General features: G+C 43.5%; 2 protein-coding genes across 3 annotated transcripts; one reads left to right on the plus strand and one right to left on the minus strand.

The window, feature by feature from the left end:
* Positions 1–42,807: 42,807 nt before the first annotated feature.
* LOC120019102 (40S ribosomal protein S29-like) lies at positions 42,808–43,853 on the minus strand. The gene is made up of 3 exons (XM_038962358.1): positions 43,739–43,853; positions 43,143–43,242; positions 42,808–42,899 (listed from the first exon to the last, which is right to left on the minus strand). The coding sequence occupies exons 1-3, from the start codon at positions 43,798–43,800 to the stop codon at positions 42,891–42,893; spliced, it is 171 nt and encodes a 56-aa protein (XP_038818286.1). The 5' UTR covers positions 43,801–43,853; the 3' UTR covers positions 42,808–42,890.
* Positions 43,854–48,442: 4,589 nt separating this feature from the next.
* LOC120019103 (alpha-1,6-mannosyl-glycoprotein 2-beta-N-acetylglucosaminyltransferase-like) lies at positions 48,443–53,651 on the plus strand. Of its 2 annotated transcripts, none has more exons than XM_038962360.1 (3): positions 48,443–48,637; positions 51,443–51,801; positions 52,122–53,651. In XM_038962360.1, the coding sequence occupies exons 2-3, from the start codon at positions 51,745–51,747 to the stop codon at positions 53,490–53,492; spliced, it is 1,428 nt and encodes a 475-aa protein (XP_038818288.1). In that variant the 5' UTR covers positions 48,443–48,637; positions 51,443–51,744; the 3' UTR covers positions 53,493–53,651. The 2 variants fall into 2 exon arrangements, with proteins under 2 accessions (XP_038818288.1, XP_038818289.1); XM_038962361.1 differs by having other exon boundaries at positions 48,444–48,637; positions 51,443–51,771.
* Positions 53,652–72,089: the final 18,438 nt, after the last annotated feature.

The following is a 72,089-nucleotide window of genomic DNA, read 5'->3' on the forward strand; positions in this document are numbered from 1 at the left end:
TTCTTGTGCGCTCTTGCTGTGCGTTTTGAGGCTTTACACACTTTCTGTAAATGTCCAACCTTTCCACAATTGTGGCACTTTACATTTTGGAATCGACATTCACTGTGCTGATGATTATCTCCCCCACATCTGTAGCAACTTGGCTTAGACCTTTGAGGTGTGGGCTGCTTTGTTCTTGTGTAATCTTAAGGACGGACTGAGAAAAGTGTAATTTTGTGAGCCTTTTTCACGACGTGCATCACTAACCTTGTGAACACCTTTCTGACGTTCTGCATATCCCGATAGCTCAATAGTATCCCTGTGGGCAAGCTCGAGTCCAAGTGCGATATCACAGGCTTTCTGAAAGGTCAGGTCCTTCTCTGACAGAAGCCTTCTGTGATATGCTTCACCTGTGAGACCACATACAAACTTGTCTTGAAGAGCATCATCAAGAAATTGTGCAAACTCACATGTACTTGCCAGCCTTTTCAAAGCAAGGATTTAGTCAGCCACGGTTTCCCCTTGACTCTGGTGACGTTGGTAAAATCTGAAACATTCTGCAATGAGAATTGGCTTAGGCTTGAAATGCCTTGAAAGAGTTTCAGTCAGTTCTGCATAGTTCAACTCCACTGCTTTTATTGGTTCAATGAGACCTTTCAGCAATCCATACTCAGTTGGACCCAAAACACTGAGAAATACATCTGCTTTCTTTTCATCTTTGATTTCATTTGCAGCCAGCCAACGCTCAAAACGCTCCAAGTAGGAATCAAAATCATCTTTTGTAGCCTCAAACTCTGGTACTCGACCAATGGTTGCCATTTTCACAGTTAATTGTTCAGTTTCCTTATCCCTTGTATTCCTTAATTTTCATCTAATTCTTCACTTCAGAAGTTTCTGCAATTACTTCATTCACTGCACTCATTTGTAATAATGTACACACCGTGTTACGTTCCTTCTTCCTTTTTTTTCTTTTCTTCTTGACAATATTTCTCCACTGAGATCGCCTAATTTCAATGGGTTCAATGACAGTTTCTTTTTTTTTTTTACCAACAGAGGGCAGTGTCGCTATTCTGGACTCCAATAGTCTTGCTACTTGGCAGCTCATGAACACTGTACCTGCTAGCAGTGCTTAGCCTTTTTTTACTGGCGAAAGAGAAAATAAAAAATAACTGACGAATTACATAATTACTCACGCAACATTCTTCCCTATAAAGCAATGTCCGTTAAAGAAGTTTAATCACCTCGTCGCCACTGTAATATTTGTGTTGTGGAGAAATGACCAGGCAGGAGACGGGAGTACAGTTAGTTTTCGTTTAGTCAAAACCTCTCGTGCTCTACAGTTCCCGGGCACACTAGTGCGCATGTGCATTTCCTATTACGTGTAGTAACGTAACACTGTCGTAATACATCACCGCTTAGTAACAGCATAGTAACTAATATAAACAGATGTAGATCCCAGATACTACACTACACTTCCACTTTTGTTTCAGTAAAAGCATATTAAGCCTAGTGGTATGGGCTGTGGATACCTAGTGGTATGGGCTGTGGTACCTAGTGGTATTATGGGCTGTGGATACCTAGTGGTATGGGCTGTGGTACCTAGTAGTATGGGCTGTGGATACCTAGTGGTATGGGCTGTGGTACCTAGTGGTATTATGGGCTGTGGTACCTAGTGGTATTATGGGCTGTGGTACCTAGTGGTATTATGGGCTGTGGTACCTAGTGGTATTATGGGCTGTGGATACCTAGTGGTATGGGCTGTGGATACCTAGTGGTATGGGCTGTGGTACCTAGTGGTATGGGCTGTGGATACCTAGTGGTATGGGCTGTGGTACCTAGTGGTATGGGCTGTGGTACCTAGTGGTATTATGGGCTGTGGTACCTAGTGGTATGGGCTGTGGATACCTAGTGGTATGGGCTGTGGTACCTAGTGGTATGGGCTGTGGATACCTAGTGGTATGGGCTGTGGTACCTAGTGGTATGGGCTGTGGATACCTAGTGGTATGGGCTGTGGTACCTAGTGGTATGGGCTGTGGATACCTAGTGGTATGGGCTGTGGATACCTAGTGGTATGGGCTGTGGATACCTAGTGGTATGGGCTGTGGTACCTAGTGGTATGGGCTGTGGATACCTAGTGGTATGGGCTGTGGATACCTAGTGGTATGGGCTGTGGATACCTAGTGGTATTATGGGCTGTGGTACCTAGTGGTATTATGGGCTGTGGATACCTAGTGGTATGGGCTGTGGTACCTAGTGGTATGGGCTGTGGATACCTAGTGGTATGGGCTGTGGTACCTAGTGGTATGGGCTGTGGATACCTAGTGGTATGGGCTGTGGATACCTAGTGGTATGGGCTGTGGATACCTAGTGGTATGGGCTGTGGATACCTAATGGTATGGGCTGTGGTACCTAGTGGTATGGGCTGTGGTACCTAGTGGTATGGGCTGTGGTACCTAGTGGTATGGGCTGTGGTACCTAGTGGTATGGGCTGTGGATACCTAGTGGTATGGGCTGTGGTACCTAGTGGTATGGGCTGTGGTACCTAGTGGTATGGGCTGTGGATACCTAGTGGTATGGGCTGTGGTACCTAGTGGTATGGGCTGTGGATACCTAGTGGTATGGGCTGTGGATACCTAGTGGTATGGGCTGTGGATACCTAGTGGTATGGGCTGTGGTACCTAGTGGTATGGGCTGTGGTACCTAGTGGTATGGGCTGTGGTATGGACTGTGGATACCTAGTGGTATGGACCATTCAGCACAATCATAACAAAATGTCATACAGTGGGGCAAAAAAGTATTTAGTCAGCCACCAATTGTGCAAGTTCTCCCACTTAAAAAGACGAGAGAGGCCTGTAATTTTCATCATAGGTACACTTCAACTATGACAGACAAAATGAGAAAAAAAATCCAGAAAATCACATTGTAGGATTTTTTATGAATTTATTTGCAAATTATGGTGGAAAATAAGTATTTGGTCAATAACAAAAGTTTATCTCAATACTTTGTTATATACCCTTTGTTGGCAATGACAGAGGTCAAACGTTTTCTGTAAGTCTTCACAAGGCTTTCACACACTGTTGCTGGTATTTTGGCCCATTCCTCCATGCAGATCTCCTCTAGAGCAGTGATGTTTTGGGGCTGTTGCTGGGCAACACGGACTTTCAACTCCCTCCAAAGATTTTCTATGGGGTTGAGATCTGGAGACTGGCTAGGCCACTCCAGGACATTGAAATGCTTCTTACGAAGCCACTCCTTCGTTGCCCGGGCGGTGTGTTTGGGATCATTGTCATGCTGAAAGACCCAGCCACGTTTCATCTTCAATGTCCTTGCTGATGGAAGGAGGTTTTCACTCCTTCCCTTCCAAAATCTCACGATACATGGCCCCATTCATTCTTTCCTTTACACGGATCAGTCGTCCTGGTCCCTTTGCAGAAAAACAGCCCCAAAGCATGATGTTTCCACCCCCATGCTTTACAGTAGGTATGGTGTTCTTTGGATGCAACTCAGCAATCTTTGTCCTCCAAACACGACGAGTTGAGTTTTTACCAAAAAGTTATATTTTGGTTTCATCTGACCATATGACATTCTCCCAATCTTCTTCTGGATCATCCAAATGCTCTCTAGCAAACTTCAGACGGGACTGGACATGTACTGGCTTAAGCAGGGGGACACGTCTTGCACTGCAGGATTTGAGTACCTGGCGGCGTAGTGTGTTACTGATGGTAGGATTTGTTACTTTGGTCCCAGCTCTCTGCAGGTCATTCACTAGGTCCCCCCGTGTGGTTCTGGGATTTTTGCTCACCGTTCTTGTGATCATTTTGACCCCGCAGGGTGAGATCTTGCGTGGAGCCCCAGGTCGAGGGAGATTATCAGTGGTCTTCTATGTCTTCCATTTCCTAATAATTGCTCCCACAGTTGATTTCTTCAAACCAAGCTGCTTACCTATTGCAGATTCAGTCTTCCCAGCCTGGTGCAGGTCTACAATTTTGTTTCTGGTGTCCTTTGACAGCTCTTTGGTCTTGGCCATAGTGGAGTTTGGAGTGTGACTGTTTGAGGTTGTGGACAGGTGTCTTTTATACTGATAACAAGTTCAAACAGGTGCCATTAATACAGGTAACGAGTGGAGGACAGAGGAGCCTCTTAAAGAAGAAGTTACAGGTCTGTGAGAGCCAGAAATCTTGCTTGTTTGTAGGTGACCAAATACTTATTTTCCACCATAATTTGCAAATAAATTCATTAAAAATCCTACAATGTGATTTTCTGGATTTTTTTTCTTCATTTTGTCTGTCATAGTTGAAGTGTACCTATGATGAAAATTACAGGCCTCTCTCATCTTTTTAAGTGGGAGAACTTGCACAATTGGTGGCTGACTAAATACTTTTTTGCCCCACTGTAAGTAGCCTAATTCAGTGGTGTTTTTGGTCTAACAGTAGAACCTAACGTTTCACTATGCTATTATATTCGGTGTGTTATGTAGAATACTAATGAATCATTAAGAGATCTTATGAGACATTAATTCAACTGTAATCTAAACTTTATTGAACAAGCACCATTCTGAGGCTGCGCTGCAACCCTGATAACAATGCACATAAAGGAATGCAGCATCTTCCTCGGTTGCCATGATGAATTCCTTACTACACATGTGCAAACCGGCCCAGCAAAAATATATAGCCCGATTCTGTCCCGATTGTCCAATCCTACTGACTAGAGCCTGTAGACCCAGAAGAAATCATGTTGTGTATTTCAGCCCTAAGCAGCAGAATCACATTAGTGTCATTATGAGAGATGGAAGGGAAGGATCTGATTGTGAAAGATTGACTGAACATCATTTCCCATAAGTCCCAAGAGTAGGTGGACAGAATTAATTCTTTATAAACTAATCAGAATCCTTAGAATGAGAAACCAACCAACCGAAGCGTTATCCAATCATCCTCTTCTCTGCGAACCCGACCAACCATATCCTTCTCAATAAGGACTCAGCCTATCCAGTAACTCGACTACAACCACCCCTGACCTTGAATTGACTGCTCATGACCAGACGTCAAAAGTAAGGAAATAAAAAGAAATCTCCAATTTTTTGCACCTGGATAATGTGGCGTTTCTCTCTCTCTCTCTCTCTCTCTCTCTCTCTCTCTCTCTCTCTCTCTCTCTCTCTCTCTCTCTCTCTCTCTCTCTCTCTCTCTCTCTCTCGTCGGAGTGCATGCTGGGAGTGAGTCGTTAAGCAGGAGTGATTGTGAGAGCGACTGGATTTCTTTTCAATCTATTGGGTTTTGGTATGTAAATATATATATATTGATTAGTTTAGTTGGTTTAAGGGTATCTTTTCTAACTATTACTAAGCAAGTATAGGGGTGGTGGGATCGTTTGAGGTAGGTTTTTTTTCGCGAGGGCACAACCAGCGGGTGGGGCTGGTTGAAATGGCCACTCGTGGAAGTTTGGAGTATGAAAAACTTAGTTGGCGCAATGGAATAAAAATTCCGGCAGCGGCTGGATGTTCAGTGGAAGAATGTAGTTTGGCGGTGGGAACTATTATTGGGTATGATAGCATCAAATCAGCCTCAAGGATGAATAGCGCAGTAGTGATATTCTTAGATTCCATTGAAAAGGTGAATATAATGGTGGAGAGAGGTGTTGTGTTGCGGGAGACACAGACGCAGGTATTTCCGCTTATGAATCCGGCTAAGAAGGTTATATTGTCTAACGTACCACCATTTGTTAGAGATGAAGTGTTGGAGCGAGAATTATCTCGTCATGGTCAAATTGTATCCACAATAAAGAAGGTTCTTTTTGGATGCAAATCTCCGTTGCTGAAACATGTCGTGTCTCATAGGAGGCAAGTGCATATGATCTTAAAAAAGGACGTTGATGAACTGAATTTAGCGTTCAGTTTTAAGATTGATGGATTTGATTATGTTTTTTACGCTTCTACTGAATCAATGAAATGTTTTGGTTGTGGAAGAGGGGCATTTGGTGCGTAGTTGTCCTGAGAAGGAGCGCGCAGAGCCCGGTAGTAGCTATAGTGATGGTACAACTAACGCATCAACGCGAAGGGATGAACCTGCTAAAAGTGCAGGGGACGGAAGAAGGTGGGCAGATGTGGTTAGAAAAGTAGGAGAGGAAGGCAGTGTAGATACGGGGGCAATTGTGGTAGATCAGAACAAAGAGGGAGGGGAAAAAGTCGGTGAGATTGCGACTGCCGTCGCTGAGGTGGTGCTGGAAAATGAAATCGGAGATAAAGAGGAAATTGAAATAACAGAAAAGGAAGAAGCTGTTTTCAAAGTACCGAGGAGTAAGAGAAAGAATGTAGGGGGTGGTGAAGGGTCTAATTCTAAGAGGAAGGTAGAGATTGATAAATTAGTTGAAGATGAAAAGGTTGAAGAGATGGTGGAGTTTTCCTCTGGGGAAGATAGTGAGAGTGAGTCATCTGACGCGTCACAACAAAATAGCGAGATAATTGGGGAGGAAGGGAGATATGGAATTAAGAAGGTACGTCAATTTCTGAAGTTGACAAAAGGGAAGAAATATATGCAGGATTACAATATAACTGATTTTTTTCCTGAAAGTGAATTGTTTATAGAATCAGCAAAGTTTCTGATGTCAAAAATAACAGGGGGAGATTTGACAAGCCCTGAAATTGCTAGACTCAAGAAAGTGGTCACGAGAGTGATAAGTGATGTAAATTCTAAAGAAAATGAAAGAGTTCAGTTGCAGATTTAACTCTGTAAAGAGATGGGGTGTCTGTATCTTCCTCTGTATATTTTTTTCATTCATGAGCAGTTTTAAGATTTCTTCTTTAAACGTAAATGGGGCAAGAGATGGTAAAAAAAGAGCCATAGTGTATGAGTTAATTAGGGGAAAGGGAAGTGACATAAATTTTCTACAAGAAACGCATAGTAATTTGGAAAATGAAGTTATGTGGAAACAGGAGTGGGGGGGGACAGTGGTGTGTAGTCATAAAAACTCAAAAAGTGGGGGTGTGGCTATATTGTTCTCAAGAGGGTTTTTGCCTTTGTCTTATGAGGTTGAAGAGGTAGTTGAGGGGAGGTTATTAAAAGTTAGAGCAAGGTATGAAAACATCACTATGTGTCTGATAAATGTATATGCCCCAGTGGTGGCAGTTGAGAGGGTATGTTTTTTAGAGACATTATCAAATACCATTGAGAAATGTAACAATGAAGATTATTTATTTATTGCTGGGGATTTTAACTGCACAGTCAGTGATTTAGATAGAAATCACCAAGAACCTCATATAGCCTCAAGGACTTTTTTAAAACGCCTCATTGTAACACATGAATTGTGTGATATTTGGCGGAGTCAAAATGGAGGCACAAGGCAGTACACATGGGCGCATGTGAGAGAGAACACCATCTCTATGGCCAGGTTAGATAGGTTTTATTGTTTTGAGCATCAATCTCAGGTCTGTAAATCAAGTGTGATAACCCCAGTGGGATTTTCTGATCATTGTTTAATAACAGAGGTGGTGTTCATTAACGATGTAAAACCCAAAAGCGCATACTGGCATTTTAATATAACTTTATTGAGTGATGCTCACTTCAGGAAATGTTTTTGTTTTTTCTGGGAGAGGTGGAGGTCTCAAAAGGCCAGTTTTGTATCCCTTCAACAGTGGTGGGATATAGGGAAAATCCAGATTCAACAATTTTGTAATCAATACACGAGGAATGTCACCAAGGATATCACCAGATCAATGAAAGCCCTAGAGTTTGAAATAGTGGAACTCATGACGTTGGTTGAGACCACAGGAGATCGAGGCCATACGCAGGCACTCAAGAGGAAAAAAGTTGCATTGGCAGACCTGCTGGGTATCAGAGCACAGGGGGCATTGGTGAGAAGTAAGTTTCAGGGAATCTCTGAAATGGATGCCTCATCCAAATTTTTCTTTGGTTTAGAGAAAAAGAATGGACAAAGAAAAATTATTCATTGTCTCAAATCAGCTGTTGGACAAGAGCTCACTAGCCCTAGTGAAATTAGAAAGAGGGCAGTAGAGTTCTATGCTGAGCTCTACAAGTGTGAGTACAAAGAGGATAAAACAGTGACACAGCAGTTCCTTGATGGGCTCCCAAAGGTGGCTGCAGAAGCTCAGGTTGAGCTTGAGCAACCATTGTCTTTGCAGGAGTTATACACTGCATTAAAAGGCATGGAAAATGGAAGGGCACCAGGCATTGATGGGCTTCCCGTTGACTTTTTTAAGTCTTTTTGGACTATGTTGGGAGAGGATTGGCTAGCAGTAGTTAATGATAGTTTAACCGGAGGGTTACTACCAATAAGCTGCAGAAGGGCTGTCCTCACCCTACTGCCCAAAAAGGGTGACCCTAGGGAGGTGAAAAACTGGAGTCCGGTGGCTTTACTGTGCACTGATTATAAGATCCTGTCCAAGGCTTTGTCCAACAGGCTGAGGGAGGTGATGGGGTAAATCATACACATGGACCCGTCCTACTGTGTTCCTGGCAGGCAGATAGGGATAACATTTCTCTGATTCGTGATTTTTTGGACGTCTCTAGGGCTATTGGGTTGGATGCTGGTCTAATTTCAATTGATCAGGAAAAGGCATTTGACCGAGTTGAACATCAATATTTATGGCACACGTTTGAGGCGTTTGGGTTCAGCTCTGGTTTTATAGCCATGATAAAGGTGATATATGGTGACATTGAAAGTGTATTGAAAGTTAACGGTGGTTTGAGTGCTCCTTTTAAAGTGTGTAGAGGTATTAGGCAGGGATGTTCTTTATCAGGGATGTTATATGCCATTGCTATAGAGCCACTACTAAATAGCATTAGAAGTCGGATTGAAGGGGTGTACCTTTCAGAGGATATTCCTCCTATTCGTCTCTCAGCCTATGCTGATGATGTAGTTGTTTTAGTGAAAAATCAAGCGGAGGTGGATAGTTTGAGTCTAATGGTTGATCGTTTTAGGGGAATATCCTCTGCAAAAGTAAATTGGGAAAAGAGTTGTGCTTTACAGATTGGAGAATGGTCTGGAGGGATTATGGCTTTGCCAGGGGGGCTGGAATGGTGTAAGGGAGGGTTTAAGTATCTTGGAGTGTACCTAGGAGATGAGGGGACTATGGAAAAAAATTGGATTGGGGTGGTTGAAATGGTGGAAGGGAGGATGAAGAGATGGCGTTGGTTGTTATCTCGAATGTCATATAGGGGGCGAACTATTATAGTTAACAATGTGATTGCCTCTGCACTATGGCATCGGTTGTCAGTTTTAGAACCACCATCTGGCCTTCTAGCTAAGATACAGGTAATTATTGTGGATTTCTTTTGGGATAAATATCACTGGGTTCCACAAAGTGTTTTGTATTTGTCAAAAGAGGAGGGGGGACAAGGTCTTGTACATCTTGCTAGTAGGGCTGCTGCTTTCCGGTTTCAGTTTATTCAAAGGTTGCTTTATGGACAGGAAAATGTGGTGTGGAGAGGGGTAGCAGGCCTTGTATTACAGAGGGTTGGAGGATTAGGTTTAAAGAAGGCTTTATTTCTGGTTGATAGTAGCCAGATTTCTAGGGAGGGAGTACCTCCGTTTTACAGAGGTCTTCTCAGAGTGTGGAGCATAATGAAGGTGTCCAGACGAACTTCAGCGGAGTCAGTGCACTGGTTGTTGGAGGAACCTCTGGTGTATGGGGCAAGACTGGATTGTACAACTGCAGCTGTTCCACATTTCTCCAAGATTTTGGTGAAGGGCAAAATCATCACCTTAAAACAGTTAATGGCCATGGCCGGGCCCGCCTTAATGGATGGAAGACGGGTGGCTGAACATTTGGGGGTGAGGTCGGAAAGGATTGTCGGACAAATGCTGGGAAGCTGCAGGAAGGCTCTGTCAGAGGAAGAGTGGGGAATGCTTAATAGCCACAAGAAGAAGGTACAAGATGAAGACGTCTCATTTCCAAGACTAGGGATTACACCAAATATCCCAGAGTCAGAGAGAAAGGGTTTATTGTTGGATTTGAGAGGGTTGGAGGAGGTGGGTTTGGATGAGGTGAATGGGAAGGACTTGTATAGGGGGTGTGTCAAGGTGTTAAATAAAGATAAATTGAAAAATAGAAAAGACACTCCATGGAGGGTAAAATTGGGAATTGATGACAAGGTAAAGCCAGCATGGAGAGCACTGTACAAACCACCGTTACAAAAGGGTACTGGTGATATGCAATGGAGGGTTTTACATGGCATTATTGCAGTTAATGCTTTTGTATCTGTCATTAACTCAGATGTTAGAGATGGATGTCCTTTTTGTAATATAAGAGAAACCATTTTTCACTGTTTTATGGAGTGTGAGAGGATAAAACCTCTATTGGAAATACTGGAATCTTTGTTTAGAGCTGTAGGTGAGATTTTCAATAACAATGTTTTTATTTTGGGGTTTCAATATAGTAAGCAACAGAAAAGAAAATGTCAACTGTTAAATTTTATTTTGGGACAAGCTAAGATGTCAATTTTTTTGAGTAGGAAACATAAGATAGACACGGGATATGGGAAGGATATAAGATGTGTTTTTAAAGGATTAGTGAAAGCAAGAATAAAAGTGGATTTTGAGTTCTTCTCAGCTGTAAAAGATCTCCCATTGTTTGAGGAGAAGTGGGCATACGAAGGAGCGCTTTGTTTTGTAGAGGAGGGGAAATTATTTTTTGTTGATGAAATAAGTTGAATGTATATGTTCTTTTGTATTTTTATTTTATTTATTTTGTGTAGGAATTACATTTATTGTTTCATTTCTGAAAAGGCAGTGTGTCATTATTTATGTTAATAATTGAGTAGAAAATAAAGGTTTTATAAAAACTCAACTCAACTCTCTCTCTCTCTCTCTCTCTCTCTCTCTCTCTCTCTCTCTCTCTCTCTCTCTCTCTCTCTCTCTCTCTCTCTTCCCCCTGGAACTGGTAATGTTTTTACTCTCTCCACCCCCTTCTCACCATCATCCTCTCTCACTACCTCTCAGGGAATGGTTTTACATGCTTCATTATTCAGTGGGTTCCCATTTAATTATATTACTTTACAAAGCTCAACGATACACAGTGGTGATGATGTTCTCAAAACCCCATTTAACATTTCATTGTGGTTAAAATGAGATCTCGCCATCAGGTCATTATGACGTGTGGCCTACTGTAGCACGCTGTGGGCCCTCTGATTTAATTTCACTGGGCAAAGAGCGGGACACGTTATAGAAATATATTTTTAAAAGGTCAGTGTTTACTGTCCCAAACTGATTCATAGGAGCACTAAGGACCACCATATGTCCATTGAGTAACACACAGACAGTGTTCACAGACAGTGTTCACAGACAGTGTTATAACAACAAATAACAAAGACTGTAATTGAGTTATTAAACAGTGTTGATGGACATAGATGAACCGCGGTAGCCTTTCTTCCATTGGTTAGACGGTCATGATGCCTATTAGACCTGTGGGGTTGATTCACACATACGGATTATGGGAGAAAGAGTCTGCTGCCAAAATAAATACAAATATTATTACAACGTAACAGGCCCTCTAAGTTTCCAATCTGAGAAGACTAAGAGGTAATGACTTTATTACAGTCTGATAAACCTTTCACGCCTACATCCTCCTGTCCCACTCACACACACACGTAAACGCGCTCACACACACACACACACAGCCCATCTAAATCCCATTCGGTCATAATAAGCTTTCTCCTCCATATTATCTCCCTGTAAATTATGCCCAATACATGATCATCAACATGACTCCAACCAGATGCTCTGCTTCCTTACAATGAGGTTGGGAAGGAAGGGTGCATCAAATTAATCTCAATAATTACGTCTTAGCTTGTACAAGGATGTTGTCTCTCTCCTGGATGCAGTTGGGTTTAGATAATGAAGTTCTGACCTCTCTGAAGATGAGGTTGACGGGTCCACTCCAACACACAAACACATCCTTACACACACCCATTTACACACAATTCCGTACACACACACACACACTTTACATATCCAACCATAACCAGACTGAGGACAGTCAGTGCACTACAACATAAAGCTCATAAATCATAAAAGCATGTTGTCTCCGTGGTGATACTGATTATTAATAGCGCCTTTGGGTCCAGCAGCATTCCATTATTCATGTTCTAATGGAGGTATAAATGAAATCCTGTTTCCATACATGTATAATGTAGAATAATTACCCTCAAGAAATCATGCACACGGGGCTCATGGGTAATGTATGGGTGACATCTAGGCGTCAAGATGCCACTGAGATGATGTTGTTTTTCTTTATTATATTTGTATTATTAGGGAAAAGACTGCACTTCCAGTGTATATATTGACATAGACATGAAGGTGTGGTGGTTAGCGGCAAATGTGACTTAAGAACACCTGCACTTTCCATGACAGACTGACCAGGTGAATCCAGGTAAAAGCTATGATCCCTTATTGATGTCACTTGTTAAATCCACTTTAATCAGCGTAGATGAAGGGGAGGAGACAGGTTAAAGAAGGATTTTCAAGCCTTGAGACAATTAAGACATGGATTGTGTTTGTGTGCCATTCAGAGGGTGAATGGGCAAGACAAAAGATTTAAGTGACTTTGAACGGGGTTCTAAGGTGCACCGGTTTGTGTCAAGAAATGCAACCCTGTTTAGTTTCCTGTGTGTATCAAGAATGGTCCACCACACCCAAAGGACATCCAGCCAGCTTGAAACAACTGTGGGAATCATTGGAGTCAGCATCCCTGTGGAACGCTTTCGACACCTTGTAGAGTCCCTGCCCCGACGAATTGAGGCTGTTCTGACGGAAAAGGGGTTCAACTCAATACTAGGAAGGTGTTCTTAATGTTTTCTACACTCAGTTTATGTTGATAGATTAATTGAAGCAAGTAGAGGAGACCTGGGACAAGGTAAAGGACAAAACCTAAATTGTAGTGATAGTAAACATAATATTTGATATTTGGGGGTAAGAGTTGGACAAGCTGCTGTTGTTTCTGTCCACGACCTCTCCATCCATTCATGACAGAGTGAACAGACCTAGGGCGTGACTCAATCCATACGCGAATGTATCGCGGATCCGTGTTAAAATGTAAAGGTAATTTCCGACACCGTGAATGCAGTCTCCACGAACGTGGGAATATTGCCTTAATTTGAGCTATATTGCGTATCTTCAGCGGTACTTCTGCAATATGGATTGAATCCTGCCCTTAGTTGTCATAGGCAACACTCAGAGCTGGTTAAGTATTCAATTTCAAACAACATTATTTTCCCCCTCAGGGGTAATTAAGAAAGGCTTTGGCAGGCAGGTCACAAATAATAACATCCTCCACATATAATGCAAAAACAACAACAAGTACAAAAACAGTATGAAAATGTATGCACTCATTACTGTAAGTCGCTCTGGATAAGAGCGTCTGCTAAATGACTCAAATGTAAATGTAATAGAAGGTCAGAGAATTTGCAGTGTGGTGCCAGGACAACAACCTCTCCCTCAATGTGAGCAAGACGAAGGAGCTGATTGTAGACTACAGGAAAAAGTGGGCCGAACAGGCCCCCATTAACATCGACAGGGCTGTTGTGAGGCGGGTCGAGAGTTTCAAGTTCCTTGGTGTCCACATCACCTACAAACTATCATGGTCCAAACACACCAAGACAGTCATGAAGAGGCCATGACCAAATATTTTACCCCTCAAGAGACTGAAAAGATTTGGCATGGGTCCCCAGATCCTCAAAAAGTTCTACAGCTGCACCATCGAGAGCATCCTGACCGGTTGCATCACCATCTGGTATGGCAACTGCTTGGCATCTGAACGTAAGGCGCTACAGAGGGTAGTGCGTATGTCCCAGTACATCACTGGGGCCGAGCTTCCTGCCATCCAGGACCTATATACCAGGCGGTGTTAGAGGAAAGCCCATAAAATTGCCAGAGATACCAGTCACCCAAGTCATAGACTGTTTTCTCTGCTACCGCATAGCAAGCGGTACCGGAGCGCCAAATCTAGGACCAAAAGGCTCCTTAACAGCTTCTACCCCCAAGCCATAAGACTGCTGAACAATTAATCAAATGGCCACCGGACTACTTACATTGACCCCCACCCCCCCCCCTCCATTTGTTTTGTGCACTGCTGCTACTCGCTGTTTATTATCTATGTATAGTCACTTCACCCCTACCTACAGTTGAAGTCGGAAGTTAACATACACTTAGGTTGGAGTCATTAAAACTCATTTTTAAACCACTCCACAAATTTCTTGTTAACCTTTCAGTGCTACCCATCCCGGATCCGGGAGCATCCTCATCAAAAAAGCTGACTAGCATAGCCTAGTCTAATGGGACAGGGATATCATATAATACAATTTCATGAAATCACAAGTCCAATACAGCAAATGAAAGATAAACATCTTGTGAATCCAGCCATCATTTCCGATTTTTAAAATGTTTTACAGCGAAAACACAATATGTATTTATATTAGCTCACCACAATAGCCAAACACACAACGCCATGTTTTCACCATGTTTCCACCGCATAGGTAGATTTCACAAAACCCAGAAATAGAGATAAAATTAATCACTAACCTTGAACAACTTCATCAGATGACAGTCTTATAACATCATGTTATACAATACATTTATGTTTTGTTCGAAAATGTGCATATTTGAGGTATAAATCGTAGTTTTACATTGCAGCCACCATCACAAATAGCACCAAAACAGCCAGAATAATTACAGAGAGCAACGTGAAATACATAAATACTCATCATAAAACATTTATGAAAAATACATGGTGTACAGCAAATGAAAGATAAACATCTTGTGAATCCAGCCAATATTTCCGATTTCTTAAGTGTTTTACAGCGAAAACACAATATATATTTCTATTAGCTCACCACAATAGCCAAACACAAAACGCCATTTATTCACCGTAAAGATAGCTTTCACAAAACCCAGAAATAGAGATAAAATGAATCACTAACCTTTGGACAACTTCATCAGATGACAGTCTTATAACATCATGTTATACAATACATTTATGTTTTGTTCGAAAATGTGCATATTTAGAGCTGCAAATCGTGGTTATACATTGTGAATACGTAGCAACAATTCACCAAAATGTCCGGAGATATTTTGGACAGTCACCTAATCTAACCAAAGAACTCATCATAAACTTTACTAAAAAATACATGTTGTACAGCAAATGAAAGATACACTGGTTCTTAATGCAACCGCTGTGTTAGATTTTTAAAAATAACTTTACTACAACATACAGCATGCATTATTGTGAGACAGCGCTCACCTATTCTCCGCCGTGTTGGAGCCAACATATTACACAAAAATACGAAATAACATCATAAATATTCTCTTACTTTTGTTGATCTTCCATCAGAATGTTGTGCAAGGAGTCCTAGGTCCAGAATAAATCGTTGTTTGGTTTTAGAATGTTCATTTCTTCGAATTAGCAACTTTGGCTAGCCATGCGGAGCTCACGTGTCCAAGAAATGTTTGCACATGGAACGAAAAATTCCAAAATTCCCAATAAACGTTGAATAAACTGGTCAAACTCGGTTGAAAAATCCTATTTTATGATGTTTTTCTCATATGTATCAAATAAAATCAGAGCCGGAGCAATTCGTCGTGTATACCGAACGCTTTTCAGAAGACAATGTGAGGATCCCCGGCGCGCAAATGAAAACTGACAAAAGAGCAGACCTGTCACTTCAAAAGCTCTTATTCGGCCTCACATCAAGCTAGACACCCCATTCAACCTTCTACTGCCTGTTGACGTCTAGTGGAAGGCGTATGAAGTGCATACAGATCCATAAATAAAAGCCAGTTGAATAGGCAGGCCCTGACACAGATCCTCATTTTCAGAATTTTCACTTCCTGTATGGAAGTTTGCTGCCAAATTAGTTCTGTTTTACTCACAGATATAATTCAAACAGTTTTAGAAACTTCACAGTGTTTTCTATCCAATAGTAATAATATGCATATTGTATGATCTAGAACAGAGTACAAGGCCGTTTAATTTAAAGACCATGGGATCACGCAGCCGCCATACCATTCAGGAAGGAGACGTGTTCTGTCTCCTAGAGATGAAAGTACTTTTGTGCGAAAAGTGCCAATCAATCCCAGAACAACAGCAAAGGACCTTGTGAAGATGCTGGAGGAAACAGGTACAAAAGTATCTATATCCACAGTAAATCGAGTCCTATATCGACATAACCTGAAAAGCTGCTCAGCAAGGAAGAAGCCACTGCTCCAAAACCGCCATAAAAAAAGCCAGACTACGGTTTGCAACTGCACATGGGGACAAAGATCATACTTTTTGGAGAAATGTCCTCTGGTCTGATGAAACAAAAATATAACTGTTTGGACATAATAACCATCGTTATGTTTGGAGGAAAAAGGGGGAAGCTTGCAATCCAAAGAACACCATCCCAACCGTGAAGCACGGGTGTGGCAGCATCATGTTGTGGGGGTGCTTTGCTGCTGGAGGGACTGGTGCACTTCACAAAAAAGATGGCATCATAAGGAAGCTAAATTATGTGGATATATTGATGCAACATCTCAAGACATCAGTCAGGAAGTTAGAACATGGTCGCAAATGGGTCTTACAAATGGACAATGACCCCAAGCAACAAAGTCAAGGTATTGGAGTGGCCATCACAAATCCCTTAGCTCAATCCTATAGAAAATTTGTTGGCAGAACTGAAAAAGCGTGTGTGAGCAAGGAGGCCTACAAACCTGACTCCTTTACACCAGCTCTGTCAGGAGGAATGGGCCAAAATTCACCCAACTTATTGTGGGAAGCTTGTGGAAGGCTACCCAAAATGTTTGACCCAAGTTAAACAATTTAAAGGCAATGCTACCAAATACTAATTGAGTGTATGTAAACCTGACCCACTGGGAATGTGATGAAAGAAATAAAAGCTCTTATTATAATAACTCTTATTGTCTAACTCTTAAATAACTCTTATTGAACTGCGCTGTTGGTTAAGGTCTTGTAAGTAAGCATTTCATGGTAAGGTCTACACTTGTTGTATTCGGCGCATGTGACAAATACATTTAGATTTTTGATTTGATTTTGAATACAATAGAATATGTTATTGTCAATATTTCAACATAAGGGTATCCTTTAGCTGCCACAATTCATAAATGCCCACACACACTACTAATGCCCACACACACACACACACACACTACTTTGCCTTTACATGTACAGCCTGTACATGAACACCCTGGTCATTGTCAAGCGTGATGATAAGTTAAACGTCTCGCAGGGCAATGCCCCCAGCCAATATCCTGATTGGAAGATCTGTATCTCAGAGTATCCATAGACTATAGCCTCACAGATAAACCACAGCAGTTATCCCATCATCCTACAGCATGATCTTTTACAGTCTGGAGAGAAATGGTTCTGAGCAGCAGCACTCACCTCATCCAGATCTCTTAATGTGGGCAGATAGAGAGGAGATGAATAGATGTGAATAGAAACTTGAGAGAAGAGAGCATGACCCAACCCCAATGACAGAGGAGAGGAGGATGAGAGATGAGAGCATGAACCAACCCCGATGACGGAGGAGAGGAGGATGAGAGATGAGAGGATGAACCAACCCCAATGACAGAGGAGAGGAGGATGAGAGATGAGAGCATGAACCAACCCCGATGACGGAGGAGAGGAGGATGAGAGATGAGAGGATGAACCAACCCCAATGACAGAGGAGAGGAGGATGAGAGATGAGAGCATGAACCAACCCCGATGACGGAGGAGAGGAGGATGAGAGAAGAGAGGATGAACCAACCCCAATGACAGAGGAGAGGAGGATGAGAGAAGAGAGGATGAACCAACCCCGATGACGGAGGAGAGGAGGATGAGAGATGAGAGCATGAACCAACCCCGATGGCGGAGGAGAGGAGGATGAGAGATGAGAGCATGAACCAACCCCAATGACAGAGGAGAGGAGGATGAGAGAAGAGAGGATGAACCAACCCCGATGACGGAGGAGAGGAGGATGAGAGAAGAGAGGATGAACCAACCCCGATGACGGAGGAGAGGAGGATGAGAGAAGAGAGGATGAACCAACCCCGATGACGGAGGAGAGGAGGATGAGAGAAGAGAGGATGAACCAACTCCGATGACGAAGGAGAGGAGGATGAGAGAAGAGAGGATGAACCAAGCCCGATGACGGAGGAGAGGAGGATGAGAGAAGAGAGGATGAACCAACCCCGATGACAGAGGAGAGGAGGATGAGAGAAGAGAGGATGAACCAACCCCGATGACGGAGGAGAGGAGGATGAGAGAAGAGAGGATGAACCAACCCCGATGACGGAGGAGAGGAGGATGAGAGAAGAGAGCATGAACCAACCCCGATGACGGAGGAGAGGAGGATGAGAGAAGAGAGCATGAACCAACCCCGATGACGGAGGAGAGGAGGATGAGAGAAGAGAGGATGAACCAACCCCGAAGACGGAGGAGAGGAGGATGAGAGAAGAGAGGATGAACCAACCCCGATGACGGAGGAGAGGAGGATGAGAGAAGAGAGGATGAACCAACCCCGATGACGGAGGAGAGGAGGATGAGAGAAGAGAGGATGAACCAACGCCGATGACAGAGGAGAGGAGGATGAGAGAAGAGAGGATGAACCAACCCCGATGACGGAGGAGAGGAGGATGAGAGAAGAGAGGATGAACCAACCCCGATGACGGAGGAGAGGAGGATGAGAGAAGAGAGGATGAACCAACCCCGATGACGGAGGAGAGGAGGATGAGAGAAGAGAGGATGAACCAACCCCGATGACGGAGGAGAGGAGGATGAGAGAAGAGAGGATGAACCAACCCCGATGACGGAGGAGAGGAGGATGAGAGAAGAGAGGATGAACCAACCCCGATGACGGAGGAGAGGAGGATGAGAGAAGAGAGGATGAACCAACCCCGATGACGGAGGAGAGGAGGATGAGAGAAGGAAAAGAGGAGAGGAGGATGAAGAGCAGCACAGCGGTTGGTGACTTTTAAATTGCTCCTGTGACCATAACTTTTACATTTCCCAAACCAGTCGTCATTATACACCACGGTGATCCTCTCTGACATTTCTGAATGAATAAAATTTAGCAGAATGTCAGCGAATCTATTTGTAGGTTTGCCCTGAGAGCAAACACATATGCATACGTGAACGTGTGCTTTCCTCCTCTCTCATCCTCCCTCCCTTTATCTCTCTCAAACACATATATCAACCAATGCATGCACAAACAAAGACATGTATGTACCACACACACACACACACACACACACACACACACACACACACACACACACACACACACACACACACACACACACACACACACACACGTTAAAAGACAAATAACCCTGAATAAATTCATTTTCAGCCTGTTGTATTTGACAAGCACCACCTTTATTATGTTACGTCTGTTTTTGGCTAATCTTCAGCAAGGATATATTTTTCATATTGCTCCCTTTTCTGTGAAAACCAGTGCTTTGTGCAGAGCGATAAAATGACTCTAGCAGCACACGAGTTTGGGCTTTATATTTCATGAGAGCAGAATAAGTGAGAGCAGATCGACACGATGTTGGTAATATTCTTTAGCTCCGGCTCTCTGACAGGTTGGATTCACCTCGTCTAAAGAAACAGGAGGTTGGCTCTGACAGAGAGTGGCGCCTTCCATTTTGTTTCCTCGATGTGGCCCGACATGTTTCTGGAATACTGTACCACTATTCCTGCACTCAGAGACTCTCAGGGCCGCTTGCCCAGACCCAGATTAAGCCGATTCCTGGATTAAAAATGATTCTCAACTGAGAATTTGCATTGAATTCCAATGCATTTAAATCCAGGACTAGGTTCATCTGTGTCCGGTAAACTAGTCTTCAGAGTTCAGAATAATATCCGTCATGAGACAATACGATTCACAATATCATTCTAATTCATACTAAAAATAATTCTCAATGGAGAATTTCCATTGAAGTGCATTTAAATCCAGGACTAGGCTAAATCTGTGTCTAAAACCACACCTCAGAGATCACCATGATGGTACCAGACAAGATGATCTACAATATCACAATATTCTAATTCACACTCCATCAATTCTAGAAAATAACTGACTTGGAACGTTTGGTCCGAACACAGCATCGATTTAAATTCTAAATCTCAAACCACATTTAAATCTCAAACCACATAACATTAAACTCATGAGCAGAGTGACTGTAGATGTCAGCGTTGAGATGTGAGACATCTGACTTGCTCTCGTTTCTATTTCATAGCAGGTTAATGGGATCAAATGGGGGTTCTGGATTCCCAGGCACACCCTTGCTCCGGCTGCCTCTTTCCATGCAACTCTGGCATTAGGAGGGTTGTGGGTGACTCTATTGCTATACTGTCTGCACTCTGTACACAAACACATACAGTACATACAAACACACCCTGCCACCATCCCTCTACCAGTAGCCTTGCTGTCACAACAGACATGTCTGTCCCCACCAACAATGATCAGATCATTCTAACAGACAGTCAGAGTGGTTGCCTGGAGACCAGCGGCAGTACAACGGTAAAGAGCACAGCATGCTCCTGAGAAAGGTCAGGGGTTGTGTAGGTGCTAGTGACCTCACTTGTCCTCTCCAGTGGAAATGGAAGGAGCTGAATGTGTGTGACATGGCAGGGCCAGTTGGAGTGACTCTTCCAGACTCAGAGATAGACATTGTGGTATAAGCATGTTCAGCTGGATTTGAGTACCTACTCCTCACATCTCCTGACATTTCCACCTGCGACATTTTGAGATTTCTCTCTCCGATTCCTGGACCACCTCATCTCTCTGTATCTCTCTCTAAAAAATACTCTGGGGTGATTTGAACTGCCCTCTCTCCCGGGTCTGTTCTTAGAATCAAACCCTATTCCTGTTTTTATCATATATACTTTGTCAAGTGAAACAGAGAAGTGGAGTGATTCCTGTTTGTTGTAGCGACACACACTGGTCCACAGAGCTAACCCCAGATGTTCTTGCTACTGATGAAGACCTGATGCACCCCACCTCTCATCTAACCCGGGTGGAAAACGACACAGAGAAGAGGAAGCTTTGCAGACAGACAGACAGACAGACAGACAGACAGACAGACAGACAGACAGACAGACAGACAGACAGACAGGCAGGCAGGCAGGCAGGCAGGCAGGCAGGCAGGCAGGCAGGCAGACAGACAGACAGACAGACAGACAGACAGACAGACAGACAGACAGACAGACAGACAGACAGACAGACAGACCTGAGGAGTCAACATGACAGAGGCTGATAGACCCTGACAGAGATAGATAAGCAGTCTCCTGGAGTATCGCACATGCTAGCTAGTTCACTGTCCAGTCCTCTGTGATGCGTTATCGCTCTGTTCCCTACAGTGTCCACCCCATCCTGTCTACCCACCCAGGCTACTTCCTGCCAATCTCTTGTCCCACCATTCCACACTTTAAGGCTGGCTTGGTGCAATAGGTGAACTGGTGAGACGGAAAGAGGTGATAGAGAGATGACAGTCATTGGGCTCAAACTTGACTATTTTTTATCGCTGGTTTGACCATGTCCTGGTTTTTAATGCACGATTACAGATCTGGTCTAACGCATGAGTATCGCTCGAATGCATTAATATGCATCAAAAAGAAAGGAGGACCAAGGCACTATTCAGATCATTAATTCAAATGCCTTTATTTGTATGGCATGTTCAATGGAAACAAAGTATATAAACTACAATAATATGCATGTCTTACATGTCTCACAAGTCCCTACTTTATGCATTCAATTCCCCAAGGATCTTTGACCAGACACCTACTTACCGTGATACAGCGCTGCCATGTCTCCCATTCACTATGACCAAAACGGATGTCTTTATTCAAATCTATAACAGCTCTTAACTCGCCCGGTGCGGTGCTCATCCCATCAGCGATCACTCTTCTCTTTAAAATGGTTATAATTTCCATTGACCTCTATTGATCTGTCTATCTGTTTGTACATTGCACTAATCAATGGGAACCTGCCTCTTATCTGATCTCTATCTATTACTCCCATCACCACCCCCTCCTCACACACACACACTTCAGTCCTCCACTCCTTTAAAGGGATACTTCGAGATTTTGGCAATGAGGCCCTTTATCTACTTCCCCAAGAGTCAGATGAACATGTGGATACCATTTTATGTCTCTGTGCCCATTATGAAGGAAGTTAGATGTAGTTTTGCGAGCCAATGCTAACTAGCGTTAGCGCAATGACTGGGGAAGTACTGTAAATAAAGGTCCTTATTGACAAATCCCAAGGTATTCCTTTAAATATGTGGACGCTGCATCATGGCGCCGTACCCTGATGGTGCCGGAGGGTAGGGCTGCCGTCTTATCGGCTCTTATCCAACCATGCTATTTTGTAAATAATGTTGCTGCTACCGTCTCTTATGACCGAAAAGAGCTTCAGGACATCAGAACTGGGATTAGTCACCTCAAATTGGACGAGGAGTTCTACTTCAATGACTCGGACGTGAGGATATACTACGGACACCTGACCAGGCCCAGAACCCTGTGATTCGCTGGAAAAGGAAACGTATGTTTCACGGAAAGAGATCAGGATGCCTTGAAAGGATCAGGCAACGATTGGCTAATCTGCCCTTGCCTTCCGTTCTGCTAGCTAACGTTCAATCGCTGGAAAATAAATTGTACGAACTGAAAGCACGTATATCCTACCAACGGGACATTAAATCTGTAATATCTTATGTTTCACCGAGTCGTGGATGAACGATGACATTAAGAACATACAGCTGGCGGGTTATACACTTTATCGGCAAGATAGAACAGCAGCGGGGCGGTAAGACACGGGGCGGGGGCCTATGCATATTTGTAAACAATAGCCGGAGCACAATATCTAAGGAAGTTTCAGGGTTTTGCTCGCCTGAGGTAGAGTCTCTCATGATATGCTGTAGACCACACTATCTACCTAGAGAGTTTTCATCTGTATTTTTCGTAGCTGCCTACATACCACCACAGACCAAGGCTGGCACTAAAACTGCACTCAATGAGCTGTATACCGCCATAAGCAAACAGGAACACGCTCATCCAAAGGTGGCGCTCCTAGTGGCCGGGGAATTTAATGCAGGGAAACTTAAATAAGTTTGACCTAATTTCTATCAGCATGTTAAATCTTCAACCAGAGGGAAAACATTCTAGACAATCTTTACTCCACACACAGACACGTACAAAGCTCTATCTCTTCCTCCATTTGGCAAATCTGACCATAACTCTGTCCTCCTGATTCCTGCTTTCAAGCAAAAATAAAAGCAGGAAGCACCAGTGACTCGGTCTATAAAAAAGTGTTCAGATGAAGCAGATGCTAAGCTACAGGACTGTTTTTCTAGCACAGATAAGAATATGCTCATGTTCTTCGATGGCATTTAGGAGCACACCACATCAGTCACTGGCTTTAACAATAAGTGCATCGATGACGTCGTCCCCACAGTGACTGTACGTACAGTACATACCCCAACCAGAAACCATGGATTACAGGCAACATTCGTACTGAGCTAAAGGGTAGAGCTGCCGCTTTCAAGGAACGGGACTCTAACCTGGACGCTTATAAGAAATCCTGCTATGCCCTCCGACGAACCATCAAACAGGCAAAGCGTCAATACAGGACTAAGATTGAATCGTACCTCACCGGCTCCGACACTCGCCGGATGTGGCAGGGCTTGCAAACTATTACAGACTACAAAGGGAAGCACAGCTAAAAGCTGCCCAGTGACATGAGCCTACCAGACAAGCTAAATAACTTATATGCTCGCATCGAGGCAAGTAACACTGAAACATCCATGAGAGCATCAGATGTTCCAGACGACTGTGTGATCACGCTCTCCGCAGCCAATGTGATTAAGACCTTTAAACAGGTCAACATTCACAAGGCCGCAGGGCCAGACGGATTACCAGGATGTGTACTCCGAGCATTCGCTGACCAACTGGCAAGTGTCTTTACTGACATTTTCAACCTCTCCCTGTCTGAGTCTGTAATACCAACATGTTTGAAGCAGACCACCATAGTCCCTGTGCCCAAGAACACTAAGGTAATCTGCCTGAATGACTACCAACCCGTAGCACTTATGTCTGTAGCCATGAAATGCTTGAAAGGTTGGTCATGGCTCACATCAACACCATTATCCCAGAAACCCTAGACCCAAACCAATTTGCATACGGCACCAACAGATACACAGATGATGTAATCTCTATTGCACTCCACATTGCCCTTTCCCACCTGGACAAAAGAAAACAACTATGTGAGAATGCTATTCATAGACAACAACTCAGCGTTCATCACCATAGTGCCCTCAAAGCTCATCAATAAGCTAAGGACCCTGGGACTAAACACCTCCCTCTGCAACTGGATCTTGGACTTCCTGATGGGGCGCCCCCAGGTGGTAAGGATAGGTAACAACACATCTGCCACGCTGATCCTCAAAACGGGGGCCACTCCTGTACTCCATGTTCACTTATGACTGCACGGCCAGGCATGACTCCAACACCATTATTAAGTTTGCTGATGACACAACAGTGGTAGACCTGATCACCGACAATGACGAGACAGCCTATAGGGAGGAGGTCAGACACCTGACCGTGTAGTGCAAGGACAGCAACCTCTCCCTCAACGTGATCAAGACAAGGGACATGATTGTGGACTACAGGAAAAAGAGGACCGAGGACGCCCCCATTCTCATTGACGGGGCTGTAGTGGAGAAGGTTGAGAGTTTCAAGTTCCTTGGCGTCCACATCACCAACAAACTAACATGGTCCAAGCACACCAAGACAGTCGTGAAGAGGGCACGACAAAACCTATTCCCCCTCAGGAGACTGAAAAGACTTGGCATGGGTCCTCAGATCCTCAAAAGGTTTTACAGCTGCACCATCGAGAGCATCCTGACTGGTTGCATCACTGCTTGGCCTGCGACCGCAAGGCACTACAGAGGGTAGTGCGTATGGCCCAGTACATCACTGGGGCCAAGCTTCCTGCCATCCAGGACCTCTATACCAGGCGGTCATAGACTGGTCATACTAGTCATAGACTGTTCTCTCTGCTACCGCATAGCAAGCGGTTCTGGAGCGCAAAGTCTAGGTCCAAGAGGCTTCTAAACAGCTTTTACCCCCAAGCCATAAGACTCCTGAACAGCTAATCAAATGGCTACCCAGACTATTTGCATTGCCCCCCCGCCCTCTTTTACGCTGCTGCTACTCTCTGTTATTATCTATGCATAGTCACTTTAATTTCTCTACCTACGTGTACATAATTACCTCGAAACCGGTGCCACCCCCCACACATTGACTCTGGACCAGTACTCCCTGTATATAGCCCCGCTATTGTTATTTACTGCTGCTCTTTAATTATTTGTTATTCTTATTCTTACTTTTTTAAGGATTTTCTTAAAACCGCATTGTTGGTTAAGGGCTTGTAAGTAAGCATTTCACTGTAAGGTTGTTTTCGACGCATGTGACAAATACAATTTGATTTGATAACTGGTATGATAACTGATAACTGGTTAACTGGTATTGGATCCTCCAGCAGGTCAACACACTGAAATCAATAATCACAGAGAGAGGAGAGGAGAGAGGGTCTTTCTCTCTCTGTACCAGGGAGAGATGCAAAGATCTGATAGGCAGAGGTGGAGGTGGGTGGATGCCAGAGGCACAGCAAATCTACTGGGAGCCTCACATATCACAACACCACCACAAGAACAACTACCTAGCCAGGGTCTCTCTGACTGCTCTGCTGCAATGTGTCTTAATCTCACACCTGTCTGTCGACGCTGCAGGCATGAATCTCTTTGCTTACCCACAGGGGCGGGGGGCGACTAGCTATGCAAGAGAGCTTCAAATGATTCCTCATAGGTATCAAAATGCATAGGCTATCTAGCTATGGCAAGACATGAAAAAACACATGAAGAAAATGAACAACTTACATAACCGTAGTAATTCAATGGCTGTCATTTTTACAAGAGGCTCGTATCAGTCCCCTTTGAAATAACAACTCTGGAAGGGAATAGATCTCTTCAGTGACGCAAAGCTATTTCTGAAATGCAGCTTAAGAAGCCCTTGATCCAGGCGTCCTTGAGTTTGGTCTCCTGCTTCATAAAACATCATCCACCAACAAGCAGAGACAGGTCGCCATGGTGGGGCATCGTGAGTGTGTGCAAGAGGGAAGGCATTTCCATGGCGATCGGCGGCTGGCTGACCTGCCTTTCAAATACAAACGGTGAGTGGTGGTGAGTAACCACGCAAGTCACCAAATTATTCAGCCATGGGTCAAGGGTAAAGTGAGTGACTCATAAACTATTAATCTTTAAATCTGGTCTCTGGACTCTAGACAGGCGTTCAGATGTGATATTCACAGTTCTGACCGGGAGAAACAGGAAGGAGAACGCTTCTGAAAGTGACATGTTTTCAAAGTGTAGTCCCACTGTTTTTCAGCATGCGTCTATTCTGATATAACCTACATTTCCTGGGAAAGGATCCTGGCCTCTTCTTTCCTGGAATCACGAAGCTGTCACTGCAGTCTTCCATGTGAGTCTTCTAAAAAGGGAAGAATCTGAATCCTTTGCAGTTATAGTGGCAGTGGTAGTCGTAATAGTTGTGGATACATTAGTGGTAGTAGAAGTAATAGTGGTGGCAGTAGTAGGAGTAATTGTCACTGAGGTCACTAGATGAAGCACCACTCTGATTGTAGAGAGAAAGTACTGCTCGTGTCCCTTATGTTTGAATATCCCTCTATTCTCCATACAGCATCTAGGAGTCAGCCCTAAACTCATTTCCCCCTATTCAAAATTGAAGGTTGAACTTTAGACAAGAGAACAACGCCTCCTTATGCCTTTCCCTCAGCAACAATCTCCGGACTCTCAATGGCAGAGATGTTGTCACGGAAACCAGTCCGGCAGCCACTTTAGAACCGTCAACATGCATGACTGCAAATTTTCTACCCTGAATTTTGGGACTTTTAAATTAATTAAATAGCCATTGATTCTCAAAGAATATGACATAAGAACCCCAACTATATGCTTGCTTTAGCCAATTGTTTGTAAACCCAAAAAATGTAAACAGTGTATAGCTTCAAAACGTGATTAAAACTCTCATTTTGATCTCATGTATAGTCATTCCTTGCATCCATAGCGCCATCTATGAATTTGAGAGTTGTTACATTTCTCCAGACCTATCACTCAGCTCTTTAGCAAAAAAAATGTTGGGGCGGCCGTTTTGTTGTTGTTTAAATCCCAGAATGCCCCTTTAATAGAACTGCTAGCATTGACATGTGAATGGAGAAAATGAAGGCCATAACTGGCCGCTGACAAAGCACTGGGACAGTCACAGACATATCACTATATACCGCAGACAGAGGGAAATATTCAACACTATAAATGTGTGGGTGGCAGAAACCTTGAATGTCCATCATGTCTAACGCGATGGACATGTTCCCAGTAATTCAGCCATAGCAATTATCATGTGAATCAAAGCCAGTACAGTCCACAGGTATGTATTGTTTTAATGTAAAAACGTACATGTTAACCATGTTCAATCTTTAATGTCACAGAGGTTCAAAAGGTTAAGATCAAAAACAACGTCAGGAGGATTTCACAAGAGGAAAATCTAATTCCCACTATATGGTTATTGGCGGGTATAGTCCTCTATTATGTAAGACAGCTCTGGTAGTAGGCCTAACGATAGGTAATAGTCAGGTTACAATGCATATATTCAAGAGGGATTGACTGACATGGAGGTATATATGTGGTTATAGGTTAGTCTCATGTGGAACGTGACGTGTAGCTGAACACGTAGCACATGGACATGCTTCACACACATCATCTGGCCAGAAGCAGAAACAGCTCTAGCTGGATGACGGCTGTGGCCGATCCATTTAGGTTTATGGTATGATTATCCATCCATGGCCAGTAACACAGAAATAAATGAGAGAGAGCTGGCAGAGTACCACATGCTCCCAGGCAGCCCAGGGACAATGATCAGACTGAGAGGGGACATGTGCTGTGACACCATTCCTGTGCATATTGTTAAATGTCACTTCTTGATCTATTCCATTTACGAGTTGCCTAGTAGCGTTGGGACAGTAACAGAAAGGTCGCCGGTTTGAATCCCAGAGCCGTCTAGGTGAAAAAGCTATCAATGTGCCCTTGAGCAAAGCACTTAACCCTAATTGATCTTGTAAGTCGCTCTGGATAAGACGTTTACGAAAATGTAATTTTACTGGGTGTGAGGGTTTAAGAGTGAGGTTATGTAGCACATTCAGAGAACAAGCCTCTCTCCCTTTTCATCTAACCAGCGAACTCCTGTAGAGAAATTCTCAATAGCAAATATCTCTCCCCTGACCCCTTTCTACATCAAACTGAAGAATGTATGACCAGGCTGATAAACTCAGCAAAAAAAGAAACGTCCTCTCACTGTCAACTGCATTTATTTTCAGCAAACTTAACACGTGTAAATATTTGTATGAACATAACAAGATTCAACAACTGAGACATAAACTGAACAAGCTCCACAGACATGTGACTAACATACATGGAATAATGTGTCCCTGAACAAAGGGGGGGTCAAAATCAAAAGTAACAGTCAGTATCTGGTGTGGCCACCAGCTGCATTAAGTACTCCAGTGCAGCTCCTACTCATGGACTGCACCAGATGTGCCAGTTCTTGTTGTGAGATGTTACCCCACTCTTCCACCAAGGCACCTGCAAGTTCCTGGACATTTCTGGGGTGAATGGCCCTAGCCCTCACCCTCCGATCCAACAGGTGCCAGACGTGCTCAATGGGATTGAGATCCGGGCTCTTTGCTGGCCATGGCAGAACACCAACATTCCTGTCTTGCAGGAAATCACTCACAGAACGAGCAGTAAGGCTGGTGGCATTATCATGCTGGAGGGTCATGTTGGGATGAGCCTGCAGGAAGATACCACATGAGGGAGGAGGATGTCTTCCCTGTAACGCACAGCGTTGAGATTGCTTGCAATTACAACAAGCTCAGTCCGATAATGCTGTGACACACCGCCCCAGACCATGACGGACCCTCCACCTCCAAATCAATCCTGCTCGGTGTAACGCTCCTTCCTTCGACAATAAACGCAAATCCGACCATCACCCATGGCGAGACAAAACCGCGACTCATCAGTGAAGAGCATTTTTTGCCAGTCCTGTCTGGTCCAGCAACGGTGGGCGGTGATGTCTGGTGAGGACCAGCCTTACAACAGGCCTACAAGCCCTCAGTCCAGCCTCTCTCAGCCTGAGCACTGATGGAGAGATTGTGCGTTCCTGGTGTAACTCGGGCAGTTGTTGTTGCCATCTTGTACCTGTCCAGCAGGTGTGATGTTCGGATGTACTGATCCTGTGCAGGTGTTGTTACACGTGGTCTGCCACTGCGAGGATGATCAGTTGTCCGTCCTGTCACCCTGTAGTGCTGTCTTAGGCGACTCATAGTACGGACATTGCATTTTATTGCCCTGGCCACATCTGCAGTCCTCATGCCTCCTTGCAGCATGCCTAAGGCACATTCACGCAGATGAGCAGGGACCCTGGGCATCTTTCTTTTGGTGTTTTTCAGAGTCAGTAGAAAGGCCTCTTTAGTGTCCTAAGTTTTCATAACTGTGACCTTAATTGCCTACCGTCTGTAAGCTGTTAGTGTCTTAACGACCATTCCACAGGTGCTTGTTCATTAATTGTTTAGGGTTCATTGAACAAGCATGGGAAACAGTGTTTAAACCCTTTACAATGAAGATCTGTGAAGTTATTTGTATTTTTACGAATTATCTTTGCAAGACAGGGTGCTGAAAAATGGGCGTTTCTTTTTTTGCTGAGTTTAGTTTCAGTGTGGATAGATGGCGAACAGAATTTTACTCTCCATATGTCTCTCCTCACCCTCTCTGTGTCTATTATTGTGTTTAGTCGAATTCATTAGTCCTCTCTCTGTCTCTTCTTGTGTCTACTCTAATTCATTAGTCCTCTGTGTCTCTTCTTGTGTCTAGTCTAATTCATTAGTCCTCTCTCTGTCTCTTCTTGCGTCTAGTCTAAATCATTAGTCCTCTCTCTGTCTCTTCTTGTGTCTAGTCTAATTCATTAGTCCTCTGTGTCTCTTCTTGTGTCTAGTCTAATTCATTAGTCCTCTCTATGTCTCTTCTTGTGTCTAGTCTAATTCATTAGTCCTCTGTGTCTCTTCTTGTCTACTCTAATTCATTAGTCCTCTGTGTCTCTTCTTGTGTCTAGTCTAATTCATTAGTCCTCTCGGTGTCTCTTGTGTCTAGTCTAATTCATTAGTCCTCTGTGTCTCTTCTTGTGTCTAGTCTAATTCATTAGTCCTCTCTGTGTCTCTTCTTGTCTAGTCTAATTCATTAGTCCTCTGTGTCTCTTCTTGTGTCTAGTCTAATTCATTAGTCCTCTCTGTGTCTCTTCTTGTGTCTAGTCTAATTCATTAGTCATCTCTGTGTCTCTTCTTGTGTCTAGTCTATTTCATTAGTCCTCTCTGTGTCTCTTCTTGTGTCTAGTCTAATTCATTAGTCCTCTCTGTGTCTCTTCTTGTGTCTAGTCTAATTCATTCGTCCTCTCTGTGTCTCTTCATGTGTCTAGTCTAATTCATTAGTCCTCTCTGTGTCTCTTCTTGTGTCTAGTCTAATTCATTAGTCCTCTCTGTGTCTCTTCTTGTGTCTAGTCTATTTCATTAGTCCTCTCTGTGTCTCTTCTTGTGTCTAGTCTAATTCATTAGTAACCACAGCTTATGCTGCTTTGACTATACATTCTCTCACACACACCTGCTCTTTCCATTACATAGACTGACCAGCTGAATCCAGGTTAATGCTATGATCCCTTGTTGTCACTTGTTAAATCCACTTCAATCAGTGTAGAAGAACGGGAGTTTTTCACACTCAACAGTTTCCTGTGTGTATCAAGAATGGTCCACCACCCAAAGGACATCCAGCCAACTTGGCATAACTGTGGGAAGCATTGGAGTCAACATGGGCCAGCATCCCTGTGGAATGCTTTTGACATCTTGTAGAGTCCATTTCCCGACAAATTGAGGCTGTTCTGAGGGAAAGGGGGGGGGGGGGGGGGGGGCGCAACTCAATATTAGGAAGGTGTTCATAAGGTTTGGTATACTCAGTGTTTATGCATGCATACACACACAGGCGCACACACGTACTTCACAGTGGAATCAGATAAGACACCTCTCACAGATCAGTGATAGATACATTTCATCATGTCCACCATTTGACTCGTCCCCTCCACGTTGTTTGGTTTTAGCTGCCCCCTTCCCCCCCTTCCCTGTGGTCTCACCCATCTGCTCCCTCTCTGTGCGACAGTTCAAATGGCGTGCAGCATTCAATTAGCTATGCCCAAGCTGACAGCCTTATAAAGGCTGACTCTTATCAGTCGGCATTTGCATGTATTTCTTAACAATGGGAAGAGAGCCTCTCCCCAGGGAGCTGGGCAGGCCCCCCGTCGAGTCACTCTTTGAATGTTCCAAGCCTATTGTCTTGGATTGTTGGGTTTCAGCCGTGGTGCACCACTGCCCCCTCAGGCGGAGTGTTTTATTGCATGCAGCATTTGAATGAGAATTCAAAACCAAATCAAATGTTTGTCACATGTGCCGAATAAAACACCTTACAGTGAAATGCTTACTTACAAGCCCTAACCAATAATGCAGTTAAAAAATAACAACAAATAAAAAATACCTAAAAACATATAAGAATAAGATATAAAAGTTAAAAATAATTAAAGAGCAGTAAAATAACAATAGCAAGGCTATATACAAGGGGTACCGGGACAGAGTCAATGTGCGGGGGCACCGGTTAGTCGAAGTAATTGAGGTAATATGTACATGTAGGTAGAGTTATTAAAGTGACTATGCATAAATAATAACAGAGAGTAGCAGCAGTGTAAAAGACAGGGGGGGGGGGGCAATGCAAATAGTCTGGGTAGTCATTTGATTAGATGTTCATGAGTCTCATGGCTTGGGGGTAGAAGCTGTATTTAGAAGCCTCTTGGACTGAGACTTGGTGCTGCGGTACCGCTTGCTATGCGGTAGCAGAGAGAACAGTCTATGACTAGGGTGGCTGGAGTCTTTGACAATTTTTAGGGCCTTCCTCTGACACCGCCTGGTATAGAGGTCCTGGATGGCAGGAAGCTTGGCCCCAGTGATGTACTGGGCTGTATGCACTACCCCCTGTCGTGTCTTATGTTCAGAGGCCGAGCAGTTGCCACACCAGGCAGTGATGCAACCAGTCAGGATGCTCTCGATGGTGCAGCTGTCGAACCTTTTGAGGATCTGAGAACCATTGCCAAATCTTTTCAGTCTCCTGAGGGGGAATAGGTTTTGTCGTGCCCTCTTCACGACTGTCTTGGCGTTCTAGGACCATGTTAGTTTGTTGGTGATGTAGACACCAATGGACTTGAAGATCTCAACCTGCTCCACTACAGCCCCATCGATGAGAATGGGGGCGTGCTCGGTTCTACTTTTCCTGTAGTCCACAATCATCTCCTTTGTCTTGATCACGTTGAGGGACAGGTTGTTGTCCTGGCACCACACGGCCAGGTCTCTGACCTCCTTCCTATCAGCTGTCTCGTCATTGCCGGTGATCAGGCCTACCACTGTTGTGTCATCTAAAACTTAATGATGGTGTTGGAGTCGTGCCTGGCCGTGCAGTCATGAGGGAACATGAAGTACAGGAGGGGACTGAGCACGCACCCCTGAGGGGCCCCCGTGTTGAGGATCAGCGTGGCGGATGTGTTGTTACCTACCCTTACCACCTGGGGGCGGCTCATCAGGAAGTCCAGGATCCAGTTGCAGAGGGAGGTGTATAGTCCCAGGGTCCTTAGATTAGTGATGAGCTTTGAGGGCACTATGGTGTTGAACGCTGAGCTGAATTCAATGAATAGCATTCTCACATAGTTGTTCCTTTTGTCCAGGTGAGAAAGGGCAGTGTGGAGTGCAATAGAGATTGCATCATCTGTAGATCTGTTAGGGCGGTATGCAAATTGCAGTGGGTCTAGGGTTTCTGGGATAATGGTGTTGATTTGAGCCATGACCAGTCTTTCAAAGCACTTCATGGCTACAGACGCTACGGGTCGGTAGTCATTTAGGCAGGTTACCTTAATGTTCTTGGGCACAGGAGATATGGTGATCTGCTTGAAACATGTTGGTATTAAAGACTCAGACAGGGAGAGGTTGAAAATGTCAGTAAAGACACCTGCCAGTTGGTCAGCGAATGCTCGGAGTACACGTCCTGGTAATCCGTCTGGCCCTGCGGCCTTGTGAATGTTGACCTGTTTAAACTTCTTACTCACAGCGGCTACGGAGAGCGTGATCACGCAGTCGTCCGCAACAGCTGATGCTGTCATGCATGTTTCAGTGTTACTTGCCTGGAAGTAAGCATAGATGTAATTTAGCTCGTCTGGTAGGCTCGTGTCACTGGGCAGCTCTCGGCTGTGCTTCTCTTTGCAGTCTGTAATAGTTTGCAAGCCCTGCCACATTCAACGAGCGCCGGAGCCGGTGTAGTACGATTCAATCTTAGTCCTGTATTGACACTTTGCCTTTTTGATGGTTCGTCGGAGGGCATAGCGGGATTTCTTATAAGCTTCCGGATTAGAGTCCCGCTCCTTGAAAGCGGCACCTCTACCCTTTAGATCAGTGTGGATGTTGCCTGTAATCCATGGCTCCTGGTTGAGGTATTTACGTACAGTTACTTTGGGGACGACTTCATCGATGCACTTATTGATGATGCCACTGACTGATGTGGTGTACTCCTCAATGACAGTCTGTGCTAGAAAAACAGTCCTGTAGCTTAGCATCTGCTTCATCTGATCACTTTTTTATAGACCGAGTCACTGGTGCTTCCTGCTTTTATTTTTGCTTGTAAGCAGGAATCAGCAGGACAGAATTATGGTCAGATTTGCCAAATGGAGGGCGAGATAGAGCTTTGTACGTGTCTCTGTGTGTGGAGTAAAGATTGTCTAGAATGTTTTCCCTCTGGTTGCAGATTTAACATGCTGATAGAAATTAGGTCAAACTTATTTAAGTTTCCCTGCATTAAATTCCCCGGCCACTAGGAGCGCCACCTTTGGATGAGCGTTTTCCTGTTTGCTTATGGCGGTATACAGCTCATTGAGTGCGGTCTTAGTGTCAGCATCGATCTGTGTTGGTACGTAGACAGCTACGAAAAATACAGATGAAAACTCTCTAGGTAGATAGTGTGGTCTACAGCTTATCATGAGGTACTCTACCTCAGGCGAGCAAAACCCTGAAACTTCCTTAGATATTGTGCGCCGGCTATTGTTTACAAATATGCATAGGCCCCCGCCCCGTGTCTTACCAGAGGCTGCTGTTCTATCTTGCCGATAGAGTGTATAACCCACCAGCTGTATGTTGTTTAGGTCATCGATTTTATTTTATTTTAATACGTCAGCCATCCTCTACAGACCATTTTGTAATTGCAATTCATACAATATGTTACGAATTACAATTTGTACAATATGTTACAAATTTATAACAATTTGTTGTGGCTGATGTTAGCTAGGTGGCTAAGTTGCTAACATTAGCTTGCTCTAGGGGTTAGGGTTAGGGATTAAGGCTAGGGTTAAGGTAAGGAGTTGGGTTAAAGGGTTAAGGTTAATGTTAGGGGAAGGGTTAGCGAAAAGGATTAAGGTTAGGTTTAGGGGAAGGGTTGCTAACATGCTATGTTGTTGCAAAGTAGCTAAAAAGTAGTAAGTAGAAGCAAAGTTGCTAAATAGCTAAAATGCTAAAGTTGTACATTATGTTATACGCCCAACCAGCCACCCTCCTTTTGTTGTTGCCTTAGGCAACCTTCTATCTTATGTGCCCATACCAAACGTAACATCTCATGCTAATTTGAGTGTCCTGGATTTACAGTGCATTCGGAAAGTATTCAGACCCCTTCCCATTTTCCACATTTTGTTACCTTACAGCCTAATTCTAAAACGGATTAAGTTACAATTTTTTCCTCATCAATCTACACACAATACCCCACGATAACAAAGCGAAACAGGTTTTTTGATGTTTTTGCAAAAAAATTTTTTTTTTAAAAAAACACAAATAACTTATTATATTTGTATTCAGAACCTTTGCTATGAGACTCAAAATTTAGCTCAGGTGCATCCTGTTTCTATGGATCATCCTTGAGATGTTTTAACAACTTGATTGGAGTCCACCTGTGGTAAATGAAATTGATTGGATATGATTTGCAAAGGCACACACCTGTCTATATAAGGTCCCACAGTTGACAGTGCATGTCAGAGCAAAAACCAACCCATGAGGTCGAAGGAATTGTCCATAGAGCTTTGAGACAGGATTGTTTCGAGGGACAGATCTGGGAAAGGGTACTAAAACATTCTGCAGCATTGAAGGTCCCCAAGAACAGTGGCCACCATCATTCTTAAATGAAAGAAGTATGGAACCACCGAGACTCTTCCTAGAGCTGGCCACCCAGCCAAACTGAGCAATCAGAGGAGAAGGTCCTTTGTCAGGGAGGTGACCAAGAACCTGATGGTCACTCTGACAGAGCTCCAGAATTCCTCTGTGGAGATGGAATAACCTTCCAGAAGGACAACTATCTCTGCAGCACTCCACCAATCAGGCCTTTATGGTAGAATGGCCAGGTGGAAGCCACTTCTCAGTAAAAGGCGCATGACAGCCCACTTGGAGTTAGCCAAAAGGCACCTAAAGGACTCTCAGACCATGAGAAACAAGATTCTCTGGTCTGATGAAACCAGATTGAACTCTTTGGCCTGAATGACAAGTGTCATGTCTGGAGGAAACCTGGCACTATCCCTACAGTGAAGCACGGTGGTGGCAGCATTATGCTGTGGGGAAGTTTTTCAGCGGCAGGGACTGGGAGAATCGAGGGAAAGATGAATGGAGCAAAGTACAGAGAAACCTGCTCTAGAGCACTCAGAACCTCAGACTGGGGCGAAGGTTCACCTTCCAACAGGACAACGACCCTAAGCACACAGCCAATACAAAGGACAAGTCTCTGAATGTCCTTGAGTGGCCCAGCCAGAGCCCGATCGATCATCTCTGGAGAGACCTGAAAATAACTGTGCAGCGACGCTCCTCAACCAACCTGACAGAGATTGAGACGATCTGCAGAGAAGAATGGGAGAAACTCCCCAAATACAGGTGTGCCAAGCTTGTAGTGTCATACCCAAGAAGACTCGAGGCTGCAATCTCTGCCAACTGTGCTTCAACAAAGTACTGAGTAAAGGGGCTGAATACTTACGGTAATGTGATATTTCCCTTTTTTGTATTTTTTTAATAAAAAACAATTATATTTTTTCTATAAAGTATAAAACAAACAATTTTTGCTTTGTCATTATGGGGTAATGTGTGTAGATTGATGAGGGGTCTGAATACTTTCCGAGTGCTATGTTACGTCTAGTCTATGAGACCAGGCTGAAAATCATCATGGTTGCAGCAGGAAAGGGAAAACTGACTGTATATATGAACGGACAAAGCCATCGATCACATGACACCATTCATTCCTATGTGAAGAGTCACTATCGCATTGAAGCCAAATGAAGTCGGTTAAGATGGTGTCTCATGGAGACATAACATGTGCAGTTTAAGCTACTCCAGGAAGTGACAGTTTTGCCCCCTCGCATTGAGTAACTCAGCATTGCAAGTGCTGAGTTACTCAATATGTTGAATTCGAAGCAATTATTGGTACCATGATTGTCTATGGCTTTATAAAAAAAAATTACACAAAGATTAACGACAAAGATTGCCATTTTGCCATTCATTATAATGGAGGATCCTGTTTTCTGTTAACAATACCTGCAATACCGTGGTCGGCCTTGAACTCTGTGGCTTCAATGAGAAGGGCAGTCGTTCTCCCTTGAGACGGAGGGAGTAGCACACACTGTCCTGAAATTAACATATTTCGTGAAGGATAGAGTCACAGTGGTAGAGTAACACTATGGATGATTTACTGAGTTAGATCTTAAATTGGGATGATCAACAAGAATATCAATATATTCACTGAATAGAAAGACTGTGCCAGTGAGAGGTATCTTGAGATGGAATATGTCTACACACAGTAAACACGCTGCATTGCCCGATCTAAGAAAGTGTTTGAATATGATATTCGTTGATTGAGTCTGTGGTGGAATGATAAATTAGCCTTTGTGTGAGACATTTCCCTTGGGATCTGTCATTGGGGAATAAAATGGCTTGACGGAGCCCCTCAAGCAACTGGAATACTGTCCTCTCGAGTCTAGACTAGGGGCACTCCAAACAGACCTGAATGGAAGACTTCATTCGACAGGCAGACACAGTAATGCACAGATTAATATGTAATAATAAATATCATCTGCAAGTGAAGTGGCCACTACTAATGTAATGTAACTTGAGTATTGACTGTATTCTGATTTTTTTACCTGTAGATCTGCACTTTTAAACGACATGAAATAATCACTGTCTTTTGACTAGTTGATGGTTTATAATTTGAAATATAATTAATTCTGCTTATACCTTTTTGATTCCTAATGTACTCTTTTTTTATTAGCCCTGGCATTTACTGATGGAAACCTAATATTGGGGAGACTGTGACAGACTGACAGTCAGGGAGCTAAGGAAAAGCATGAATGAGAACTCCGATCAGTGATTATTTCTCACAGACCTTTAGAACAATTTTTTTTTTAAATTACGGAATAGGTTTATATATATATATATATATATATACAGTACCCGTCAAAAGTTTGGACACACCTACTCAATCAAGGGTTTTTCTTTATTTTTACTATTTTCTACATTGTAGAATAATAGTGAAGACATCAAAACTATGAACTAACACATATGGAATCATGTGCTAACCAATAACATGTAAAACAAATCAAAATATATTTTATATTTGAGATTCTTCAAAGTAGCCACCCTTTGCTTGATGACAGCTTTGCACACTCTTGGCATTCTCTCAACCAGCTTCACCTGGAATGCTTTCCCAACAGTCTTGTAGGAGTTCCCACATATGCTGAGCACTTGTTGGGGATAAGTGTGTCTTGAATTCTAAATAAATCACTGACAGTGTCACCAGCAAAGCACCCCAATACCATCACACCTCCTCCTCCATGCTTCACGGTGGGAACCACACATGCAGAGATCACACAGCGGTTGGAACCAAAAATCTCAAATTTGGACTCATCAAAACAAGGGACAGATTTCCACTGGTCTAATGTCCATTGATTTTGTTTCTTGGACCAAGCAATTCTCTTCTTATTATTGGTGTCCTTTAGTAATGGTTTCTTTTTAGCAATTCGACAATGAATAACTGATTCACGCAGTCTCCTCTGAACAGTTGATGTTGAGATGTGTCTGTTACTTGAACTCTGTGAAGCATTTATTTGGGCTGTAATTTGAGGCTGGTAACTAGGGATGCACGATATATTGGTGAAGTTATCGGAATCGGACGATATTAGCTATAAATGCCAACATCAACATCGGCCCGATGTCTAGTTTAACGCTGATGTTGTTAACCGATGTCAAAGCTGAAGTACATACCTATATAACGTAGGTACATAACATAATGACGCAACATAAAATGTTGCGCTACACATGCATCACTACCGGTAACTCTAACTTATCCTCTGCAGCAGAGGTAACTCTGGGTCTTCCTTTCCTGTGGCGGTCCTCATGAGAGCCAGTTTCATCACAGCACTATATGGTTTTTGCGAATGCACTTGAAAAAAATGTCTACGTTCTTGAAATTTTCCAAATTGACTGACCATGTTTTAAAGTAATGATGGACTGTCATTTCTCCTTTATTATTTGAGCTGTTCTTGCCATAATTTGGACTTGGTCTTTTACCAAATAAGGCTATCATCTGCATACCAACCCTACCTTGTCACAACTCAAAAGAAATTCCACAAATTTACTTTTAACAAGGCACACCTGTTACTTGAAATTCATTCCAGGTGACTACGTCATGAAGCTGGTTGAGAGAATGCCAAGAGTGCATAGCTGTCATCAAGGCAAAATGAGAATACTTTGAAGAATCTCAAATATAAAATATATTTTGATTTGTTTAACACTTTTTTGGTTACTACATGATTCCATATGTGTTATTTAATAGTTTTGATGCCTTCACTATTATTCTACAATGTAGAAAATAGTACAAAATAAAGAAAACCCTGGAATGAGTAGCTGTGTCCAAACCTTTTACTGGTACTGCAGATATAGATATGTGTGTTCCGTTCACATAATATAATTGAAAAGTATGCATTAAGGTGTCTGGAATAGAATATACTTGTCAAAAACGAATGTACACATTAAATAAATCTGTTTTTAAGCTTCCAAAATAGAGGAGTACAAAAATTGCTTCGCAATGGCTTCAATACAGCGCCCTCTGTCAGTCATCCAGGGTTCATACACATAATTGTCTAAGAAGGGTCTTCTACGCCATCAAAATAAACATAAAGTTCAATTCCAATTAGGATCTGGCAAAAAATACTTGAATCAGTTATAGAACCCATTGCCCTTCATGGCTATGAGGTCTGGGGTCTGCTCACCAACCAAGGATTCACAAAATTAGACAATCTAATTGAGCATGCATAATTATGCAAAAAAACATCCTCCGCATACAATGTAAAACACCAAATAATGCATGTAGAGCATAGCTAGGACAATACCCGCTAATTATCAAAATCCAGAAAGGAGACGTTACATTTTACAACCACCTGAAAGGAGGCGATTCCCATCCTTCCGTAACAAAGCCATCACCTACAGAGAGCTTAACCTAGAGAAGAGTAAGCTGTTCCTGGCGCTCTGTTCTGAAACACAAACAACCCAACAGAGCCCTAGGACAGCAACCAAATTATGACAAAACAAAAATATAATTACTTGAAACACTGGAAAGAACTAACCAAAAAAACAGAGCAAACTGGAATGCTATTTGGCCCTAACAGAGAGTACACGGTAGCAGAATACCTGACCACTGTGACTGACCCAAAATTAAGGAAACTTTTGACTATGTAGAGATGCCGTAGGCAGACCTGGCTCTCAAGAGAAGACAGGCTATGTGCACACTGCACACAAAATTAGGTGGAAACTGAGCTGCACTTCTTAACCTCAAGGCAAATGTATGACCATATTAGAGACATATTTCCCTTAGATTACAAAGACCCAATAATAATTTGAAAACAAATCCAATTTTGATAAACTCCCATATCTATTAGGTGAAATACCACAGTGCGCCATCACAGCAGCAAGAGTTGTGACCTGTTGCCACAAGAAAAGAGCAACCAGTGAAGAACAAACACCATTGTAAATTCCACCTATATTTCAGCCTGGCCTCATAGACTAGACATAACATAGTAAATGTAAAACCAAAATAATCAAATGAGTATATGTTATGTTTGGTATGGTTACATTAAACAGATGGTTACTTCAGGCAAAAACTAAAGTAGGGTTGTTGGTAGGGGTTGACGTATAACACAAACATCTAGCAACCCAAAGGTTGAGAGTTCAAATCTCACTAAGAACAACTTTTCAACTACTAAGCATATTAGCTAACCCTTCCCCATCTCCTAAACTTAACCACTAGCCTAACTAAGGTTAGCCAGCTAGCTAACTTTAGAAACCTAGCTAGAATTAGTAAAATATCATATTCCAAATTGTATGTTTTGCAAATTCATAACATAGTATGAATTGTAATTTGGGACAGATCATACAAAATGGGTGATGGACATCCACAAATGAATACATACCATACAAAATGTAACATACAAAATGGAGTGTCTCAGATTTAAGTACAGAATAATATGAAATGCTCCGAGACCAGGTTGCATATTTATCTTTATTTTCCCTTTTGTACTTCAACTATTTGCACAATTACAACACTGTACATAGCCATGATGTCATTTGAAATGTCACTATTACTCTGAAACTTTTGAGTGTTATGTTTACTGTTCATTTGTTTATTTCACTCTTGTTAGTAATCTATTTCATTTGCTTTGGAAATGCAATCATGTTTCCCATGCCAATAAGGTCCTTTGAATTGAGGGGGCCCCTGAGCACCTCCACAACAATATATTGTTAGGATACATTACAAATACAGCGTGTGTGCCACCCAGTGGCAACAAAAAAAACACCAACACACAAAGTGTGTAGACATCAACCCACGCAACTTGTACACTGAACAAAAATATAAACACATGTAAAGTGTTGGTCCCATGTTTCATGAGCTGAAACACATTTTCCATAGACAAAAAAGCTTATTTCTATTAAAATGCACAAATTTGATTACATCCGTTAATGAGTATTCCTCCTTTGCCAAGATAATCCATCCACCTGAAACATATGGCATATCACAAAGCTGAATAAACAGCATGATCATTACACAGGTGCACCTTGCACTTGAGACAATAAAAGGCCACTTAAAATGTGCAGTCACAAAACAATGCCACAAGTTGAGGAAGTTGAGGAAGCTTGCAATTGACATGCTGACTGCAGGAATGTTCACCAAAGCTGTTGCCAGAGAATTTAATGTTCCTGCCTCTACCATAAACTGCCTCCAACGAGTATTTGTTTGTAATAATGCAATTTTGTGGGGGAAAACTCATTCTGATTGGGTGGGCTTACGGCTGCACCTCTGCCATCATGTGAAATCCATAGATTAGAGGCTCATTTATTTCAATAGACTGATTTCCTTATATGAACTGTAACTCAGTGAAATCTTAGAAATTGTAACGTTCATAATTTTGTTCAGTATAGGCTTGTCTCAGACACCTCTCAAATCAAATATAATTAATTTAGAAGTGATTGTACATTTGAGGCAGTATTATAAACATTTCAAATGCACAAAGGTGATCAGACGAGTTAAAGTCACCACATCCTGTTAGTCCTATCCTTCAAACGCCTAGTTGTTACTTTGAATCTCATCGTTTATCACAAACTACAAAGACAATCCCATCTGTGTCCACCTGGTTGGGGGGAAAAAAACCTTGCTACATCCCAACTCTTTCCTCCCAAAGCGTGCACTTGCTCATTCCCTTTTATAGTAAACTTCAGGGGATATTAGGACACACCGCCCAGTGTGTGGGTGAGCATCATGCATGTAATTTGCTACTAAACAGGATCAATTGCACTTTGAAAGGATTGTCTGCACTAACATTTTACTTCCTAAACCAGAAATGGCTGAAGTATGTAAAAATTGGTACGGTATGCCTCGTTTACACAGGCAGCCAAATTCTCTTTTAACTGGTATTTTGATCGATCAGATCAGCGCTGAAATATATGTAATTGCTGAAAATACCAATTAGTCGGGGGGAATCAGAATTGGGCTGCCTGTGTAAACAGCCATGTACATTTACATAAATCTATCAAACATTTAAACCTCAAGTAATGGTACAGAGTGATTACTTGCAGCAGCCCTCGGTGTTACCCAGGAAGAGGTTCAAAGCTCTACCACAATACCAGCAAGGAATCACTCAAATTTCCAACAAAACATTGTTTGAATTAGTTACAACCTTGGAATAAGCTTGACACAAGTGGCCATTTCCTAAGAACTTTTACACTAGATTGTACATGACAAGAGTGAATAGGCCGAACTTGTATCAGTAAACCCATGTGACATTGTAATTCAACCAGTTTATCCTCTATCCTCCAGTCACCATCTAACTCACTCCCGAGTGCTGAGTGTCAGAGGGTTTAGTTTCCCCTGTCCATTAAGACCTATAGACAACCAGGTGAGGTCCTTACTAATTAGTGACCTTAATTCAATCAAATACAAGGGTGGGGTGAAAACCCGCAGACACTATGACCTCAGTGGAAAAAGTTAGACAATGTAGACCAACAAAAAAACAAGACAACTATGTTGGACTAAAACATTTATTTGCAATAATGCAACATCCCATGTTGGTTTCGCATCCAGTGGGGAACCTTCAGCATCCAATGCAGTTAGTCCAGCTGTGTACATAAAGCATCATGGTTAGAATAAATGTATTACAGAATTACAAGGAATCAATTTCTGTCAAGAATGTGGAAAACCATGAACATTGTAGCCTATACCCTGTATAGTACATCGTCCAGAGGAAGAATGCGTTACATTCTTTACACCCCTTATATTAGCATATACCATCGGTAATGTCAACTAATAGTCAACGGTGACTAAGTTACATTTGCAAGAATACAGTGCAAACAAATACTTGCCTTGACAAAGCCGATGTCATTCGCGTACTGCCTGAAGCACTGGCGGCACATGTTGAGCCCGTATTTACGGATCAGACCGTGTCTGTTCGAGCATACCCGGCTGAAAAACAAATGCACGGATTAGAGAAACACGGCGAAGGTGATTTAATAAAAATTTCCAGCAAGTTCAAGCGCATTCAACTGTGCCCAGATAACTGATGTCGGCTAACCAGTTTTCCACATAGCCAATGTTAGCTTCACGCCAACTTAACGAGCTCCTGTACTGTAACTACTAACGTTAGTAGCTAATTATTTAGGCAGCGAAGTTGTAGCAGTGGATAAACCGGCAACATTCAGATTGAGGGGTATATTGATGGCTGGAAATACATTTTTACTAGAAACATTACTAGAAATTGCAAACTGCTAAATTTAACATACGAGAACAATGTGAGAGTCGGGCGTTAATCCACATCGGCCGCCATATTAGGTCGAGCGAAGACTCCATGTGGTTCGAATTGTACACTAAGAATTTGGGTCCGTGAAAAACTTCCGAACTCTGAAATGTACTTGAAATTGAATAATAACAAATACTGAACAATATATTGAACAAGACTGACCAGGATCGGGATCCCTGACCGAATTTTCTTGGGTGACTCCAGTAGAGGCTCTGATGTCCCATCTTGTCTCGTTCGAGTAGAATGTCGAAAAGGAAGGAAGACGGGTGCGCATGCGTAAATAAAACAGTTCTTCTGGGCTTCTTCCGCCCGCAAAGCATAGTGGGAAACATCGCGTTGCGTGCATTCTTGTAGTACACCACAAGAGGACGCCAACAACATGAAGCAGCAACACATCAATCGATCCATCTGGACCGTTGTGCGGCTGCTTACATAGATTCTGAAGGTACAGGTTTTCAGTTCCACCCCCCCATATCAGGATAATTATTTGGTTGAAGAGCTCAACAAAGCATTTGCACGAGCAGAAATCATTCAAAACGAGACATGCAATGTATGCAATATTAGATACACATAACTAGTCTACCCATCTTTCTCCATCTCAAATCAAATTTATTTGCCACATACACATGGTTAGCAGATGTTAATGCGAGTGTAGCGAAATGCTCTCAAGTGGCCCCAATGATCTGGTTTTGATGCAGGGTCCTGGTGCAATAACATGCATGAAAAAAATGCCTTAAATGTGAAATGAACAATATGAACATTCTTAATTCCATTTTTTTTCAATGGCTTTGGCACATTTTTCCGATGTATACTGAACAAAAATATAAACGCAACAATTTCAATGATAGTACTGAGTTACAGTTCATATAAGGAAATCAGTCAATTGAAATAAATCATTAGGCCCTAATCTATGGATTTCACATGACTAGGCAGGAGCACAGCCGTGGGTGGGCCCGGAGGGCATAGGTCCACCCACTTGGGAGACTGGCCCAACCCCCGGGGAGCAATGCCCAGCCAATCAGAATTTGTTTTCCCCCACAAAATTATTTTTACAGACATAAATACTCCTGTTTCATCAGCTGTCTGGGTGGCTGGTCTCGGACAATCACGCAGGTAAAGAAGCTGAAGCTGGAGGTTCTGGGCTGGCGTGGTTACACATGGTCTGCAGTTGTGAGGCCGGTTGGACGTACTGCCAAATTCTCTAATGACTTTATGGTAGAGAAATTAACATTAAATTATCTGGCAACAGCTCTGGTGGACATTCCTGCAGTCAGCATGCCAATTGCACGCTCCCTCAAAACTTGAGACATCTGAGGCATTGTGTTGTATGACAAAACTGCACATTTGAGAGTGACCTTTTATTGACCCCAGCACAAGATGCACCTGTGTAATGATCATGCTATTTAATCAGTTTGTTGATATGCCATACCTGTTAGGTGGATGGATTATCTTGGCTAAGGATAACCGCTCACTAACAGGGAGAATTTGAGAGAAATAAGCTTTTTTGTGCGTATGGAACACTTCGTGGATCTTTTATTTCAGCTCATGAAACATGGGACCAACACTTTACATGTTGCATTTATATTTTTGTTCAGTATAAGTGGTATAGTTTCAAAACTCTTAAAAAATTCTAAACTTATAACACTTGTAATGTCCTGTATCTTATGTTCAGATCCTTTGATTGAGCATTCATTGGGGTTTCACACATCTTTCACCTCTGAGTCATTCATGCAAAATCAATGTTTTCCCTGAAATACCAGGAGAACATTTAGTTCAGTAACCAATATTTTGTCTTTTTTTTGTTGTTGTCTTTTTAACTACCATTTAATCCAGTAGAAAAAAATACAAGATACACATTTCAAAACTGTTCTTTTTGAAGTGCTGTATAGAAAGAATAGTAGATAGTAAATATAATTTTACATACATTATTTGACTTTAACTTGACATGCAGAACTTTTTTAAATAATTTCTATCCATTGGCAGGTTGTGAGCATGTTGACAAATATGTCAGTCTTACATTTCATTATCCTTATACAGTAAATATGTAGGACAAATCATCAGAAATAGGGGTGTTGTAAAGGAGTTGACTACTGTAAAAACGTAGCACGGTATTGTATGGCCTTTCTGCCCCATGCAAATTTATACAAGATCACCTTTTCTACATGACTTGCTTGAAATTCACCAGATTACAGTGTATCAATGAATTTCAGATAATGAGTGGAATGCATTGTTACATACACTAACTGGTCAGTATAGTATGTACACCCTATAGTACCGGGTCAGACCCCCTTTGCCTCCAGAAGAGCCTGAATTCTTCGGGGCATTCTACAAGGTGTTGGAAACGTTCCACAGGGATATTGGTCCATGCTGACGCGACGACATCACGCAGTTGCTGCAGATTGGACAGCGGTACATTCATGCTGTGAACAGCCTGTACCATTGCATCCTAAAGATGCTCTATTGGATTGAGGTCTGGGGACTGACCAGGCCACTCAAGTAAACTGAACTCACTGTCATGTTCAAGGCAATGTTTTCCACTCCTCAACTCTCCAGTGTTGGTGATCGTGTGCCCACTGGAGCCGCTTCTTCTTGTTTTTAGCCAATAGGAGTGGAAACCGGTGTGGTCGTCTGCTGCAATTTTCCCATCTGTGACAAGGATCAACGAGTTGTGTGTTCCGAGATGCCGTTCTGCACACCACTGTTGTACTGCACCATTATTTTTCTGTTTGTGGCCCACCTGTTATCTTGCACGATTCTTTCCATTCTCCTTCGACCTCTCTCATCAATGAGCTGTTTTCGCCCACAGGACTGCCGCTGACTGGATGTTTTTTGTTTGTTACACCATTCTCGGTAAACGATGGCGACACTGTCGTGAGTGAAAAGTCCAGGAGGGCGGCCGTTTCTGAGATACTGGATCTGGCGTACCTGGCACCAACGATCATACAATGCTAAAAGTAGCTTAGGTCACTTGTTTTGCACATTCTAACGTTAAATCGAACAGTAACTGAATGCCTCGATGCCTGCCTGCCTGCCTGCCTGTTTTATATAGCAAGCCACGGCCACGTGACTCACTCTCACTCTGTAAGAGGGATCTATTTTTGTGAACGGGAAGGTGTACCTAATAAACTGATTGGTGAGTGTATAACCCAGGCATTTCAGCAGTGCATTGTACACTACACAATTCAGTGGGTTTAGAGGCTAGTCAAAGACCACTCACCTCCTCCGTCCCCGACACACTCAACCCTCTTTATTTCGCTTCCCACCCGGACAAATACACGAACGACGCAATCGCCATTGCATTGCACACTGCACTCTAAGCTCACCAGAAAGCTCACTGCCCTGGGAGTGAACTCCTCCCTATGCAACTGGGTCCTGGACTTCCTGACGGGCCACCCCCATGACTACGTGGCCTCACACAGTCCCAACTTCATCGTCAAGTTTGCTGAGGACACGACAGTAACAGGCCTAATTACCAACAACGACGAGGAGGTAGAAACTCTGACGGTGTGGTGCCAGGTAAACAACCTCACCCTCAACATCAGAAAAACAAAGGAGCTGATTGTGGACTTCAGGAGGAACAAGGCTGGGCACGACCCCATTCTTTTCAAGTTCCTCGGAGTACACATCTCCAAGGAGCTAAAATGGTCAAACCACATGGACACCGTGGTGAATAAGGAATGACAGCGACTCTTCAACCTCAGGATGCGAAAGAAATTCACCGAGGGCCTTCACAGTGTTCTACAGGAGCACCATCGAGAGCATTCTGCCAAGCTACATCGCAGCCTGCTACTCCACCGCCGCAGACCGTAATGCACTACAGAGGGTGGTATGCTCAACTGTAACACTGGCCAATAGCTTCTACCCCAAGACCATCAACCTGCTGAATAGCCACCAATAGTCAGGTACCTGCTCCCCCTGTCCCCAACCTGCCCCCCCAAACTTCCTGGTTCAGTAGTTAGTTATCTGGTTTGAGCAATTTGATTAAGTGATATAGTTAATTGTATTGTTAACAAATGACAAGAAAATCATATCAAAAGTAAAGTGAATATTGCATTTTGAAAAGCAGATACTTAGATTGAATATGTATCCAAATTGAGTGATTTGGTGTTATCAACAATTGACTTGTGTGTTGAAAATTGAAAATGTGCTTAGAGTTTTGAAACATAAGCCATTTTGATGATCTGTATAGATTTTTGTGCTTAGAGTTGTGAAAATGTACCACTTACTTGTGAAAATTGCACCAAAGTGATTGAAAAAAATGGTAATTATACCAATAGTATGTGAATCAATAGCAAAGTACGTAATAAAATCTGCAAGATTTAATTTGTTTCATAGTGCAATTAGTATTTAATAAGAAAAACAAATACAACAGAACATACGGTGTACAACAACTACCAACACAGAAGTGTTCCAGTAAAAATCCTTTGGATACTTTCCCACTTTGAAATGTAAAGTAATGTCAATTGGACCATCATTTATTTTTCATGATTTCTTGAATATTTAACAATAATGGCCTCAAGTTAGGCTAGTAGTGATACTCGTTTTGCCTGTGTTTTGTATAGAATATAATCACGAATAATGTAATATACAGACAATAATATCTAACTGGTTTAGATTATTATCATAGTGGCCTATATCATTTTTTTTGTAAGAAAACAGATCAGAAGAAGCCTTTGTTTATCTACAAACAAACTAGTAATTCTAAATAAATATTATACCGACTACATGTCAAATCTCCATATTGTTACATTGTTATAAGCTACAATTCAATGGTTCAGATGAATGCAACATTGTAGCACACGAGACTAATATATCAATTCATTTTTTATGTCTTGAGAGTCCCTATGGAGTAATGCATTGTGGGAGTCGAAGCTAGGCAGTGGTTCCGTATTTGGTACTTCGTGCCAACGTAAGCTAGCTGGCTAGCTAGCTGGCTGGCTAATGTGTTATTTTGCCCCGAAATTGGGAGCAGGAGAGAAGGAATGGAGGAGAATGAATACCTCGATTCATCGCAATGTTAATTTCGGCAGAGAAAGCTGCATAGCACGAGTAATATTTTAGGTAACTATACAAACGCATTTTCTTCACACTATGAAAGTGGTTGCGACAGTCTGTTTTGGCCAATGGTTGAGACGCGACTATGGAGTGCTTGCTTTTAAATATAATACGCTCGCTCCAGCTAACTTCTACGAGACACATGTAGCTTGCTAGCTAGCTACCATAACATCCATCACTCGGTAAACAATGTTTAAGCTTCTAAATATAGCTAGCTAAGTAGTTGTGAATGATGTAACGTTACACCTACACGGTACGAATCTCGAGCGAAATGGGGTTGGTGGTTTGATGTCGGTGTCCCCCGCTCCAGGCGCTAACAAGACGATTGCTAGTGTAGGGGGAGGAAGCTACTTTCACTTACATTAACTAGATTTGGCTAGAGAACCACCATTTCCTTCTTGACCAACATGTGCCACGGGACGGAGGACATGTTATACCGAAATGTTTATTACATTAATGTTCAGAAACATAAGAAAACGGTCTAGATTGAAATGATAGGCGGTGGCTAGCTTAGCTCTACATCTTGTTAACTGTGTGTGTATCGCGTAATGTAGTGAAAGTTAGCACATGCGTGTAATGTACACTGTTAAGTACATAAGGACACCGTAGGCTGATCGCAACAATCTATTTGTAGTGCATTTTTAGCAAAAAACAAAAACATCATTGCTGTGTTTTAGGCAAGGGAGTCTGATCCAGTGCAATGGCTATTTAACTTTCCATTTTGTGGATGTCTTGATAGGTGTATTGATTGTGACAGTGCCTCTGGGCAGGAGACACAGATGAGCTAGTTCAACCAAGAAACGCTGCAAAGATAAGAAGAGAATAGGGAACTAATCATAGAATGTTAAAGTGGAGCACAGGCTGGTATGGAAGGGAAAGTGTGTCTAAATGAAGAATCTAAATCGCGATGACTGGCTGCAGATACTTTATCTTCACAAAGGATTAGGCCTACATGATGACCATGTCTCTTACAGTTTAACATTTGGGCTACTGGTTATCAGGAAAGTTTTTGTCAATGTATGGGGCGTTGGCAGTGGTGCATTTTGTACATGGATTGTCACTTACAGTGCATTCAGAAAGTATTCAAACCCCTTCCCCTTTTCCACATTTTGTTACGTTACAGCCTTATTCTAAAATAGATTAAATAAAACATTTTCCTCATCAATCTACATACAATACCCCATAATGACAAAGCAAAAACAGGTTTTTAGAAATATTAGCATATATATATGAAAACAAACATAAATACCCTATTTACATTAGTATTTAGACCCTTTGCTATGATACTCGGAATTGAGCTCAGGTGCATCCGGTTTCCATTGATCATCCTTGAGATGTTTCTCCAACTTGATTGGAGTCCACCTGTGGTAAATTCAATTGATTGGACATGATTTGGAAAGGCACAATCCTGTTTTCATAAGGTCCCACAGTTGACAGTGCATGTCAGAGCAAAAACCAAGCCATGGGGTCGAATTATTTGTCCGTAGAGCTCCGAGACAGGATTGTGTCGAGGCACAGATCTGGGGAAGGGTACCAAAACAATTATGCAGTATTGAAGGTCCCCAAGAACACCGTTGCCTCCATCATTCTTAAATGGAAGTTTGGAACAATCAAGACTCTTCCTAGAGCTGGCAGCCCGGCCAAACTCAGCAATCGGGGGAGAAGGGCCTTGGTCAGGGAGGTGACCAAGAACCCGATGGTCACTTTGACAGGGCTGCAGAGTTCCTCTGTGGAGATGGGAGAGCCTTCCAGAAGGACAACCATCTCTGTAGCACTCCACCAATCAGGCCTTTGCGGTAGTGGCCAGACAGAAGCCACTTCTCAGTAAAAGGCACATGACAGCCTGCTTAGAGTTTGCCAAAAGGCACCTAAAGACTCCTAAAAGGAGAAACAAGATTCTCTTGTCTGATGAAACCAAGATTGAACTCTTTGGCCTGAATGCCAACTGTCACGTCTGGAGGAAACCTGGCACCATCCCTACGGTGAAGCATGGTGGCAGCATCATGCTTTGGGGATGTTTTTCGCAGCTAGTCAGGATGGAGGGAAAAATGAACACAGCAATGTACAGAGAGATCCTTGATGAAAACGTGCTCAGGACCTCTGACTGTGGTGAAGGTTCACCTTCCAACAGGACATTGACCCTAAGCACACATCCTAGACAACCCAGGAGTGGCTTCGGGACAGGTCTCTGAATGTCCTTGAGTGGCCCAGCCAGAGCCCGGACTTGAACCCGAAGGAACATCTCTGGAGAGACCTGAAAATAGTGGTGTGGTGACGCTCCCCATCCAACCTGACAGAACTTGAGAGGATCTGCAGAGAATAATGGGAGAAACTCCCCAAATATAGGTGTGCCAAGCTTGCAGCGTCATACCCAAGAAGACTCGAGGCTGTACTTTGGCCGAAGGTGCTTCAACAAAGTACTGAGTAAAGAGTCTGAATACTTATGTAAATGTAATCTTTTTTATACATTTGCAAAAATGTCTAACCTGTTTTTGCTTTGTCATTATGGGGTGTTGTTTATAGATTGAGGGGGGGGAAAACAATTTAATACATTTTAGAATAAGGCTGTAACGTAACAAAATGTGGCAAAAGTCAAGGGGTCTGAATAATTTCTGAAGGCACCGTATCCGCTCTTATCATAACTTATTTTATGTTTTTCTTTACTGAAAAATTGTACATGGACTCCGATAACAGCCATTGTTTTATTATTTATGGTATGCATGCGGGTTGCATTTAATAAAGTAGCCATGTTTAGTGAAGACGATAAGAAATGGTAACATTTTCTCTTATGTCTCTTATTTTGTTTTCCAGTGGGTTCCATGCACAACTCTACGCTGCAGCCTCTGAGACCAACATGCCTTATGGGAATCTCACCTGGCATCACTTATTTTCCACAAAGACACATGTCTACATTCTAAAAGTTTGCGCTAGCAACAGGTGTTAGCAACCAACAGAATTTGAAACTTTTTTCTATCAAGGCTCCCTGCCTGCCTCCCGCCCTTCCTGCCTGCCTCCCCCAAGCACAGCAGTGCCATTAGAAATTGCAAACCTGCCTTTTTTCAGTTTCTCTACAATCAACTCCTCTTCCTTCCCAAGGGGGGTGAGTGCCTGTCATGAGATTCCGAGTCTACAAGAGGAAGGTACAATACACGACAAGTCCCAAGTCATGTGTATGTGCTGCATGTTTCTGTACTGGGCATGTTTTAAATGGCACAAACAAAACACATGTATTTCAAAACAGTCATAGACAATAAAATGTCAAATATTGTGACATATTTAGTTCAGTTTAATCTATTTTAGATCAATTGAATGATTGAATAACTTATTAACTCCTGTAAACTCATATGAACTCTGTTACATAATCTTACTGTATCTGTATTTCAAAAAAGATCATCTAAATAACAATGACAACATTAGTAAAATAACTGCAATAGCAGGCAGGATAGAGTCCAAAACTGGGCACAGGATATGATTTGTATTTTATCTCCAGGTGGTGATACTGACGTTGGTGGTGGTGGTGTGTGGCCTAGCCTTCTGGACCAGTGGGAAGCAGAAGAAGAGCAGTGGGGTGGTGGTCCTGAAAGAGGCTGAGGGGGCGAGAAGAAGCAGCAGTAGCCAGGTGCAGCCACAGCCGCAGGCCACACCTGCAGTCAGCCAGATACCTAACGTACTACCCATCGCACCTGTCAACGAGACACACCCGAAGAACCAGCCTGAAAAGCATCTGGAGAAAGAGGAGGTGGTAAAACCAGAGGTGGACAACACCACCCAGGTCTACCGTGGCATTGTGTTCCAGCTCAACTTTGACCAGACAGTGAATCATGAGGAGAAGTTCAGGGCAGCGAGGAAGAAGGACGATCTGGTGGTGGTGGTCCAGGTGCACAACAGACCTGACTACCTGAGGCTGCTGGTGGAGAGTCTGAGGAAGGCCTGGGGCGTGGAGAGCATCCTGCTCATCTTCAGCCATGACTTCTGGTCCCCCGAGATCAACCAGGTGGTGGCCTCAGTGGACTTCTGCCAGGTCCTCCAGATCTTCTTTCCCTTCAGCATCCAACTGTACCCACAGGAGTTCCCGGGCCACGACCCCAGGGACTGCCCCAGAGACATTTCCAAGATAGATGCCTTAAAGCTGGGTTGCATCAACGCAGAGTACCCCGACTCATTCGGCCACTACCGCGAGGCCAAGTTCTCCCAGACCAAGCACCACTGGTGGTGGAAGCTGCACTTTGTGTGGGACAGGGTCCGGGCGCTGAAGGACCACCGGGGTCTGGTGCTTCTCATTGAGGAGGACCACTTCCTCTCCCCTGACTTCCTCCACTTCCTCAAGCTGATGTCGATCCTGAAGAGGGAGAATTGCCCTGACTGTGACATCCTATCTCTGGGGAGCTACGGCCACATCAGCTACCCCAGTAAAGCCAACAAGGTGGAGGTGAAAGCCTGGAAGTCCACCGAGCACAACATGGGCATGGCTCTGAGCAGGGAGACCTACCAGAAACTCATCCAATGCACCGACGCCTTCTGCACCTATGACGACTACAACTGGGACTGGTCCTTGCAGCACCTGACCGTAACCTGCCTGCCCTCCTACTGGAAGGTCATGGTGAGCGAGGCGCCCCGCGTCTTCCACGCCGGGGACTGCGGGATGCACCACAAGAAGTCTGTGTGCATGCCGTCCAGCCAAAAGACCAAGATAGATACCATCCTTCAGAGCAGCAGCAATCAGCTGTTCCCCAAGAACCTGCTGATTACTAAGAGACTTCCGGCTAATGGGGCAGGGGGGGTGGCGCCCCACGTGAAGAATGGCGGTTGGGGGGACATTAGGGACCATGAACTCTGCAAGAGCTACCCTCGATTACAGTGACCTTATTATAATTGTTAGGCCTATATCGTTACTATTCTCTTTTTTGCATCCTCTGAATTTAAGAAAAAGAAAGCCTTTTGAAAATAATCTTCATGGAATATTTCTTCATATTGCCTGTTTTATCTGACTCTTCCAAATAAAAAGTATATTGGGTTTGGGCTTCTTTGTCACATGTCTCTTTATATATCCAAGACACAGATTTTTATATATATAGATAGGTTGAAGTCGGAAGTTTACATACTTTTAGGTTGGAGTCATTAAAACTCGTTTTTCAAAAACTTCACATTTCTTGTTAACAAACTATAGTTTTGGCAAGTCGGTGAGGACATCTACTACTTACTTGTGCATGACACAAGTCATTTTTTCAACATTTGTTTACAGACAGATTATTTCACTTACAATTCTCTGTATCACAATTCCAGTGGGTCAGAAGTTTACATACACTAAGTTGACTGCCTTTGAACAGCTTGGAAAATTCCAGAAAATGATGGCATGGCTTTAAAAGCTTCTGACAGGGTAATTTACATAATTTGAGTCAATTGGAGGTGTACCTGTGGATGTATTTCAAGGCCTACCTTCAAACTCAGTGCCTCTTTGCTTGACATCATGGGAAAATCAAAAGAAATCAGCCAAGTCTGTTTCTGACCGTTTGAGCAGACACATGCACATTTGTGGCCTGCTGGAGGTCATTTTGCAGGGCTCTGGTAGTGCTCCTCCTTGCACAAAAGCGGAGGTAGCGGTCCTGCTGCTGGGTTGTTGCCCTCCTACGGCCTCTTCCACGTCTCCTGATGTACTGGCCTGTCTCCTGGTAGCGCATCCATGCTCTGGACACTACGCTGACAGACACAGCAAACCTTCTTGCCACAGCTCGCATTGATGTGCCATCCTGGGTGAGCTGCACTACCTGAGCCACTTGTGTGGGTTGTAGACTCCGTCTCATGCTACCACTAGAGTGAGAGCACCGCCAGCATTCAAAAGTGACCAAAACATCAGCCAGGAAGCATAGGAACTGAGATGTGGTCTGTGGTCACCACCTGCAGAATCCCTCCTTTGTTGGGGGTGTCTTGCTAATTGCCTATAATTTCCACCTTTTGTCTATTCCATTTGCACAACAGCATGTGAAATTTATTGTCAATCAGTGTTGCTTCCTAAGTGGACAGTTTGATTTCACAGAAGTGTGATTGACTTGGAGTTACATTGTGTTGTTTAAGTGTTCCCTTTATTTTTTTGAGCAGTGTATATACAGTAGCAGTCAAAAGTTTGGACACCTACTCATTCAAGGGTTTTTCTTTATTTTACTGTTTTCTACATTGTAGAATGGTAGTGAAAACATCAAGCACTATGAAATAACACATGGAATCATGTAGTAACCAAAAAAGTGTTAAACAAATCAGCATTTATTTTATATTCTTCAAAGTAGCCACCCTTTGCCTTGATGACAGCTTTGCACAATCTTGGCATTCTCTCAACCAGCTTCACCTGGAATGCTTTTCCAACAGTCTTGAAGGAGTTCCCACATATGCTGAGCCCTTGTTGGCTGGTTTTCCTTCACTCTGCGGTCCAACTCATCCCAAACCATCTCAATTGAGTTGAAGTTGGGTGATTGTGGAGGCCAGGTCATCTGATGCAGCTCTACATCACTCTCCTTGGTCAACTAGCCCTTACACATCCTGGAGGTGTGTTGGGTCATTGTCCTGTTGGTAAACAAATGATAGCGTAAACCAGATGGGATGGTGTATCGCTGCAGAATGATGTGGTAGCCATGCTGGTTAAGTGTGCATTGAATTCTAAAAAAATCACAGTGTCACCAGCAAAGCACCATCACACATGCAGAAATCATCCGTTCACCTGCTCTGCGTCTCACTAAGACACAGCGGTTGAAACCCAAAATCCATCAGACCAAAGGACAGATTTCCACCGGTCTAATGTCCATTGCTCGTGTTTCTTGGCCCAAGCAAGTCTCTTCTTATTATTGGTGTCCTTTAGTAGTGGTTTCTTTGCAGTAATTCGACCATGAAGGCCTGATTCACACAGTCTCCTCTGAACAGTTGATGTTGAGATGTCTGTTACTTGAACTCTATGAAGCATTTATTTGGACTGCAATTTCTGAAGTTGGTAACTAATGAACTCATTCTCTGCAGCAGAGGTAACTCTGGGTCTTCCTTTCCTGTGGTTGTCCTCATGAGAGCCAGTTTCATCATAGCGCTTGATAGTTTTTGCGACTGCACTTGAGGAAACTTTCATGATATTTTCCGTATTGACTGACCTTCATGTCTTAAAGTAATGATGGACTTCACAAATATTAAAAATCAAGAAATTCCTTGAATGAGTAGGTGTGTCCAATCTTTTGACTGATACTATACATATTATTAAAGTAATTATTTAAATTCATGGTTTAATATATGGATGAATCTCAGACAATATTCATCGCATTGAGATGAATTATAAATTCCTGGTGTTGGTGCTGTAGCAGAAACATTTACATTTGAAGTGCTTAGGATGCAGCTCTCTTGACAGTTTCCTCTAGGCCCAGCTAGCTCGGTGGCTTCTCTGAGGCTGCATTGATTTCCATTCCCTTGCCCCCGCCTAAAGCAATGGTTTAAAGCTAGGCCTGCCTGCCTGAGCACTGTATATACGATCTATCTGGGATAACTGCAGAGTGAAGGCCGACTCAGTTCCTCATCTCCATAAGTGTACATCTACTAGTCCAAGGGCACATAATACTTACTTTCAATCTGCTGTTTATTTACCTTTTTCAAGCAGATTGGTATCTAATAAACTCACAGTGTTTACATATTTTTCCAATTTACCAATAATTATTGATGGTCTACTTTGCACCCCTCACTTCTTGTATGATACAAGTTATATCAGTATTGAGGAGTCTGTGAATAATGTATATTTTGTCACAACCACAACCCAACCAATCCCATCAACAAGATTTTGGCAAGGACCATTCAAAGAAGGAATGTTTGAGGACAGAATAGAAATCAATGTGTTGTGCTGATGTGCAAAACAAAGGGTTGATTTAACTCCTAATCTGGTGTGGCTTTGTGTAAAAGCATGTGGCAGTGCCCTGTGCTGCTGGAGGGGGGTCATGTGACCTATGAATGGTGCATAGAGTAAGATGATACAACATCTGTGGCTATGGAAACCTTTTGGGGAAGCCTGCTCAGAATATGAGATCTCTACAAGGAGTACCCTATCTCCTCACCCAAACACACAGCAAGTGTGTCTGCTTAACATAAGGACTATAGCAGGTCAAATCATTGCTGGGTATACACCACAGCAGTGTTTCCCAACCCTGGTCCTCCAGTACCCCCAACAGTACACAGTTTTGTTGTAGCCCTGGACAAACACGCCTCGTTCAACTCGTTGAAGTCTTGATGATTAGTTGACTAGTTGAATCAGGTGTGCTTGTCCAGGGTTACAATAAGAATATGTACTGTTGGGGTACTGGAGGAGCAGGGTTGGGAACACTGCACCACACTACCTCACAGGGAAGGGAGACTAAAACCTCCAATGTGCAGGCCTGGTCTAGTGTAGTCTATTTTAGGCAGGAGCAGACCTGTGTTTTATATTTCCACCAGCCCAAGCCATCAGGGCTCTGGTGAGAGTGTATGCTTTTTAATGATTGATAGCTATTGCACACAGTGCAGGGTAAACACAACGCCAGGTCATTGCAGAGTTACACACTAAGGGAGCAACGTTACAGAGAGAGAGGGGTGAGTAATGCTGAAGCACATTGCCAAATTAATCAATTGTCATAGTCTTTCAATCAAATGTCATAGTCTTTCAATCAAATGTCATAGTCTTTCAATCAATTGCCATAGTCTTTCAATCAATTGCCATAGTCTTTCAATCAATTGTCATAGTCTTTCAATCAATTGGATCCCAAGACCTGCATATCTTTCTTAATCCATAATACAGATGTAGCTTCATTATTATGCGTTCAACCCTGAGTATTTTTGTTCATTAATTCTCTACCCAGATTGTCTAACCTGATTAGGAATAGTTGATTCAGAATCCTCTATTACCAGATAATCCACTCTGAATTAGAAATAGAAAGTTATTGGATAAGAGGTTTGACCTCCTCTCTCCCTGATTGTGTGAGATCTTCCTTAGAAGACACTGGCACTAGATGTTCTCTATAGTAAAATAGCTTATTGGGTTGATGTAAGAGTGGAATTACATTGGCTCAGCGCAACGCTACATTGATTTGTGTAGCCCTGAGGAGGGAGGCAAGGAGGATCTCAGGGAGGGAGAGGTGGTGCGTAGAGAGACTTCACTGTGATGAGTGATTTGCCTGAGAGGATGCAGTGGGATCTCATCCCTATCACGCCTCTCTCTCTCTCGCGCTCTCTCGCGCTCTCTCGCGCTCTCTCTCGCTCTCTCTCTCTCTCTCTCTCGCTCTCTCTCTCTCTCTCGCTCTCTCTCTCGCTCTCGCTCTCGCTCTCGCTCTCTCTCCAGACATCTGACTAACTTGTTGCCAATCTTCTAGTGACCACCAACTGAAGACCAAAAGTTTATCTTGTTGACATGAAATTGTGGATGTATGCATAATAAAATAACCTTTGTTTGATAAATCATGTCACTGTCTTTAGCGCCTATCCTTATTAGGGGTTTTGACTGGGATATACTGTATGGGTATTTGTATTCAGAATGTTCACAATTAAGTCAAGATAAATGGTTATAATTCAGTAGCCCATAATCTATTTCAAATTGTGTAAATGTTTATTTATTTATTTCACATTTCATAATATGTGCAATAACTTCATCTGCTGTCCAAGTGAAAATGAAAAACGATATATTGGGTGAATTTGGAAAGAGTGGGAAACCATATAAACTGGGACAGCTTAATCCTGACGCGTTTATTTATTGGTCTGACAAGAGAAAATCTAAACTGTTGTCACTAAACCCTTGCACTGTCATAAATAATGCACTGTGCCAAATTGTGATGTACACTGAACAAAAATATAAATGGAACATGTAAATTGTTGGTCCCATGTTTCATGAGCTGAAATAAAATATCCCAGAAATTTTCTATATGCACAAAAAGCTTATTTCTCTCAAATTGTGTGCACAGGCCTCCTGGGTGGCGCAGTGGTCTAGGGCACTGCATCGCAGCGCTAGCTGTGCCACCAGAGTCTCTGGGTTCGCGCCCAGGCTCTGTAGCGTCGTCCGGGTTAGGGAGGGTTTGGCCGGTAGGGATATCCTTGTCTCATCGCGCTCCAGCGACTCCTGTGGCGGACCGGGCGCAGTGCGCGCTAACCAAGGGGGCGGATGCACGGTGTTTCCTCCGACACATTGGTGCGGCTTGCTTCCGGGTTGGAGGCGCGCTGTGTTAAGAAGCAGTGCGGCTTGGTTGGGTTGTGCTTCGGAGGACGCATGACTTTCGACCTTCGTCTCTCCCGAGTCCGTACGGGAGTTGTAGCGATGAGACAAGATAGTAATTACTAGCGATTGGATACCACGAAAAGTGGGGAGAAAAGGGGGTAAAATTATAAAATTTAAAAAAATTGTGTACACAAATTTGTTTACATTCCTGTTAGTGAGCATCTCTCCTTTGCCAAGATAATCCATCCACCTGACAGGTGTGCTATATGAAGAAGCTGCTTAAACCGCATGATCCTTGCAAAGGTGCACCTTATGCTGGGGACAATAAAAGCCCACTCTAAAATGTGCAGTTTTGTGATATAACACAATGCCACAGTTGTCTAAAGTTTTGAGGGAGCGTGCAGTTGTTAATCTGACTGCAGGAATGTCCACCAGAGCTGTTGCTAGATAATTGAATGTTCATTTCTCTACCATAAACTGCCTTAAACTTTGTTTAGAGAATTTGGTAGTACGTCCAACCGGCCTCACCAAGTGTAACCACACCAGCCCAGGACCTCCATATCCGGCTTCTACACCTGCAGGATCGTCTGAGACCAGCCACCCGGCCAGCTGATGAAACTGTGGGTTTGCACAACTGAACACAAACTGTCACATACTGTCTCAGGGAAGCTCTTCTGCGTGCTCGTTGTCCTCACCAGCAAATGCTCACCTTCAATGGCCACTGGCACACTGGAGAAGTGTGCTCTTCACGGATTAATCCCGGTTTTAACTGTACCGGGCAGATGGCAGACAGTGCATGTGGCATCGTGTGGGCGGGTGGTTTGCTGACATCAATGTTGTGAACTATGAGTGCCCCATGGTGGCGGTGGGATTATGGTATGGGCAAGCATAAGGTATGGACAATGAAAACAATTTCATTTTATCGACTGAAGAATGGAGTAAATGAAATACATAAAACCCCAATGGGCAATACAATGTTTTTGATCTCGGTCAAATTCTGGAGTGAATCAAAATGAAACATTCAGTAAAGATTTATTTTTGTTTTATTAAGTATATCACTTTAGTCAATATAATTTGAAACAAGAGAAATGCAGGAAAAAACTTCCATGAGTTTATCAGCAAAGCTAAATGTTTGGCAAAGAAGCTACTATCATCCTAAAAGAAAACGTAACGCCCGTGTTCCACCTCATCCATCTAGTAATTAGAAACATATTTTAGTGGCCTGTGTGGTCCAGTGGTTCACTTGTATACAGTGCATTTGGAAAGTATTCAGACCCCTTGAATTTTCTTATTTTGTTACGTTACAGGCTTATTTGAAAATGGATTCAATAAAACTTTTTCATCAATCTATAAACAATAACTGTCACGCCCTGACCTTAGAGATCCTTTTTATGTCTCTATTTGGTTTGGTCAGAGTGTGATTTGAGGTGGGTATTCTATGTTCTTTCATTCTATTATTTGTATTTCTATGTTTTGGCGGGGTAGGGTTCTCAATCAAGGACAGCTGTCTATCGTTGTCTCTGATTGAGAACCATACTTAGGTATCCCTTTTTCCCACCTGTGTTTGTGGGAAGTTGTCTTTGTTTGTTGGCACTATAGCCTTTAGCATCACGGTTGTTTTGGATGGTTGTTTTTGTCTGCGTCATATGAAATAAAGGAATATGTACGCTCACCACGCTGCACCTTGGTCCAGTTCATTCGACGGCCGTGACAATACCCCAAAATGACAAAGCAAAAACAGGTATTTAGAATTTTTTTGCACATTTATTATTATTTTTTTAACAGAAATACCTTATTCACATAATTATTCAGATCCTTTGCTATGAAACTCGAAATTGAGCTCAGGTGCATCCTGTTTCCATTGATCATCCTTGAGATGTTTCTACAATTTGATTGGAGTCCATCTGTGGGAAATTCAATTGATTGGACATCATTTGGAAAGACACACACCTGTCTATAAAAGGTCCCACAGTTGACAGTGCATGTTAGAGCAAAAACCAAGCGATGAGGTTGAAGGAATTGTCCGTAGAGCTCAGACAGGATTGTGTCGAGGCACAGATCTGGGGAAGGGTACTAAAAAATGTCTGCAGCATTGAAGGTCCCCAAGAACAGTGGCCACCATCATTCTTAAATGGAAGAAGTTTGGAACCACCAAGACTCTTCCTAGAGCTGGCTGCCCGGCCAAACTGAGCAATCGAGGGAGAAGGGCCTTGGTCAGGGAGGTGACCAAGAACCAGATAGTCACTGACTGAGCTCCAGAGTTCTTCTGTGGAGATTATAAAACCTTCTAGAAGGACAACCTTCTCTGCAGCACTCCACCAATCAGGCCTTTATGGTAGAGTGGCCAGACGGAAGCCACTCCTCAGTAAAAGGCACATGACAGCCTGCTTGGAGTTTGCCAAAAGGCACCTGAAGGACTCTGAAAATGGGAAACAATATTATCTTGTCTGATGAAACCAAGTTTGAACTATTTGGCCTGAATTACAAGTGTCACGTCTGGAGGAAACCTGGCCTAATCCCTACGGTGACGCATGGTGGTGGCAGCAGCATGCTGTGGGGATGTTATTCAGCCCAGGGACTGGGAGACTAGTCAGGATCGAGGAAAGATGAACGTAGCAAGGTACAGAGAGATCCTTGATGAAAACCTGCTCCAGAGCACTCAGGACCTCAGACTGGAGCGAAGGTTCTCCTTTCAACGGGACAACGACCTCAAGCACACAGCCAAGACAACTCAGGAGTGACTTCGGGACAAGTCTCTGAATGTCCTTGAGTGGCCCAGCCAGAGCCCAGACTTGAACCCGATCGAACATCTCTGAAGAGACCTGAAAATAGCATTGAAGCAATGCTCCCCATCCAACTTGACAGAGCTTGAGAGGATCTGCAGAGTAGAGTGGGAGAAACAGGTGTGCCAAGCTTGTAGTGCCATACCCAAGAAGACTGAAGGCTGTAAATGCTGCCAAAGGTGCTTCAACAAAGTACTGAGTAAAGGGTCTGAATTTACTTATGTAAATGTGAATTTCCATACTTTTTTTATTCACTCAGCAAAAAATGAAACATACCTTTTAAAAGTACCCTGTCTTTCAAAGATAATTCGTAAAAATCCAAATAACTTCACAGAACTTCATTGTAAAGGGTTGTAAAGGGTTTAAACACTGTTTCCCATGCTTGTTCAATGGACCATAAACAATGAATGAACATGCACCTGTGGAATGGTCTAACAGCTTAGGCAATTAAGTTCACAGTTATGAAAATGTAGGATACTGAAGAGGCCTTTCGACTGACTCTGAAAAACACCAAAAGAAAGCTGCCTGAGTCCCAGCTCATTTGTGTGAACGTGCCTTAGGCATGCTGCAAGGAGGCAAAATGACTGCAGATGTGGCCAGGGCAATAAATTGCAATGTCCGTACTGTGAGATGCCTTAGACAGCGCTACATGGAGACAGGACGGACAGCTGATTGTCCTTGTAGTGGCAGACCACGTGTAATAACAGCTGCACAGGATCGGTACATCCGAACATCACACCTGCAGGACCGGTACAGGATGGCAACAACAACTTCCCGAGGTACACCAGGAATGCACAATCCCTCCATCAGTGCTCAGACTGTCCGCAATAGGCTGAGAGAGGCTGGACTGAGGGCTTGTAGGCCTATTGTAAGGCAGGTCCTCACCAGACATCAACGGCAACATCGTCGCCTATGGGCACAAACCCACTGTTACTGGACCAGACAGGACTGGCAAAAAAGTGCTCTTCACAGACGAGTCTCGGTTTTGTCTCACCAGGGGTAATTGTCGGATTCGTGTTTATAGTCGAAGGAATGAGCGTTACACCGAGGCCTGTACTCTGGAACGGGATCGATATGGAGGTGGAGGGTCCGTCATGATCTGGGGCGGTGTGTCACAGCATCATCGGACTGAGCTTGTTGTCATTGCAGGCAATCTCAGCGCTGTGCGTTACAGGGAAGACATCCTCCTCCCTCATGTGGTACCCTTTCTGCAGGCTCATCCTGACATGACCCTCCAGCATGACAATGCCACCAGCCTTACTGCTCGTTCTGTGAGTGATTTCCTGCAAGACAGGAATGTCAGTGTCCTGCCATGGCCAGCGAAGAGCCCGGATCTCAATCCCATTGAGCACGTCTGGGACCTGTTGGATCGGAGGGTGAGGGCTAGGGCCATTCCCCCCAGAAATGTCCGGGAACTTGCAGGTATGTGCCTTGGTGGAAGAGTGGGGTAACATCTCACAGCAAGAACTGGCAAATCTGGTGCAGTCCATGAGGTGGAGATGCACTGCAGCATTTAATGCAGCGGGTGGCCACACCAGATACTGACTGTTACTTTTGATTTGGACCTCCCCTTTGTTCAGGGACACATTATTCCATTTCTGTTAGTCACATGTCTGTGGAACTGGTTCAGTTTGTCTGTTGTTGAATCTTGTTATGTTCATACAAATATTTACACATGTTATGTTTGCTGAAAATAAACGCAGTTGACAGCTTTTCTATTTTTTCTGAGTTTATAAAAACCTGTTTCTTCTTCCTCATTATGGGGTATTGTGTGTGGATTGATGAGGAAAAAACTATTTAATATATTTTAGAATAAGGCTGTAACTTAACAAAATGTGGAACAAGTCAAGGGATCTGAATACTTTCCCGAATGCCCTTTACAGCCTCGGCTACCAGAGTCAGCATGAGTCTGAATCTGAAACATGCCCTTCTGACTCTCCAACTCTTCCACTTTTCCTGTCTCCTATCTCTCTGGTCTATATCAATAAAATATACACATCTTAAAGCGGCAATCAGCAGTTGAAACAGTAACAAAGCACACTCCCCGCCACTGTTTTGCTAAAAATCTGAGGAATGTTGCAGGAGAAATGTAACCACTCTTAAATTCATAGACATAGCTATGGATGCAAGGACTGGCCATCCATTATATCAACATTATAGTTTAAACCGTGTTTTGAGGCTTTACAGTGGGTTTGTTTACATTTCATTTGTTTACAAACATTGGAGTAAAACAAGCATATATTTGGGTTCTGATGGGTTATGACAGTTTAAGAATCAATGGGTGCATATCATTAATTAATACGTCCAGAAATGGATGTAACTAGTGCAGATTGTCCCTTTTAATAGCACAAAGATCTCTCTTCCTAGAACCAAATCAGGTCTGGAATTAGGGTGTGAATGAGTGAGTGTAGTCTTCATGTTGATGTCTTGGCTCCCTGAGGTTTGTTGACAGTGGAGTAGAGGGAGCTGGAGTCAGCAGGGTTCGCTGTCTCTCCTTATGTCTTGACTCCCTGAGGTTTGTTGACAGTGGAGTAGAGGGAGCTGGGGTCAGCAGGGTTCGCTGTCTCTCCTTATGTCTTGACTCCCTGAGGTTTGTTGACAGTGGAGTAGAGGGAGCTGGGGTCAGCAGGGTTCGCTGTCTCTCCTTATGTCTTGACTCCCTGAGGTTAGTTGACAGTAGAGTAGAGGGAGCTGGGGTCAGCAGGGTTCGCTGTCTCTCCTTATGTCTTGACTCCCTGAGGTTTGTTGACAGTGGAGTAGAGGGAGCTGGGGTCAGCAGGGTTCGCTGTCTCTCCTTATGTCTTGACTCCCTGAGGTTTGTTGACAGTGGAGTAGAGGGAGCTGGGGTCAGCAGGGTTCGCTGTCTCTCTCCCTCTGCCTGAAGAGGGCATAACTGAGGCATACATCACTGCATCTTCACCTTGGACCTACAGAGACAACACAAACACAACACAGTAAAGACTGTAAACAGTGTATAGGAGGGAGAGTCATACCATTACAATATGTTCAGTATAGCTTCACTTACATCAACTCTCTGAGGAGGATTTTGATTGAAGTGGTCAATGGAGGCATAGGTGATTCTGTCAGCAGGTTGACTCTACAAGGGTCAGAATTGTTATTGAAACGTGAATCATTGAAACTGGACATTAGTCTGATTGCAGGATAACAACTGGGTCAAATGATGTTTCATATGAATCATGTTTCAACTTCCATTAGGATATTGATGCACTAACCTTGTTCTCATTGGTTGGTGGGGTGGAGTGGTTTACTGCATTCAGACCCTTCATACATTAATAACAAAGGTAATGGATTCAAAACAATAAAATTATAATGCAAACTCTTAGTGTATTATAATATTGTTAAAGTATATAAGTTCACCCACAATGCTGTTATCAGTTGGCACTTGATTCTCTGACAAGAACAAATAAAAGAAATCAGAAGAATTTCAATGAAACAACTGGCTGTCTCCATGTATTACTGTGTATTAATGCCCTCCATTAAACTCAGAGACAAATGTAAGTCCTTACTGTCTCTCCTCCTGCGTACTATGATGACAGCTATGATGACACACACTGATACTATGATGACACACACCGCTGCTCCCACAGCCACTCCTACAGACACCATGAGGGAGACGTTCTGAGAACCTGAGACGACCAGAGAGGGGAGCAGGGTCTGGTTAGTGGGGGACCTTACAGCAGGGCCAACTCTAGCCTTTTGGGGGCCCCACAACCAAATCTCACGTAGGGCCCCCAAAAGACTAGAGCCAGCCCTCCTCTCAAGGCTAAACACTTTAATTGCCCCCTCTTGATGGTGGAGAGCAACATTTACGTTTAAAAGTAAATTTCCTGCAATTCCTGACATTTTGCTGTGGGGTGTAGAGAAAATGTTTCAGTTTTAAAGGTCCAGTCAAAACGTGATTTCCTGTGTTGTATATATTTCCCCACTATGACGTTGGAATAATACTGTGAGGTTGTGAACTTGATGATAATGCCCTTTTAGTGGAAGAGCAGTTTGAAAAGACCACCTGATGATAGACAGCAAACGATAATGCAGGCACTAGAGAAGGGGGTGTGAGCATGTGGGTCTGGGCAGATGAGACGTAGTCGTTGTTTGTGTGTGTCTGTAAGTTGTTTATATGTTGTTTATATGTGTATGTTTGTGTCTGGTGTGGAAAATGAATTCATATGTTTTTAAATGAAAGACCTACCATACAGTCTACCATACAGCTGATAAGGGAAACAGTATTAAATACAATACCAGCAACATATGGGGTTGACAAGGCTGTACTTCCTGGATAGTAGTGTGGTGGACAGACATATTTCAATAGTGTATATACAGTATATTATATATACATCATACGCAACTTGTAATAAGACCATGAAATTAGCCTATTAAAATGTAGATTTGACTCTATAAGAAAAATAGTAATATGCAAGAGACTGGTTTAACCATGTGCAACAATTATTATGAGTTTGGGTGACCTAGATTGAAGAATTGTCATGAGATTAAAATTCTAAATACAAGTATAGTAATTACTTTGTTAAATGAATGGAGTCACATACAAGTCCTAAATCTTAAGTTACATTGCATTACAATACATTATTCTCAGCATGGAGAGAGAGAGAGATAAAACATAAAACATTTACTATATCTGCACACATCATACAGATGGGACTATTTTACCTGGGACAGTAGAGATGACATCATCACTATCAGTGGTCTTTTCTGTAATATCTAGTTCAGTAGAACATCCTCTTTTAGTGTATTTAAATAACCCATCATCAGTAAATATACCTGTAATACCAGGGTTTATTCCTCATTCCTGCTTATTGAAGCAGCACATCACTGTGTTTGTAGTGAAAAAGTATAAAAAATGACAGATTTGAGTCAATATAAAATGTTAGAGAGGTGAATGTAACTACAACCAATGATGTAGAAATACACAGAAGAATGAATATTCATGTCTATGTCTGCAACTGGTCCTTCTTTCAGTGGTTATTTCAGCTCAGACCACTTCTGTTTTTCTGTTGCTGAGCAGAGAGAGAAATAGAGAAGGAGAGAGGAGAGAGGAGAAGAGAGCAGGGCAGATGAGAAGAGAGTAAGGTAGAGAGCAGAGAAGAGGAAAGAGAAGAGAGCAGAGGAGATGAGAGAGAGCAGAGTAAAAGAGAGAGGAGAGTAGAACAGAGTAGAGGAGAGGAGAGTAGAGGAGAGAGGAGAGAAGAGCAGGAGAGAGGAGAGGACAGTAGAGGAGAGTGTTTCAGTATGATAGGTTGGATAAAGGAATAAAGACAGACACCAATGTCAAGTTCAATAGCCTTGTTAAGCATTGTACAAATCCCTACGCGTGGAGTCTGGCGAACAGTCCATCTAGTCGATTACCTATCAACTAGACTCCGTAACATCATCCTTTTCAATAGAAAGTGCAAACATAACGGCATAACAGTCAAGTCATAACAATTGAAAAGCATGACATTTTCTTTTTACTTCAGTTATCTTCCTTTTTTTTTTTTTTTTTTTTTAATTAACAGACAACAAGTTAAGTATCTTGCTTACAGAGTAAGCCTGTCCGGTGGCTTGCACAGCCGACCCACCCGTGAGTAAGTATTGGCTCTGACAGGTGTAGGATTAGGGCCACGAGCTGGAGAGTTTGGTGGGGTAGAAGCCTCACCTTCAGTTGGCTCATGTCTCAATTCTGCACCCCTTACCCTTAGGCCTGGACTGTGATCCAGCTCATCTAGGTGAGTGTATGGCATGTTCTGGTTTGTCTGCTCTGCTACGCGCAGATCCACCCGATTGCGACGATAGAGGGAGCCACCAACATCCACCAGGTAAGAACGTGGTGCAACTCTCTGTAGGCATGTGCCCAGCCTCCAAAGTCCTGTGTGGTCTCCCGGCAGCGGTTTCATCCTTATAGTTTCACCCACCTCCAGCTCTGGTAGGTCTCGAGCAGTCCGGTCGTAGAAGCACTTAGCGAGCTGCTTTCTGTGACGCAGTTTGTCCGTGACGCCAACCATGACGTAGGGCTCAAGTAGCTTGTTAGCTACGGGGATAGTAGTCTTCAGACGTCTGGACAGAAGGCGTTGTGCTGGGCTGCTGTCCATGTTTTCGGTGGGTGTGTTCCTCCACTGTAAGATCGCTTTCCATGGGTCGTTGCTGTCGCGCAAGGCCCTGCTTAACAGGTTTTTTGCAATCTTGACAGCTGATTCTGCCTTGCCATTTGCTTTTGGGTGTCTTGGAGAGGAGGTCACGTGGTCAAACTCCCATTCTGAGGCGAAACGCTTGAACTGTGCAGTGAATTGTGGGCCATTGTCCGTGATTACCTTGTCAGGCTGACCTTGCCTTGCAAACTGCGCCTTGCAGCGCTTTATGACCGTCTCTGCAGACAAGTCAGGGAGCAGTTCAATTTCCCAAAAGTCAGAGTAATGATCAACGATGAGAAGATAGTCCTTTTGTCTGTGGCTGAATAAGTCCATGCTGATGATTTGCCAGGCCCTTGTGGGCAGTTCGTGTGACATCATGGTTTCCTTTTGCTGTTCATGAGCGTACTCGTTGCATGTGGTACAGTTGCTGACAAAGTCTTCATTTTCTGCTTGCATGTTTGGCCAGTATAATGTTTCACGAGCCTGGCGGTAGCATGCGTCACCTCCAACGTGACTGGAGTGTATGCGGGTAAGCATCTCTGGACGTAGTGATTTGGGAATAATGACCTTCTGACCTCTGAACAAGACGCCATTTTGCACACTGATCTCATCTCGAAAGGTCCAGTATTCTCTCACTGTGAAAGGTGTCTCCTCTTTCAGATATGGCCAAACTGCGAGAGCCATGGACTTCAGTGACTGTAGGTGTTCGTCCTTGTCAGTATGTTGCCTGATCTGGGCTAGGCGGTGATCTGTGACGTTTAAGTAGTCTGCCTGATTGATCTGTTGAACATCTTGTTGTTCCTGCTGTAGCGAACAGATGGCCTGCAGCTGATAGGCAGTGCCTCTACCTGTACATTGTGCTGTTGCCCTGCTTAGTGTGTCGCTGATGTACATCTCTGGTCCTGGCTTGTAAATGACCTTCAGGCTGTAGTTTTGCAGAGTCAGGAGCATGCTTTAAAGCCTCTTGGGCGCGTTGAGGAGAGGTTTACTGAATATGGCAATGAGTGGTTTGTGGTCAGTTTCAGCGGTGACCAGCTCTCGACCATATAAGTAGTGATGGAATCGCTGGCAGGAGAAGACGATGCTGAGGCACTCTTTCTCAATTTGTGCATAGTTTTGTTCGGTGGGGGTGAGCGCTCTCGAGGCAAACGCAACGGGCTGGCCTTCCTGCATAAGGCAGAATCCAAGTCCCCTTTGGCTAGAGTCGCTCTGGATTGTGACAGGCTTCGTGACGTCGTAGTAGCGCAACACTGGCATGGATGAAGCCAGAGATTTCATCTCCTGCACTGTGGCCTCGTGCTTGGGTAGCCAGTGCCATGGTGTGTCTTTGTCCAGCAACCGGCGCAGAGGCTCACAGACTGCTGATAGGTGTGGCATGAACTTTGCAAGATAGTTTGCAAAGCCAATGAGACGCTGTACTCCTTTTGCATCAGACGGGTTTGGCATGTCGAGGATCGCTTGGACCTTGTCTGGGTCCGGCTTCAGGCCTTTTGCTGAGAGAATGTGGCCATGGAAGTGGACATCTTTCACCTTGAACTGCAGCTTCTTCAGGCCAAGACGAAGCTTAACTGATCGGCAGCGCTCCATCAGTGCCAGGAGCTTCACATCGTGGTCGCGTTCTGCTTCTTCGTCTGTTTCACCACAGCCTACGATCAGGATATCATCGGCGATGGGTTCAATGCCCTTGAGCCCAGCCAGTAACTCGTGCTGCTTGCGTTGGTATACCTCAGGCGCCCCTGAGACACCAAACGGGAGCTTGAGCCAGCGTTTCCGACCCCAGGGGGTCCAGAAGGTAGTCATGAAGCTGCTTTCTTCGTCCAGCTTGCATTGAAGGAATGCATCTCGGGCATCCACCAAGGTGAAAATCCTGGCCTTGGGAAGCTTATAGAGGACATCCTCTAGTGTCGGCATGATGTAGTGGGATCGTTTCAGTGCTTGGTTCAGATGCTTTGGGTCGATGCAGACCCTCAGCTTCTCTGTTTTTTTCACTATGACCATATTGCTGATCCAGTCAGTTGGTTCAGTCACAGATGTCATGTGGCCATCGGCCTCATACTTGTCCAGCTGGGCCTTCACAGCCACTTTCATTGCAATGAGCACATTGCGAGGAGCACACTGGACTGGAGTGATGCTCTCATCCACTTCAAAGTGTACCTCCCCAGGCACTGATTCAACGGGCATGTTGAATACATCGTCATATCTGCTGAGTAGTTGTTCTTTGGACAGGGGTCCATGCTGGACATGATCCACAATGTGCAGGTCATTTGGTACAGTGAACTGCATCAGTCCCAGGCGTTCGCATGTAGAGCCTGAGAGGAGAGGATTTTGACTGGTTTTCACAATCTCAAACTCCAGCTTGTGTTTGCGTCCCCGAATAACACATTCGGTCTCAAAGGTGCCCATAGAGCTCATTAGTTCTCCTGAGTACAGCTTTAGTCTAGTATCGCTGGGCAATAGATGTGTGTCAGGTGCCAGATTGATTTAGTCTTTGTAGCTCATTATGTTGCATGTAGCACCCGAATCCAGTTGACATTGTTGTTGCTTGTTGTGTAATCGTAGTGTCACAAACCATTTCTTCCCTCTTGAGTGTACAGCCCCAATGGATTCATGCATGTAAATGTCCCTTTCACTGTTCAGCTCTGAACATTGAGTAACATCAACACAGTGAATCTTGCCCTCACTCACCCTTCTTTTGCTTTTGAGACACACTTTTGCAAAGTGATTATTAGTTACACAAGCTCTGCATGGTTTTCCGTAGGAAGGGCAGTGCTCTTTGCCACGTGTGTGTGTATTCCCACAGTATTTACATGCTACGGTGCTCTCTGTGTTCACCGTTCGTGGTGAATTACTCTGCCTCGATTGGTTTTGTCTGAATGTCTGCCTAGCAACAGCGTGAACAGTATCAACGTCGGAGCGTGGGGTTTCCGTTTCCATTGCTCTCATTCTCATGTCAGTGACTTCAGCAGTGCGGCACATTTCGATGGCAGTTACTAATGTTAAGCCTCTCTCTCTCAGTAGACGCCGGCGCGTATTCTCATTTGCAATTCCCAGTACTATTTTGTCACAAATCAATTCATCTTTCAATCCCCCGTATTCACAAGTGCCGGATTTCTCTCTCAAACGGGTTACAAAGTTGTGTACTGACTCACCCTCTTCCTGTTTGCAGCTTCCGAAAACGAACCGCTCGTAAATGACGTTTCTGGCGGGTTTGAAGTAATTCTCCAATGCATCCAATATAGCCTTTGCATCACACTGTTGTCGTGCCGTGAGGGTGAGATTGTGCCGGTAGATATGCCTGCATTCGCTGCCCATTAAACTCCTCAGAGTTGCCGCTTGTACCTCGTTGGGTTTCTCATGTAGACCGGTCGCCAGCGCATAGTCCTCGAATTCATCCCTGAAGTTGTCCCAATTAGTATTCCAGTCCCCTGTGAGAACCATGTGATTTGGTGGCGGAATGTTCGCTGCCATAGCAATGGAATAGGAGATGTCTTTCCCTTCAGTCATGGAGGTAGGTAGTGATGCTAGCTAGCCAGCTAACAACGAGTTGATCAGTGTTGTGAGTAGGAAACGGCGTGTGTTCGCATATGGAACGTAACTGCGCCTATACTGTACTTAGCTACAAAATTAACAAACGTGTGTTTTCCGGGCCACTTCTGATACCATGTTTCAGTATGATAGGTTGGATAAAGGAATAAAGACAGACACCAATGTCAAGTTCAATAGCCTTGTTAAGCATTGTACAAATCCCTATGCGTGGAGTCTGGGGAACAGTCCAGCTAGTCGATTACCTATCAACTAGACTCCGTAACAGAGAGGAGAGTAGAGGAGAGAGGAGAGTAGAGGAGAAAGGAAAGTAGAGGAGAGAGTAGAGGAGAGTAGAGGAGGAGAGGAGAGTAGAGTAGAGGAAAGAGGAGAAAAGAGGAGAGAGGAAAGCGGAGAGGAGAGAGGAGAGAGTAGAGCAAAAAAGATAGTAGAGGAGAGAGTTGGAGAGAGGAGAGTAAAGGAGAGAGGAGAATAGAGGAGAGAGGAAAGCGGAGAGGAGAGGAAAGCGGAGAGAATAGGAGAGAGGAGAGGAGAGGAGAGGAGAGAGTAGAGCAAAAAGATAGTAGAGGAGATAGTTGGAGAGAGGAGAGTAGAGGAGAGTAAAGGAGAGAGGAGAGTAAAGGAGAGAGGAGAGTAGAGGAGAGTAGAGTAGAGGGAAGAGGAGAGTAGAGAGGAGGAGAGAGTAGAGGAGAGAGGAGGGTAGAGGAGAGAGGAGATTAGAGGTGTGGGGATGAAAGAGGAGAGTAGAGGAGAGGAGAGGAGAGAGGAGAGGAGAGAGGAGAGGAGAGGAGAGA

Source organism: Salvelinus namaycush, chromosome 24, assembly GCF_016432855.1.
Source record: "Salvelinus namaycush isolate Seneca chromosome 24, SaNama_1.0, whole genome shotgun sequence".
NCBI lineage: Eukaryota > Metazoa > Chordata > Actinopteri > Salmoniformes > Salmonidae > Salvelinus > Salvelinus namaycush.

What these genes read in the sequence shown, in the direction of transcription:
- LOC120019102 (XM_038962358.1), bottom strand. Translation starts at nt 43,800, where the DNA reads ATGGGACATCAGAGCCTCTACTGGAGTCACCCAAGAAAATTCGGTCAG. An exon ending in GGTCAGGGATCCCGATCCTG is followed by an intron (nt 43,243 to 43,738) that starts GTCAGTCTTGTT and finishes TTTGTTTTTCAG; the next exon opens with CCGGGTATGCTCGAACAGAC.
- LOC120019103 (XM_038962360.1), top strand. Translation starts at nt 51,745, where the DNA reads ATGAGATTCCGAGTCTACAAGAGGAAGGTACAATACACGACAAGTCCC. An exon ending in CGACAAGTCCCAAGTCATGT is followed by an intron (nt 51,802 to 52,121) that starts GTATGTGCTGCA and finishes TTTTATCTCCAG; the next exon opens with GTGGTGATACTGACGTTGGT.